At 31.8% G+C, this 72,089-nt stretch overlaps 1 protein-coding gene across 9 annotated transcripts; it reads left to right on the top strand.

The window, feature by feature from the left end:
• The first annotated feature begins 40,859 nt into the window (after nt 1-40,859).
• Nucleotides 40,860-52,985, top strand: LOC129318015 (serine/threonine-protein kinase ATM-like). 9 transcript variants are annotated; one of them, XM_054962509.1, is made up of 5 exons: nt 40,860-41,327; nt 46,780-46,850; nt 50,184-50,247; nt 51,081-52,268; nt 52,464-52,985. In XM_054962509.1, exons 3-5 carry the CDS (start codon nt 50,232-50,234, stop codon nt 52,781-52,783), a joined length of 1,524 nt encoding a protein of 507 aa, XP_054818484.1. In that variant the 5' UTR covers nt 40,860-41,327; nt 46,780-46,850; nt 50,184-50,231; the 3' UTR covers nt 52,784-52,985. The 9 variants fall into 9 exon arrangements, with proteins under 9 accessions (XP_054818484.1, XP_054818476.1, XP_054818479.1 ...); XM_054962501.1 differs by having other exon boundaries at nt 51,081-52,914; XM_054962504.1 differs by having other exon boundaries at nt 46,780-46,874; nt 51,081-52,914.
• Nucleotides 52,986-72,089: the final 19,104 nt, after the last annotated feature.

Raw genomic sequence — 72,089 nt, 5'->3', positions numbered from 1 at the left:
TTACTCCAACATTGTATCTTAAATGTTCAAGAGCACAAATCTCCAACACCATATCCTTATAGGCACTCAAGAGAGAATCTCCAATGCCATACCCCATTGGACACTCAGGAAAATATATGACATATGGTCTTTCACTACCCTTGTAAGTGTGGTGTTAAAGATTTATGCTCTTGAGCATCTATGTGATATAGTGTTGGAGTAACGATGCCTTAATTGTATGCAATAGGGGGAAATTATAGTTTGAAAGTGGGACAGAATACCTTTAACCAAGTGATTCTACCACTGAAGGTGTGCTCAAGTCAATGAGAGTATAATTGGCCAAGTAAAGTCTATGGTTTCAATCAGAGTGATATAAAGGATCCGATGGTAGATGATCATGAAGGTGAAAATAATTTTGTGACAATGGTTTTTATGAAAAGGAAGTATGTTTAAATGGATACACCTATGTATATATAAGCCTTACTCATTTATGGTTATGCACGTTAATTGATGATAGTGAGTTATTTAGTTATTGAGATTATTATCTCACCCCGTGTTTACATTTTTCAAGTCCTGACAATGAGTAAGGCAAAGGAAAAGATTAAGGATCAGCGTAGGGTTGCTACTATCGTGCGACCAAAGAGCTTGTGTCATGAATTTGCTTTATTGTAAACTTAAAAGAATTAAGTTGACATAGGATGCATATGCATGTTTTGATGTGACATGTGATGATTTTGTGAATCTTAGCCAATTTATGTGATAATATGTCTATATAAGGGTGGTGAATATATGGAGAATTTGGCCAAAAATATTGTGAAATGAGAATTTATCAAAAAAGGCCTTATTATATGTAAAAAGGGCAATATATTGGCCAAATGAATATGTACTTAAGATTATGATGATATGATTGTTCAATTAAGTGAAATTAGTCCCTTAGATCTTAGCTCAAGGCCCAAAGTGATCTAATGAGATAACGTGTGAAGTTTGAACACATTGGGTGCTTAAAATTTTATTAAAAGTGGCTTTTTCACCCCAAGTGTCCAAATTAAGATTAGATCATTAGATAGTGTCCAAACTTATCTCATTAGATAGCTTGTCACATAAACTTTGCAGGGGCTTAGAATTACTTCGATCAGACTTTGGATGTGGAAACATCATGTCAGAAGTTAACCACTGTGAAATATCATGACAAGGAAAATTTGTTATGTACGCCACGGCGCATGGCACAAAAACATAACTCGTGACTTTATACCACATGCTGCGACACATGACCCTATTTCTTAACTTATTTGTTTTGCTTTAAGAGGCTAGGATGCAGCCTTTAAGCTTTTATTGTGCAATAAAGTAATATTTTTGAATATTTTCTAAAGGTTTTTGAAAAGTGTTAGGATCCTAAATGTTCCAAAGTATTTATTTTTAATATTTTAAATATTTCAATTCTAATGCTAAGAGAGGTTTATGGTACCTCTAATTATGATTGTGCAAATTAAGTGGTACAGTTTGGTAATATTAGGTGGACATTACGTATATTGTGGTGTGTGACACATTGAGGAAATTCTCATCACACTCGCATACTTCACTACTAAACACAATTCTTCCACTTGATCCTATACATTCAGCATCCCAACATAACAAAAATATTAAATTACCATCTAAAATCCATATTACCCACTTATTTATCCCTAATTAGTAATTAGTTTCAGTATTAGAAATTTTAGATGTTACATAAAGTACATATCACTCCCCCTTACAAGGTAATGTGATAACCCCCTTAAGCTCTTTGAGCTTAAGTTCCTCTATTTAAAGTATGTAAAATGAGGATAAACAAAGTATGTTCAACAATGAACAACTCCTGTTGAAAACTCTCTCTAAGAGTATTATTTACAATTAGTGAAACTTACAAACAATGACTCTTTTTACAAAATGTTAGTGAAATAATAAATATAAATGATTGTATAATGACTCTGCTTTTCATTTGTTCCACTATCTTCATAAAATGTATCTATTTGTAGTTGTTTGCCATTAATGATCTATTAGACACATGTGGTTAGTTGTTAGACTCTTCAGCTTGTTTCCTTCTAAGTTTTCTTTATAAATGAGGCGATAGCACGATGCTTTTTGACAGAGTTTTGCACTTAAGGCAAGTAAGAAAATTAATGGCTCCATGCATTTAATGCTCTAACATAGGGTAGGTAAGATTTATATTAGTAAAGCCAAATGCTACATGGGTATAAAGGATAGATAAGATTTGAAAAGTGTTTATTCCTCTCTGTTGTTATGTTCCAAATGATTCTAGATAAGTAAGAATGTTGACACAACATTTAGAATATGAAAGATTGAGTCAAAACACTTATAACCTCATAAATACTAGGTTTAGATAACATAAACAACTCCTATTAACTCTATTTAAGTTAATAGGTTATGACCCATACCCTTAAAGGTCCAAAAATCATCTTTCTAAGCAAGCCCTAGCTTCAACAACTAGAGAAAATGAAAGAGAAAGAGAGGGAAGGAGATTAGGAATCTTACTTTTGGTGTTTGATGTTTAAAAATACTCCTAAACCTTTAATTTTAAAAGCCCTAGTAGAGCAAATTCTTAACTCTTTGTTTACTATTTATTTCTTTTTCTTTGTCAAATTTTGATGCAATCTTATAACTACAAAATTTTGATTATGCACCGCAACACACGCAATATGTACCTCAGCATGTGGTACAGAGAGCTCCTCTTTGTGATTCTATGACTTGCGCACCGTAACACAAGACACATACGCTGTAGCATTTTCTCTTGTTTTTCTCCCTCCTTGAGGTTTGAGTTCCCTAAATATGCTCCAAACCCTGTCCTGGGCTGAAAGCACAACCCAAAACATTTATTAAGACCCTTTGTTGACACATTACTTAAGTTTACTTAATTAACCTCTATTAAATTAATTGATTAGGGGTTAATTTTTTTAAGATGTTACAGTACCAATATAACTAGAGCTATTTGGAAATAATGTGACTTATATTGAAATAACTCAAAGTTTAGGGAATAAGGGCATTACATCGATATAACTAGGCTTGTACCAGTACAAAGGACCAAAGTAAAACTTAAATGCATAGAAGCTTTAGAAGTGAAATTGATAGGAAATAAAGATTGGATCCTTTTAAAAGACTTCACAAAAGATGCATTGGTTTTAAGGGAGAATCCAAGATAAGTCAAATACTTAACTTGAAAAGAATCTCAAGAGAATTTAACTTAGAAGGATTGAAAGATTCATGGCTATATCTGAATAGTGAAGGCTATATTGGTATAAAGGTAACGAAATCAAAGTTTAATGCAATTTAAGCCAGTAATCCTTAAATGCCATTACTTCCCCTTAATTTTTCCCTATTAAATAAAATCTTCTCTCATTTTGTGATCATCAAAACTAGGGTTCAATAATGTCTTCATTGATGACTGAATGCAAGCAACATGTAGGATCTAGCTAGAAAAAGAATTTTGTAGATGATAATAAATGATAAAAAGGGAAACTCATTTTGAATTGAAAGGATCATGATCTAGTGAAATGATGATTGAAGGCAATCATTAACAAAGAAAGCTTTAGTTGTTGCCTTTTGCTTTGGCCAAATGATGATTTATAAATGATGATGCCTTAGTCAAGTCTGCACTCAATTAAACTACGATTAACTTAATATAGTATTGGTTAACCCTATATTAATCTTTCTAAGGAGCAATTTTGGGGTTATATTAGATTGGTTCTTGGTATTCAATTAATAATGCCAAAAAGATATAGGGTTAATGAGCAAATAAGACCCTGAACTCTTGCTCAAAAATTGCCCTGGACCCTAAACTCTTAAAATATGCAAAATAAACCCTAAACTTTTAAATTCATAGCAAAATAAACCATAATAGTCAACTTTTTTAATGTCGTTACTGCTCATGTGGGTACTGTAACAATCAGGGTTAAATTCATTGGAAAATAAACCCTAAACAGTACCTGTGTGAATAGTAATGGTGTTAAAAAAGTTGATTGTCAAGGTTCATTTGGCTATGAATTTAAAAATTTAGGATTTATTTTGCATATCTTAAGAGTTCAGAGTCCAGGGTGATTTTTGAACAAGAGTTCAGGGTTCTATTTTCTCATTAACCTAAAGATCTAAAACTAATTAAAGCTAGGTTTTTAAACTAAAATACAAATGAGAAAATGCAAGCTATGCAATTAAAACTACCTTAATGGATGCTAATACTTATGTCTAATGCCTAAATGCTATCATACAATGCACAAGTCCTAAATTATGATTGGGGTGTTTAGTTTCAAGAATAAAATGAGGACTAAAGAAATTAATTAAGTAACTAAATGGATTAATAAACAAAAAATTAATAAAAGTTTTATTCAATTGTGGTAAAGGGGACAACTTAGGAATTGACATGGAGTTAATTTTCCTAACCCAATATAATTAATTAAACCAAAAGAAAATTATATGAGAATGAAATTAATAAATTTAGTTACCTAATTAAAGTAAAAAGAGTCCTTAAGCCCAAAGTCTAGTACTTGATATGCTAGAGAACTCATAGTGAACTAAGTGATATAACTATGAATTAGGCTAATTAAATCCATTAAAATCAATTATGATTAATTCAAAAATAATTTTGAAAAATATGTAAATATGTTTAGATTATCTAAGTGAACAAGTAGCAAATTACCAATGCAATGAAACAATTAAGAGGTAAAAAGAATAACCCAAATTTGCAACAAACACTACAATGATAATTAAATTAACAAGGAGAACTCGATCATTAATCTAATTGGCAAAGCAAGGTTATAATTAATAAGATAAATGGATAATCACTCCCTTATACTCTTCAATTATAAATCCTTGGCTCTAGTTTCCTCCATAATACTCATTCTAAGTTGTCTTCCAAGCTAGTTCAAGCTTCCATAAATTTTCTTTTTCCTCCAAGCTTCCTATGAGTCACAGCCATGTAAAAATTCGATGAAAGATTATTGAATGAAAGATGGGAGGAGATAGAATGGTAGGGGAGAGATGAGATGGCACGTGAATGATTTTGGAATGGGAGACTGGAATGGGTGATACGAAGTGTGGTTGCTATGATTTTCAACCAAATAATAGTATGTGATCAGTGGATATAATGGGGGCTAAAGTTGGATGAAGAAGTCGCAACAAAAAGGGGAAAAAGAGGAACATAGGTGTGGCTAGGGTGAGTGAAGAATTAGGAAAATTAATCTCATGATTAGAAGAAAGGGTAGAGAGTTTAAGAAAAATCCTAACCATTAAATTTAAAAAGAACTAGTGAAAATAAGATGAAAAGAAAAGTGGAAAAGTTATTTAATTTTTGTTGGTTGAAAATGCCCTTTGTATCATTGAAAATTTTTAATAATTCCTTCTTTGACTTGTTTCTTCATAGCCCTTAGATGCTCTTTCCATTGTCAAAATTCAAACTCCACTATCAAGTTCCATTAATTTTATCTCCATTGCCTAAAAAAATTAAGTGCACCCATTAGTGCATGTTATGTCCAAGATAAATCTCATGTCTCATGAAATATTTTAAAATTAGTTTTTCTAACAATTACAATTTTTTTCACAAAGTAGTCAAAAACTTAAATAATGTATAATAATTCAAATTAAGCTTAAAAATAAATACTAGATCATCACATTATAGATTGGCAAAATCATACTATGTTAAAAATAGGAAAATAAAAAAAATAAATTAAACCCAAAATCCCTATAATTAATCCAAAAATAAATTATTTTTCAAAATTGGCTAATAATCCAAATAATATCTAATAATTCCAAATTATTCCAAAATCATGATCAAAATTTATGTTAAATGATGTGTTTTGATGATATAAAACCAATAGACATGGGTTTTTTACTTGTGTAAATCAAGTCTTGTAAATGACTAAGTGATAAAACCTCTAAGAGTATGGAGAACAAAAGAAGACTTAGAATTTATAGATTTATTATTTGTTTCTTTTCTTAGATTACATTGTGAAAATTATTGAGTAAAATCACTATTTGAACGGTATGAATGCATCCATTAAATTGTGACTTAAGCTCATATAGTCCTAGACCCTCATTGCTAAACACTTAGAGTATATTTATGCTAAAATGTCTTATCGCTTGTTTTAGGTTAAACACATGTGCGAATCAACCTTCCTTGTATACTATAGGACTTAGTGGATCTAATTTAAGCTTGAGTTAGAATTGAAACTCACTTGAATTAAACTCCATAAGCATTTCCCGACACTGTAGGTCAATCCATGCATATCCTAGACTAGACTCATGCACGTTTGAGTCATCAATGTAAGCAAGTGTCTTGAGCTTGGTTAGATCATGCTTGAATAAGCTATTGCACTTAGACCTGCTTCTATAAACTAATTCTTGTTTGATTTAGTATGTTGTACATGTTTGAATTGGCTAAAATGTTATCCCGAAGTATTTCTTAGAGTAATCTGTGCATGACACCTTAATGATCCATGCTTGAATGGGTTTATACACTTGATTTCTTTCAAACCTGACTTAGAGAGCCTTAAGGCTGAACATGCTATTTTAAACTTGATTCATAAGTAACTCAAGTGTATTTCAACTTTATTGTCCATTAGTTAACATAGTCATCATTTTAATTACTACCCATTTCACTCAAAACCCCCATAATTCATTTTGCTAGTCCACTTTGGTGTCTAGTAGTTCTATTAGCTTTGTTAGAATCCTAAAAGCCTAACCGAACCCAATTTCTATCCACATACTCTTTATATTATGATTTTCAAGCTTAGGGTTTGTCCTAAAACCACAAGCCTAAACATAAAATCCCATTAAAGCCCTAACCAATAGTTTAGAAACTCAAACAACATTCTAATAGTTTGAATAGACTCGTTGGGTTCAACCATAAGCCCCACATAGTCAAAATCAACATCCAAAATCCAAAACCAAAGCAGAAAATGTATATGAAGAGAGGAGAGTAGCTAGGAAGAGGTACCCAAGCAATCTCTATCTTTAAATAACTCTAAATGGCTAGTACACACAAGTCCTAGTAGAACAAAGTGTCTTGCATCCTATTTTAATTTGAATTCAGCCATGTTTTGCAATGGATGGTACAATAGGTCGAATCTCGCTACCATACGATACTAAATACAATTGGCTTGTAAATGATTTCAATGTGTATCTAATTTTCCACGTGTCATCTATATTTTTAAGTTGATTTAATCCCCTAATTAATGCAGAAAAACATCCTAAATGCTCAGCTTTGACCTCAAAGAGTGTTGACTTCAATTGCCCAATTGATGCAAAAGTCACATACCACCTCTGTCACATAAATCATATAATTCAATTAAATAACATGTGACATAATAAAATATAATTAATGTTAAAAATTAAATTTATAATTATAAGGGAGAATTTATTAAAATAACCAAGTTTTAGGCTATATAAAATTATATAAAACTTTTTGTACAAAGGCAAACCAAAAACTAAGTCAAAATAAGATACCTTAAAAAGTGTTAACTTTTTAATGAATTTTAAAATTATAATTTGACCACTCATCTATTGGACATAAAATGCACTTTGTCAATTTTTCTTGTACATTTTCTCAAAATTTTATTTTTTGGATCAAAATACCCTTAGTGCACTAAACCTAGATACTTGGGCAAATTTTCAAATTTAATGTAATGTGTGCACTTTTAAGTGATAAAAAATTAATAAAAGGGTCCTAATTGACAAATAAAAGTGTGTAACAAATGTGTTCTATCAATAACTAAATAGAGAGAATGGAAATGATTTTTGAGGTTATCCCATGTTCTTTAAAGCACAAAGTGGTTTTAGCCACTATGTAACTAGTAGAGGATGTCAAACATTGGTGGAACTTGGTAAGGCCATCAAATGGTAGTCGGTTCAGTTAGGAGCAGTTTAAAGATAAATTTTTTGATTATCACTTTCTGGCAGCTTTTAGAGACGAGAAAGAGGTTGAATTCTATGCCTTTCAATAAGGTGACTTAGACAAAGAGGTATTTATGAAGAATTTTAACTAGCTCTTCATGTTCATGACTTATTTGCATGGCTGAGATGATAGTAAGTGGAAGGCAAAGAAGTTGCTTGAGAAGATGGACTCGGAGTGTAGAAGGCAAATAGCCTTACTAGATGATGCAACCTATGAGAAGATGTGCAATCAGCTCCATATAGTTGTAAGATAGGGTTAGGAGTTTAAACCATAAAAGAAGAAGGATAATTATGGAGGGTTTTATGCTTCTTTGGGTCTATAGGTAGGAGGATTGTCAATAGGAGACCTTCATCTAGGGGTGTTATTGGTCAAAGCAGAAGAATTGATAGGACTAGAAATTTTAGGGCTTCACAGCAACTATGGTAGATAGTCACCTCTTGCATGAGCACTACATGCTCATTGTTATATGTGACTTGTGAGAGGAGCCACATGGGAGAGTGTTAGGTATGCTATGTATGTGGTGATCTAAGTCACTTTACGAGGGATTTCCTGAATAACAGAGGTGGGGTTTCTTGGTAACAAATGACTATACTGGGTTGAGTGCATAAAGTATCTCAAGAGGAGGCCCAGTCAGTGCCAAACTTGATTACAGGTAATATTTCTATTCATAGGCAAGAAATTAAGGTGTTGTTTGATTCAGGTGCTACCTATTCTTTTATATCCCATGAATGTGTTAAAAGTTATCTTTATTATTGTATGAACTTTCTTATATAGTAGTAGTGTCAACCTTAGGTTATTAGATAAGACTAGTAAAGTTTGTGAGAGAGTGGAATAAAATTTTGAAGGCCAGATTTTGGCAATTGATTTGATCTTAATTTCTATGCCAGGATTATGTATAATTATTAGGATGGATTGGTTGATGATCAATATACTACTCTAAATTCTACCTAAAAGATGGTGTTTTTACTAGCTTATGTGACACCCTCAGTGATTTCTTTTGTAGCTTTTATCTAGTCCAGATTCCTTTCAGTGGTACAGGAAAAGAGGTTGATTCTTTAAGGTTGTCAAGCCTATATGGTGTTCTTTGTAGTACAAGGCAACAAGGATAGCAGTGTCAGTGAAATTCGAGTGCTGAGTAAATTCCCAGAGGTTTTCACATATGAGATTTTGGGTTTACCACCAGAATGAGAAGTGGAGTTCTTGATTGATTTAGTGCCAGGTACTAAGTCAATTTTAAAAGCTTTGTATCATATGGCTCCCTTTGAGTCGATAGAACTGAAGAAGCAACTTGAGTAGTTCCTAGATAAGGGATTTATACTCCCTAGTATATCATGTTGGGGTTCGCTTGTCTTGTTTATGAAAAAGAATGATTGCATCCTTTGATTATGCATCGATTATAGATAGCTGAACAAGGTGAATAAGAAGAATAAGTACTACTTTCTAGTATCAATGATTTGCTTGATCAACTAGTAGAGGTTTTTTTGTTCTTTAAGATTGATCTATGATTTGGATATCACTAGTTGAGGACTAATGTAGTGGATGTGCCCAAGATAGTGTTTCATACTTGGTATGGTCATTTTGAGTTCTTAGTAATGCCATTTGTGTTGACAAATGCACCTATAATTTTCATGGATTACATGAACTGCATGTTCTGTTTGTACCTAAATCAGTATGTTGTCATGCTCTTAGATGATATAATAATATATTCTAAGGACGAGAGGAGCATACAAGGCAATTTGAGGATTGTGTTAAGATTTCTAAGAGACAACCACTTGTATGTAAAGCTAAGTGTAAATTTTAATTGCGAGAAGGAAGGCTTCTTAGACATATGGCATCTACTGAGGGTATCTCAGTGCACTCGAATAAGGTAGAGCAGTGTTACAGTAGAAGCGATCAAATTTTGTGATAGAGATACTGATATGTCACATTTATTACATACATTTCCTTGTTATTATTGACTAAAAATCATGTTATATTTGCTTAAATTGCACACTTATTGCATTGATTGTGAAAAATTGCCTAAGTATAGGATTTTGTGCATTAGGGGCATTTTGGTTATAAAATTGAAATTTTGAGAAAATTTTTTAAGATGCATTTTTGGTGCAGAAGAAAAATGGTCTAATTAGATTTCTCAAATTCATTTTAGATTGAGAGTAATTCATTTCACAAGTTGACTATTTTAGAAAGTCAAAGTTTCGGGTTGACTTATTATCTTGCACTTGGGCTAGGTCATTTTTGTGCATGTGTGGACTTACATTTTTAGGGATGAAGGTTGCGCCCCCTTGCTCTCTTATGATGTCATAATTGGTTATTATTATTTAATTTACATTGTGCCACATGTTTGGAAATTAATTTTAATTGAAAATGCAATTATTATCAACTTTGAACTTTAATCTTGTATGTCACATTTATTTACATAGGGTTGTACCCTTAGATTTGGCACATGAGGGCCATTGGATTGTAATACTAGATGATGTTGAACCCTAGTTTTGATAATTACAAAATAAGAGAAGTTTGTGTTTTACAGGTTTAATAATTAAGAAATAATGGCTGGTAAGGGAATTGGTTATCTTTGACTTGAGTTTCTAAATCTCGTGTATTTTTCCCATATTTTTCCTTATTCCCAAATATATGTCTAATTCCTAAATAGCCAAGAAATACGTGAGCTTTTCTTTAATCTATCCATGTTGTGTTTCTCTCTAAAGATCAAGTATTTGACTTGATTTTAATTCCTTAATGTAACATCCTAAAAATTTTAAGACTCAAATTTATTTAAAAAAAATAAATAAAAATAAAATAAAATATCTATAATTAAATTAAAATTTAGAATAATTTAATAGAGGCCCAGAGTTTGAATTTTACTAAGTAAAAGTTTGGTTTTATTTGATTTTTAACTATGGGAAAAATTACCAAAGTTGACCCGGGCTTTTGTGCAATAATAAAAAATATTGGGCCCTTTCTTGTAATTTTCCCCAAACTTTTTGACCAGCAATTTAAAGACCCAAATTGATGCAGAAATGCAGAAATTGAATTGGAAAGGAAAGGAAAGGAAACGTATGAGAGGGAGAGAGGAAGAAGAGAAGAGAAAGGGAGGGAGTTAGGCTTGGATTTAGGAGTCTTTGCGACCGTTGCGAGCTCGGCTACACGATAGGTAAACTCCCTACTTCAATCCTCTTCTCTTTCTCTTGATTTTCTTCAATTTTTGGAAGAGAAAATTTTTGGATTTTGATCCTAAAGGCTTTATTCTTGTAAGCTTTTGTTTCTTTGGATTCTAGGGAGCATGTTTTGAGTTTCTATATAGTGATCTAATGTTTTGAGTGAATAATTGGATGAAAAGAGGTGTTTTGGGCACAAAATAAACCTTGAGAAATTGGGTTTTTGCTCCTCAATGGTTTAAGCCTATTGATTTAGTTATAATTTTGCTATTTGAGCCCAATAAGATTTAAATTAAGGTTTGGTTTTCATTATAAGGGCTAATGGTGAAAGTTGGTGACACTAAGTGAAGGTTTTTAATTGATAAAAAATTATATAAATTGAAAATTAGCCTAGTGATGGCTAATAAATGGTTTTGGTGGTTAAGTGTTATACTTAAAGACCTCTTAAATTTCTTGGAAGGTGTCTCAAGTGGACTTAGAATTAAAAATTCAAATTTGAGAGCCTTTTTCATTTGTCAATAATGGTCCTTATTCTGAAATAGCTTTTTTATTTTGGAATAGCTTATTCTAGAATGGATCTCTTTATTCCCAAGTATCAACTCTCTTGTCTATTCAGAAACATCTTAATTGGGAATAGCTATCCTTATTTTGGAATAGTATTCTATTCTTCTAAGCTTATTCGCATTGCGTCTTTCTGAAGTCTCTTATTCATGAATAGGTTATTTAGGAATAATCTATTCAGGAATAGCCTATTTGGGAATAGCAGTCCTTATTACCAAATAAGGATTTTCAAACCAATGCTTACACAACTCTCTTCCAATATAAAAGTCTCACTTCGAAGTATGTCTAGTCTTCCTTACGTATTTACTTCTACTCTATTTTGAAATATGCATCATTGTTTCAAAATATGCCTAACGTGTATTGCTCTATTTCATGCGAGTAAAATAAGGGTCCTTTGTAATCTCTTCTAAATTCTTTCCTTTTGCATTTTATGTAATTTGTTGGTAATACAATCTTTCAAGATTCATTCTAAGCGTGTTTTGGGGATAATTTGAACTTACTTTGATTATATCAAATAATTCCTTTTTGAAAAATAGCTTCACACTTATTAAAAGAGTCTCACACCTACCTTATCAAAAAATTTAATGAAAAGAGCCATTATCTTTCCTTACTTATTATGAGAAAGAAAGCTATACTGAAAAGCATTGTTACATTGCCTCAATTCAGTGATTGCTCAGATAACTCAGGAAAGAAGACAATGACTTTAACGGCTATATTCATGAATATAACGGATCATTTACAGACTCTAACTATAAATACAAGCATTTATGAAGATGGTGGAGATACGAATAAATACGAACAAACTCAAGCTATTCATATTTATTGTTTACCAACTTTTTGAGTTTATATTTATTATGAGTGAGCTTCATTAATTATATATCAGCTCTAAGTGAGAGTATTTAACAGTAGTTATTTATTCTTGAACATACTCTGTTGGCCTCTATTTTTCTGACTCATAATAGAGAAACTTAAACTCGGGGAGTTTAAGTGGGTTTTATCATTACCTTTGTAAGGGGGAGTGATTTAGACTTTAGTTTGAGTCTAGGATTGTACTATGACTACCAAGAGCCTGAATTAATCTTAGTAAAGATAGTGGAGAAATCTCAAGTAGTACTTGAGGACTGGACATAGGCTCAGGTGGTTGGAGCTGAACCAGGATAAATATTTTTTTCAAGCTTCTCTTCTGTTCTCTTCTCGCTGTTTGGTGATATCCCTTAAAACTCATCATATGAATTTTATTATTATTTGTTAAATTTTTATAAAGCTCAATTCACCCCCTATTGGGTGGACTTTTAGGTGAATCAAGATAAAGAAAACACTTAGGCTTTAGGGTGAAAGTATAAGCCTTGCATGGTCTTGCATACATTATACTACACTCTGATCCTACTCACTTTTTCTCTTAATTTCCCATTGTCTTTAATTTTATTGTTTTCAAATTTTTAAACCACAGTAACTCTTATTTTCTGCCATTACCATAGTGAAAATTAAAAATTACCCTAGCTTATTTTTCACCTAAACTCTAAACACTAGAATTGGGCCTATTAACCCTAAACTTGGATTAGACTACCTTAATTTCATTGATTCATTCATTCCCATTCTAAAATTTTCACGCCACCTTTACCCTTCCAAATTCTCTCCATTATTCTTCATATTCTTCATCTCAATCTCTCTTTCTTTCTTCCATAACTTATTATCTAACCATCAAAACCATAATCTAACTCCACCATCATTCTTCTCTCACCCCACGCCTAAAACCTTATTTTTGAATTCTTGGTTTAGCTTAAAAATCTTCAAGGCATTCATGGAACTCATTTCAACCATGGTGAAGATATGTGTTTAAGTGGATTCCAAGATGAGTAAGGGCTAAATCTACAAAGAATGCTAGGAGGGAAGGATGCTAGAGGAGTCTTGAAGTGTCTCAAGGAAGGCTTATGGTTACGGTAACTTAAGTTGATGTAATCTTATTCTTAAAATTAGCGGCACTGTTATATCTTGTTCTTATTAACCAAAATTGATATTTGACTTGTTAGTTTATTATTTTTTCACTTGATTCCCCTTTATGTATTTCCAATACATTATAATTCATATAAATATATATTTTATGTGTGTTGAATGTGTCTTACAATGGCTACACCTATATATGTTTGGTTGGTGTTTAATAAAATGTCTTGTGTGCAAAATTATGCATTTGGTATGCCTTATGCCAAACCACACTAAGGGCAACTAAGAGGAATTGTCGATCACTTTGCACCTAGCTAAGAAATTAATTAGAGACTTGTATAAAATTATGCAAGAACTTAGTTAATTGAATTGGTTAGGAAGGTCTACTTACATAAAATTGTACAAGAGGTTTAATTCAGTCAAGAGAGTGGAACTTGACCTAAGCCTAATTAAAAAGAATTGACAAGGAATCTAGCATCCCATAACTCCTAGGATTCCACTTTAAAAAGATTTAAATACTCCCATTTCCATTAGTTAATTATGTTTTTAATTAAATATGTCCATTTAATTTAATTAGTTAAAATCACTGAACTCTTAGTTAGTTCAGTTCACTAGTTTAGCCTTAATTAACCTTAGTTAGCCTCTTTAGTAAAGAATGACCTAATATGCCACAAGTACTATATTAGTGTTAACTTAGCTATTTTAAAGTGTAAGCGACCCATCAAGAATGGAGTTTCTTGGGTTTGGCAAGTTATTATTCAAGGTTCATTGAGGGTTTTCCTAAATCACCATTCCTTAGACCTGACTAACTTGGAAGGATCAATCATTTCTTCAGGATGATAAGTGTGAGTCTGCTTTATGAAGCTAAAGGAGATGTTGATCTCAACACTGGTGTTGATTATTCCTAACCCATGGTTGCCTTATGAGATTTATACAGATGTCTTTTTAAAAGGCTTGGGGTGTATTCTGATATAAGAAGATTGACTAATGGTATATGCATCTAGGCAGTTGAGGCCTCATGAGGAGAAGTACCTAACACATAATCTGGAGCTAGATGTAGTGGTGTTTTCTCTTAAGATTTAGCAATATTATCTTTATGGTGTAGAGTTTATGTGCATAATGACTGCAAAAGTTAGAAATATCTTGTAAACCTGAAAGAGCTTAATACATTGTTAAAGGAGGTGGATGGAGTTCTTAAAAGATTATAACTTTGAGTTTAAGTACCATCTTAGCAAAGTTAATGTGGTTGCAGACGATTTGAGTTGAAAATCATTGCATGTAGCTAGTCTGATGAATAAAGAGCACCAGTTGATACTGTCTTCTAGAAGTGCACCTTGAGGCTTCTACTTATTCATTGAGTGCTATTTATTCTATTATGATTTCTAATGAATTCTAGCAAGAAGTAAAGGAAGCCCAACTAAAAGACAAGTTCTGCTAAGTGTTTAAGAAGATATTGAAGAGGGTTGTACCATTCTTTTCTAGTGTAGTAATAATGGATTCATTTTGTATCAAGATAGAATTTTTATGCCTGAGGATGTGGAAATCAACAAAAGAATACTGTAAGAAGCTCATCAAAGCAAGCATGTGATGTATCTCAGAGTTACCAAGATGTAACACAATAGGAAGAATTACTATTAGTGGCAAGGCATGAAGTAGGATGCTACTAAGTTTGTAAGCTAGTGTCTTATATGCCAGAAAGTTAAAATTGAGCACCAAAAATTAGCTGGGATGATTCAACCATTAGAAATTCCTTAATGGAAGTGAGATAGAATATTGATAGATTTTGTGTCTAGATTGTTGAGGACTCAGTCTGGATATGATTCTATGTGGGGTGATTGTAGATCGATTGATGTAGTCAGCACACTTTTTCTTGTGAAAACCATATATGATGTGGAAAAATATGTGGACGTATATTTGAAAGAGATGGTAAGATTACATAGTATGCCTAAGGACATTGCCTCATATTAGCATTCTCAGTTTACTTCAAAATTCTAGGGTGTGCTTAGAGGGCTATAAGTATTGAATTAAAGTTTAGTACTTCTTATCACCCACAGACTGATGGTCAAACTGAGCGTAGGATATAGACTATAGAGGATCTACTTTGAGCGTATGCCATGGAATTGAGAGGCAGTTGGGATTGTCATTTGCCATTGGCTGAGTTTGCCTATAATAATATTTTTCACTTGAGTATTCAAATAGTACTCTATAAGGCATTGTATGGGCAAAAGTGTATATCCCCTTTGTGTTGGGTTGAGTTAGAGTGAGAGAAGTGTGATAGGTCTTAATATTATGGATCAAACTATTAAGAAGATTCAAATGATCAGGCAAAAGCTTCTTGCCACTTGAGCAATCATTAGAGTTTTGCTAATAGGCGGCTTTGACCTTTGGAGTTTATGATCGAGAAACATGTATTCCTTAAAGTTACTTTGTTGACTGGTATTGGTAGGTCTATCCAAGCTAAGACATTATCACCTCATTTTATGGGACCTTACCAGATCTTGAGAAAAGTAGGCCCTATGACGTATTAGATTACTTTGCCTCCATAGTTATCCAATATGATGATGTGTTCCTGTGTCTTAGTTAAAGAAGTATCAGCCAGACTCATCATATGTAATTAAGCCAATGTAAGTAGAACTTTAGGAGAGCCTCATATACAGTATCAAGTCGGATTAAATAGTAAATGTGAAGGATAAGGATTTGTGTAATAAGACCATTTAGCTAGTGGAAGTCATATATAATGGATTGACTCCTAGAGATGCGACGTGAGAGATAAAGGAAAGTATGAGGCAATAATATCCTCATTTATTCTTTTGAGGTGGTTTTTTAATGGTTATGGTTGAATTTTGGGAGCAAAATTTCTTTAAAAGGAGGGAGAAATTGTAACATCCTGAATTTTTAATTCAGGAAAACTAATTTCCAATTAGGGGTAAATTAATAAATTAATTGAGTAATCAGGATTTTGGATAGTGAACTGATATTTTGGCATCTTGGGTTGTTGAATGAATAGGATCGAGAGGAAGAATTATGGTCTAGATTGAAGCATGAGTAGTAGCAAGACTCTTCTTATTGTGCCACATACTATGACATACAATGCACGTGTCACAGTGCATGGCACATAATTTAGATAAATGATATGTGAACCAGCTTTTGATTTTACAAGAAAAAGGGAGAAAAGAAATAAAGGAGAAGGGGAAAAGGGTTTATTCCATTAGGGCAAGCTATAACTGGCATTTAAGGGATATTTCTAACCTATCGCTTATTGGGTAAGTTTCGTACCGCCCTATGCTCCTGTACTACCCTAATTTCTCTTAGTTTGGAGTATAGAGAATTTGGATAAGGGAGTTTTAAGAAGTTATTTTCCAGCTAAATAGTTGTAAAAAGGCTATAGGATGTTAGATTAAGGTTTTGTGATTGGGTTAGGAATTGATAGTTCAGCTTTAGAGCTATATGCTTAATTTGACCTAATTTGAGAGATTACCAAAAAAAAAGATGGAAATGTTTGTATGGTTTGTTAAGGGGTGGGTTGGCCATTTCAATGGCCTAGGAGTATGTAATTAAGGTCAATGGGCTAAAGTGAGCCCTAAAAGTGGTAAGTATGATGGTTGAGAGAGTTTAGTAATGTGACTTAACCAAATTAGAGTTTTGTATTGAGTTTGGAATCTAATTAAGTTATGTAGATTAAATAATTTGAAGTTGCTCCTGGAAATCTACAAGTTTCAAGTGCTTTAGCGCAAATGGTAATCCTTAGTAAAATGGGTGTGAGGTAACTAGGTAAACTTTTTTATCTATTACCTTGTAAAGTTATTCACAAACTAATTGTGAAAATTACTTATATATGTTTATAGTTTTATTTTCATTATGATTTTTAAAATTGATAGAGTGACTTTATTGTATTAATTGAAGCATGTGCTTATGTGCTCTATATTTCATAATTGCTATAAAATGTTTAATAAGAGTGATGCAAGGGATGTATGTGTATCATTGTAATTATATTTACATGAAGAATTGGTACCCTAGTTTGAGGTGGAGGCATAGGGTCCTTTTTTGTGCACATTAGGAAGTCCTAGTCTAGAGTGTTGACTTTGATCTATTAGTAGGACCCAAGAGTGCATGAGCATTCATATGTATTTAGAGGTAGAAGTTCACTTTGTAAAGATATATAGACCTTGGTCTTGGCATGTGTATGATGCCTATTGCCCTTGTGAGTTACCATAGCTGATAGGCATGGTAGAACTACTCCCTACCACCCTATGAGTGGTTGGTAGGGAGAGTATTCGACACCCTGCTGATTGGTCAAAGGAAATCCACAATCTAGATGTGGTAGATGGTGAGCCTGGACTAGTTAGAGAGGTCTAGTGTATAGCCTATGGTTTAGTTAGGAGATTTGGAGATCTAAGAGGTACTAGTATAACATGTTCATGCATTAATATGTGTCTTGCATTGTTGATATTATTATATCGATGCTTGTTTACAAATTTAGTGTATATTCCTACAACTTTTTATACTAATGCTACTCTATTTCTTGTGCATAGATTTACCTATTAATAAGTATTCAAGTTTATTTAATTAATGAGACTTTTGTCTCACCTTGTTACTTTATGTCTATAGGTCTTAAGGGTTTGAATAGGCCAAGAAAAGAAGCATAAGAAGAGTAGCAATATTTTTAGTAGTATGTAATGCTACTCTCAAATTTTAATGAATGCATATTTTTGTCTAATGTTTAAGTTGCCAACTAGGGTGCAATCATGGTCATATATTATTTTAGTGACTTTCTTGTGGTATCTTTTATTGCATCTTTGCCTTTTGTGAAACTATATGTCTATGGGCTAGTAAGGCTTAAATGTTATTACATGCGAGTGTGTAAGTATAACATTTTGTGGAAGTTTGCTTTATGATATACAATGAATTTTGTGTTCCTAATTAATAGTGCCTAAGCCGTAGGTGCCTTTGTAAGGCTAGAGATGATTGTTTCATAGGCAAGATTCGAGAATTATAGATGTTGTGAATTGTTCCAATAGTATGTTAATTGTGCCTTTGTGTTTATGGTTGGAGAATGTGTGTATTTTGTGTAAGTAATCATTCTTGACTAAATGGGGAGGCTTGGCCCAATTTATGTAAGTCAATTATATATGAGTTGAATAAGTGTGGTTACATGTATAATTGATATTTATAGTGTTTATGGCGAACCTCATGAAAGTTCACCTTTGTAAAAAGTGGCGTTGAGTAATTAGGTTGAGCAAGTGATGTTTTATATGTGTTATTATGTGCCAATCAAGTGTTTCTAGTCCTTTTGGACTTGGTCTAAGGCCCGGGGTGGTCTAATGAAACAAGAGATTGAATTTGAATATTTGGGGTGCTTGATTTTAAAAGAAAAGTGCATTTTTGCATCCAAGTGTCCAAATTGAGTTTGAACTATTAGATCGTATCTTAACTTGCTTCATTAGTTTGCTTATTTTTCTAGCTTTTTATGGATACTTAAATCACTTTAATTAGATATTATATGTGAAAATGATGCATGCCAGAAGTATGTGTCAAATAAGCTTCATGACAACAAAATTTGGTATATGTGCTGCAGCAAATGGGTACACATGCCATAGTGTGTCATAGAGTGTGAATTTGTGGCTCTGTACTACATGTCACAGTATATGGCCTTTTTTGGGAAAAATGACTTTTTTACTCCCTTTTTCAAGGCTATAGTGTCTGTGTATTCTTAAATGCTTTCATTAAGCTTGAAACTTATATTTGTGCGCTTTTAACTTAAAGATAAGATCCCTCATTTTCAAAAACAACTTTTAGAATATTGTGATTGTCTTCTTTTGGTGTTAACATGTGTTAGTGAGGCAGATAGTTGAGTCCAATTCTCTCACCTAGCTTGTGTTCACTATGCATTAGGATTTGTATAAGTAAAATCTGTGGTTAATTCAATGGACTTTACGCATGTAATCTCTATTTCATTATTTAATGATAAATGAAACCTTAAGTGCATAGCATGGCAACCAAACACAACATTGAAACACCAAATAAAGTAGGGTTTTTCCCCTCCAAATGGTTATAAATGAAACAACGTACCTTCTAGACCATTTCTAAATAACAACTACTATGATAAAAAAAAAAATCTAAGATTGATAAAATTATTTATTATGGTAGAAAAGAATTAGATTTGCTAAAAATAAATATATATATATATATATATTTTTCCAAAATAAGTATTCACTATCATGGCAGAAAAAAAAGTCTATAATGATAATTAAGAATCAATTTGAAACTTGGAATAAAAGCATATTCACAAATCAAGGATATCCCCAAATTAAACTCAACTGCATGCATTGTCTTGAGGCCTCAAGCCAATCTACCTGTACTCCAACCATAATAACATAAGCATATATAACAATCACCTAAACAATAATTTATAACATGAAATGTAAAGGAAGTCCTATACTGGCTATGGTACATAGTAATTAAAATTAAACAGAATTGACTCAAGGCTTGCAACAATGTCAAGTCTCCGCTTGCTTCCCCTTCACACCGCTCAAGCATTAGCTTGTAATTTATTTAACCACAATAATGAGACCATAGTGTCTTAGTAACCCTAAAGATTTAGTAGACATGCAAGAATAGTAATAGGGCAATTAAGTAGGGTTCATATTTAAAGTAAAACAAACTGATAATTAAAAACATACATACACACACAACCTAAATTGTAACAACAGCTACTCACACATTTTCATTTATAACTTCAAGTAATGGCTGATTTAGGACCTGGAACAATGGTAGCAAAATTATTTTTGTGTGAAGCACAAATAATATATACTTTATCGATAGCAAAATTTAATTTGCTAGTGTATTGAACCATAAAAACTAGGTTTCGTCACACATGCAAGAGTATAGATTCAAACTCTAACTATTTATTTAAATAATGATGAAATCCCTAACACATATAACAACTTGATTCACTAATAATATTAAATAATAAATTGGACATATAAATATCAAAATTATTTTAAAATATATAAATGTTTTTAGTAAAAAATCTAGAAAAAAGAAATAAATGAAATAAATGATTCGACTAAAAATATAAGAATTAAATAGTTTTAAATAAAATTAAGTTTTCATAAAAATAATCATTTATAATACTTAAATTATTATAAAATCTCAATTCTTTTAATACTTAAATTATTATAAAATCTCAATTCTTTCTCACTACCCACTATTTTAAATTTTGCATGATCTTACTATCAGCTTCACTTATTTCAATATTTTAAATTTAAAATTCTAGATCCAATTATACTTCGTCTTCCCTTTGACAAATTTTGCACCCTGACTCCTCAACTAGATCTAGATGATTATCATTTCTCTCTCCTTCTTTCTTCCTCTTCCCTTGTTCCTCTCTCAATCAATGGGTTCAAAAAAGCATATCAGTAGGGGGCAAATTAAAACTCAATTCATATTTATACAAGGTATCAAAAAATTGAGAAGGGGCAACTACCTACCTTTAAGTATGTGTGGGTTCGCCATTGACTATGAGTAATCAAACATACATGCATACATACACCAAAATTTGAATGAACATATTTCCCATAATGTCACATTTTTTTTCATCAAATAGCATATAAACCAAACACCTCCCTTATTTTTTCTTATTATTCTCATTGAATTCATGGGCCATCAAATAGTAACAAGATCTATCCATGCAACTAGACCTCACCAAGCTCACCAATGAGGAGATGTAAGCCAATAAAAGGTTTTGAGCCCAACACTAGTACATGGCTTCCCTTTATTTACAATTCCACAACGATGTGCCATTATTCTAAGTTTTAGGTTTTTGAGCACACGCATAACAGAATAAAATTAAAAACTTTTCCCAAACCCCAAAAGGATTCATAAACTTTGCTTAAATCAAATTAGAGAGAGAGAATTTGCCAATTTGATCAAGATATCCAATCTTCCAATCTCCATTTAGTAGCTTAGATCGCAAGTGTTGTTGCTTGAATGAATACCCTTTATAGATATCCACACAAATAGGACCATAAACATGACCAATGTATTAGTACCTTATCTCAAACTACAGTTAGTCCATGATATCCAAAAGGCCAAACATACTTTCTATTGGAAAGGGAGGTGCAATAGAAGATTAAAATTTTAAAGTCCCTATTCTGATATGGACCAAACGAACTCATTTAAGTCAAGGTGGATAGAAGAGTTACCTTTTAATTCTTTAAAATTGGCGCACGTCTGAATCTCAGGAGCTGACAACGTAGATCTGCTCCCTCTACCAGTATCCACATAAATAGCTCTCTAACTCGAACAGCGTGCTAGCGCTCTTAGCGTCCGTTCTTCTTTGAATGTTAATTTTTCTTTCTATAAAGTGTTTTGTGGCTCTCGGAGTGTTTTTGCCGTCAGAACTTTTCTAACTCTCTCTCTACCTTTATAAGGACTTCCCTATCTATATATAGTATATAGATAAGGGTTTTTTTTTCTTCCAGTTAAAAGCTCAAAAAAATTTAATTAAATTTATCTCATAAATTTAATTCATAATATCATATCTAATTCAAATTTATCTTATAAATTTAAATTATAAAAATGACATGATATTCTCTCTTATCATGTTAGTTATTAAATTTAATTTATCATATAAAATTAAATTTAAAACTAACGTAAGATAAGATAAGATAAAATAATATAATATAATATAATATATATCACATATACATATTATATTATATATATATGAATATATATATATACACATATATATATATATTTCAAATATATATATATATATATATATTATATTATCTATATTTAATTTTATATATCACATACATATATCATATATATATATATATATCTGATATATATACACACACACAGATATGGATATATATATATTTTGAATATATATATAATCATATTTTAAATTTTATATTTCATATAAATATATATATATATATATATAAATATTTATTAAATAAATATTCAAATATATATATATATATATAATTCATTCACCCTATATTATATTCATTGAATTTACACATATTCCAAATTCAACAAACTTGGACATTATAGCTCGAGTTGAGCTGTTCTTGTATGTGACCCTATAGACCCATATGAAATTGGTAGTGGGCTAATTACACTATTAACCTACAAGTTACAAGTGGCCTTTAGCAAGACATTGCAACTACCCAATTCACATAGGGATCGATGATCCAATATAACCTATATGCAACCATATCACATTCCTTTTGTCACGTGATATTTCGATTAAGTATGAGACATGGAATTGTTATTCTCCTTTACCTAACCATTACTTTCTTGATCTCTGAGTAGACTAACAGTAGCGATGGAAAAACCCTTTTCATTATAGTATGGCCATACATTTTCTCTATCTTACTCATCGAGGGCCCCAGTAATATCTCTCACTTAATATTAGGGACAAATTCCATCTTGACAACTCATATTCTTCTGCATGAATATCACTAAACTCAATCATAGCCTTTATGATCACCCGGTCAAAGGTAATTTTTGACTAGGTCAAAGTTCAGTAGTCATCATGTAGGAATCCATGATGATCTCAGGTCAACGGGCTTAGTGATATAGTTACATATGAGATAAGCTTATGACTTGTACCATATAGCTTTCTCATAGCGGGTCAATCCAGCACCTTACACTCTTTCAAGTGTCTATGACTTTAATTTGTATCTCTATAATTAATCAAAGTCATATCAATCTTGTTTCATCTATGATCCTTCAAAGATAACAGACTAGGGACATTTAGGACAATCACTATAGTTTGTCCAAGGATACAGTTATCATATTGAACATGCAATTGTTATGATAATAAAAGAGAAATTCATTAAATAACAATGTGCATAGTACAATGATTGGCCTTAAGGCACAATTTCCAACACTTTCGTTGTGTGACTTAAGTGAAAAATGCCCTCGGCTTTTCTCTCTATGTAGAAGGTTTTTCAAGGTTTTCATTATCTTAACTATATAAATATGGGTTCTTAAGTCTCATTGAAAAGCCCTAATTTAACTTAAGTTACATATTTAAATTAAATAATATTTTATATGCAAATTTAAATATATAAAATTCATCATCTACCACCTACAAAGGGATATGATGATAATCCTCTTATAAGATATCTATTGAAAAATTATGTATATCATACATACATTAGTTTTCATCCACGAATATTTTTAATAGGATTTTATCATTTTATTTAAGATATTAATTTTGAAATATGATATTTTTGAAATCTTGTAAAGATATCATATTTCAAAATAAATATTTTAAAGATTTTAATGCCTAAATTGAACATAATATTATTTTTCTCAATAATAGTATAATATTTTTTCACTATAAATAATATTATATTATTGTAATCCAAATCAGAAGATCTTTAATATTTGTTCTATTTCAAAAAATATAAAACTTTCTAAGTTGAACGAGGACATGTTATATCCATTAAATCTAAACACTTTTTAGATTCATTAAATCTAGATATTTTAGTTTGTGTTGGCTCATTCTTATGTGCGACCTTATAATGTTGGCAATAGACCTAAAATACTCTTTTAGACCACAAGTCATAAGTGGTTTCTAACAAAATATTATGACTATCCAAATTATATGAAGATTAGTGATTCGATGTAATCTATCTTACAATTCTATCAAGTCTCGTCACATGAAGTCTAGATCAAGCATGAGACATGGAGATGTCACTTTCGTATTATTTAACTTACTTTTTTTATCTTCAAGTAAACTAGCAAGACAAATAAAATTTTTATTTCATTTAACCAAAACCATCTATTTCTTATTCTTACTCATCAAGGGATCCAGAGATATCTCTCTCATAATGAGAGGGGAAAATCTCATCTTGACCACTCATTTTCCTTTACATGGATTCCACTAAAAGTGACTTTTGATCATGTCAAAATGTAATGTTCTTCATATAGAAATCTATGATAATCTCAGGTTTAAGGGCTCAATGACATAACTATAATGAAATTCACTTATGACCTAGCCTATGTAGCTATCTCATGATGGGTCGAATGTAACCTCCTCCTCTAGCCACTCAATACAAGAAAAGATTAACAATCACCACACCAAGCACACCAATCTGAAATCATATATATATATATATATATATAGTTTTAAAAAAACTTAGGTCTAAAACTTGTTTGCAAAACCATTGAAATCACAACATTGAGTATTACACAGCGAAAGTAAATAGTTGCATTATCATTCATTACATGCCTTAAAAATCATAAAATCATGTTAGAAAATGGGCTATGTACCACAGCGTGCAGTACATGCACCATGACATGTGGCACAGAGCCACACACCCAAACTCTTTATATCATGTACTACAGCGTGAGATGCCATACATCGTGGCGTGCTAGTCCAAAATTTTTACTGTCATTTTCACAACAAAATGTCAAACTTTCGACGTGCACCATTTTCACATACAACGTCCGATTAGAGTGATTCAAGCGCTCACACGAAGCTTATATCATGAGCTAGCTAATAAGATAGGTTTGGACACGATCTAATGGTTCAATTGAAATTTAGACACCTAATTGCAAGAAGTTAGTTTTTTAAAAAAATTTGCACACCCAAGCACTCAAATCGATCCTTTTCTCTCGTTAGACTACATAAGACGTTGAATCAAGTCCAAAAGGACCTAATACACCTAATTAACAATAGTATATCACAAATGTACATGTATATTGAAATTTGACCTCTCAATGGCCAATTTTCACATTTCATAAACTTTCACAATCTTCCATCACTTGGCATAACTTTGCCTTTTCTCAACACATTCACATCCATAGCATATTTAATACTTAATCTTAATCCCAAATTACTCATTTCATCATAATTTCATATATGAGCTTAAGATTCATCATTTTCACTACACTTTCCATACAAACTCATATAAAACTTAGCCCATGATTCTTTTCACCAAATATATATATACAATTTCGTTAGGATTTCATAAAATTACTACTCAAAGCATACATGCAACCCTATGAAAACTTATATACATATATTTACACAAGTTCTTAGTTCATTACACAATCTCAAAGACTTTCACATAGCTTTAGTAACTCTAAACTAATCCAGACTCTTTTTCTTGCCCTAATCACTACTCTATATTGTAAAAATATAATCACGAGGGTGAGATACAAATTTTAGTAACAGAATAACTTGCTCCTATTGACTACTACATGCGACTATATGAAAGTATAACATAATACATAGTCAAAACATAACATATATCATGCTTTTTACTTTAAATCACATCCACATATATCATTTCGCCCTATTCAATACTTTTCTCCTCTTTTTCACATATGTAGCATATAGCAACATATAGCATCACATAGCATGATCACTACTGACCGAACCTCCAAATCACCCTGACACGAAACTATAGGCTCGCCTTAAACTAATGTACACACTTATTGGCCCTGATCTCTCATCTTTAGTACTAGAATCACCTGGTCAAAGGTGTTCTGTCTCACTTTCGGACTATGGTTTTCCCTAATGCATACAATAGGGTGTTGTTAACTCTAACACCGTATCACACAAACATTAAGGAGTCCCATATCTCCAATACTGCACCTAAAAAGGCACTAAGGAGGTATAATTCTCCAACACCACACCTTGTCGGGTGCTAAGAAGAATATGCCATATGGTCTTATCACTGCCTCTCCACTCGGGTGAACTCCTACCTCTATGATCATGCTTTCTGAACCATTTAAAGGTTCCTCATTCACACATATATCCTCATTACATAGCATATATTTAAGCATGAAAACACATGTTCTTACTCATTTCTTTATTCAAAAACTATTTTCATGCATCATTCATATAATGCTATAAAATATGCTTAGTTCAAAACACTTTCATGTACTACGTAGCATACACACACATAGTTATAACAAATAGTTAAATGAAGAAAGTTATTCAGTTACCTCAACCCTTCTATCACTAGAAAAGTTACCCATGGATTTCAACCACTACTATCACTTATCACAAGCTTTCTTTCTCAATTCACCTACTCAATATGCCAATCTGAATACATTTGGCACGATTTAGTCATTTAGTCTAATTTGACTAAAAATGTATATTTACTACTCATAGCTAGATTTAGCCGTATGTTCTTTTTCATTTATCCATTCTAGGTCTATTAGTACTCAATTACTACTTCACATCACCTCAATCAGTCTCATTTTACTTAAACACAATTTCTACCCTAAAATCTCTCTAATTTAGGGCCAAATTGAGCCTACAAGTTCAAATTTTTATCGTTCAGCTTTAAATCAGTCATAAAGCTCTAATTTAACTCTCGAGAACCTTTTTATTACTATTGAGCAAGAATCAAACCCCTAAAACTTTAACAATTCAATTTCTCTATAACTCATATTCAAAAAAATTTGGGTATAATGGAAGGTAAGGGTTATACGTAGCTTACCCGTTAAGTAACTAATTAGAAGCACCTTCTAATGACTTGAAATGGTTTGCCTTAGCTAACCTGCCCTTCTTCTCTTCTCCTTTGATGTGTTTTCAAGTTTTTCCTTATAAAAATCACCCAAAATTTGCGACTTAAGGGGCCATTTCTTGGTCTATGAGCCGTAGCACATGCAGCACAAGCCGCGGCGTGTGGCACAGTGAGAATAGTTCTCACAACACACATTTACTTTGACCCAAAGTAAATCCTTCCACTCATATCTATTCATTTAACATCCCAAGGACATAAATCATCAATTAATCATTCAAATTTGTAACCCTACACTAAGTACAACTTCACCCTCGATTAATAGTTAGTCACAGGATTAAGAAATTCAGGATATTACATCAAACAGCACCTTGCTATGTAATAATAATAGTTGACCAAGGACATTTAGAATAATTCTTTAATTATTCACGATCCTTATTATAAAGAAAACATGCAAAATAATATAATTAAATATTTAATAAAATTCCTTTTATTAAATTAAATCAAACATAATGTCTCTATCTAATTGATTAGCCTAAGGCACAATCTCTAACAGTAAGGGCTAACCCTAATCCTAGCCGACCAAAGGAAGGAGAAATATTAAGGGACTTAAGAATTATAAGCCATCCACTGGGCGCCTAATGGTGATAGACCCCATGGTAAAGATGTCAACTCATCAACAATTCCTTCCTACCATTATCCTCCAACAATTCCCTAATATTATCAATAACAACAATAGTATCAAATATAATAAATTCTCAACAATTGGTATATCATTGAGTTCACATGTCATAATTCATCTATGTATACATACACACAATGGCACAGATAACAACTAGCCATCCAGTTATCAATCAATGAAACTCTTAATCTAGATCATATATAAATTTGACACACATATATCTCACAACTGTACGTATCATCATTATATATATTTTCTTCACGCCAAGCTCAATTAACAAGTATAAACATTGCAATCATTATCCTACTACTCTAAATTTTCTCACAAAACATAATATTTACAATAAAGATAAATATGTAACATTAATATTTATTTAGAAATAACTTTAAAGCAAACCCAAGAATGTGAGGTAAGATAATTGTGAATATCTCACATTAGGTCAAACATTAAGAATTACATGTACGAGCTCCTCAAATGAAGGGCCAAAATTACTAGAATAATATGCAAAATCATATAAATTTCTCAAAAATACCAAATAGATTCCAAAGTCCTTCTATCAATTTTAAACTATGGTTTTGCTCATAATTCACTAATTTTAACCTTAAAAATATCTATTTTGGTTTTTCCTAATCCATCGCCTCTAATTTCCTAAAAATGTCAAAAATTCATTCTGTCATACCAACATCATTCAATCCAATTTCTCATTACTAGTCAGTTCAAATAAACCTTTATCAACTAAAATCATCCTCCATATCATCTATCATAAGTAATTAGAACCTCAAGCTTATACTAATCCATCCTAAATCCTCAAATCAATAAGGTAAATTTATTAAACACATTAGGAACCTCCAAATAGCTTGTTCATAATAATTAAACCAAGATTAATTAGTAGAAACTTTAGGAGAAATGAAACCCTAATCTCTGCTACAACTATTAACTTCAAATCAATGAAAACATTGGAAAGGAAAGTATATTAAAGTTTAGAATCACTTACTAGAGGATTAGGAAGCTTAAAATCATGCTCCAACACCCCAAAATGGTGAATCCCTACTCCCTCTATCTGTACTCATCACTCCCTTTGTCTCTCTCTCTATTTTTCCCTTTTTGTCATCAGGAGAGCTATTTATAAACCACATCAGCGACTACGGCCATGATTGGTTAAGCTAGTTATAATCTTGTTCGCTTATAAGTAAATGTTGAAGGGCGATTCTTCTATTTTTCTATCAATCACTAGTATATGTCCATTCCTGTTAGCTCAATCATGACCCGACATGACTATAGACTCTAGTCCTTCCTCTTTGTCTTTGTCCATAAGTGGTCATGAACCTTCACAATTAGATCTACAGGTGGACTATACTAGAACTTGGAATCCTTTAAAAATAACCTAGTTCATGCCCTCCCATCGATCTAACTCTATAATTATTCTCAATATGAATTCCAAATAAAATTCTAACAAAAATTAGGATGTTATAATAAAACTTGCAAATAAAATCATCTCCAAATATAGATATCAGCATATACGTCCACTGCATTTGAGAGATCTAAACCTCTTTGTTAGTAAAATTTCCTTCATGGCCTTATAAATAAGAAAATGGAGAAAGATGACTTACATAGTAGGGTTGAAAATGATCATTTTGATGGAAATGACCTTCTTTAGATAACTACAATCATTGTCATAAAGGTTGAAGTTAGTGCTAGGATAAACCTTATCTACTTTCACCAAGATTTTAGCCTTTGTTGATATTAGTTGAAGGGAGTTCAAAAACTCACTTAATCTAGGCCATTATAAGGAATAAACGCAAAATACTCCTCTTAAGCAGAGAAATGGAGAGTTAGAGTGAATAAAGATTGAAAGAAAGAGAAACCAATATGGGAAAATTTGAGAGAACATAGTGCTATCTATTGCCACACCTGAACATTATATTCCATTCATGTATTTTGCCAAGACTCATTGAGTACACAAACCAAATGCAATAAATTGAAATGATAATATTACCTTACTAAATGTGCATGTCATAAATACATCTCATCTTTCATAAACCAATGTCTTGTTATCTCCTACTACATTTAAGAGGCCTTACCTACATTAATATCTCTAATCATGAGTGATATACATGTATGTCGCATAGGTAAGTCCTTATATGGAAACCAAAAAAGTCATATGCAGAAACTATATCAAAATAATCAAAGAACAAAGACATCAAGCAAAAGTACCATTAATGAGCCTCTAAAATGTACCAAGAGTTTTTGAAAGAGAAAGAAGACAAGCAATGATGAAGGAGAGATAGAATCATTATCATTCTCACTATAATAAGTGGAATGTATTCTTTCATTTGCTTGTCCTCTCATTGAACCTTGAATGTTAAATGCAAGCAGCCTAAAAATTTTTAACTAGTTTACCGAAGCTAGATAAGGAGCCATTACTATTAAAAAGCCACATTTACCTAAATCACTTTATAAGGAGCATTTTTGTGAGAGGAGCTATGTTTAACTCAATGACTTATTGGAACTTTTTTCTAATATATATTGATGGCAAAAAAAAAAATGAAACGCTTTCCCTTTGTGTGCGTGGTTTACATGGTATTTAAGGTAACATGGAGATTATGAAGTGCATCCACTAAGTAGAGTTTAAAATATAGAAATTACAATAACGTGGAATAAGGAGAAATTATCTCACAGTGCCTATTGTAACACTCTAAATTTCTAAACCAATTTTTCACAAAATAATAATTCTTTAACTCAAACCAAAGTTACTAGATACTTACCATGATAAAAAAAGATCTATTATGGTAATAAAAGATAAACTCATATTTCTAAAACACTACTATGGTAATAAAAGAGTCAAAATGGTAGAAAAGAGTTAACTTAATTAATTAGAAATCCTACCATAGTAGAAAAAGGGCTACCATTATAATTAAAAACTAAATTACTTTTCACAAATCTTATCATGATATAAAGCACTATTAATATAAAGTATTTTCTTAAAAGACTACCATGGTAGAAAAGGATATACCATAATAGAAAAGAGTTCAAAATAACAAATAGCTCTACCATGGTAAATACAAAATACACGTATTAAAGTGTATTAAATAGGATCTCATTTTAAACAAATGTGAAATATGCTATTAAATGATGGAAAAGGTAGTTTAAGACGAAGCATAGATCTTAAGGAGGCAGAAATCCCAAAAAATGTCTAAATGCCAATTTTCATCTTAATGGATCCATGCTTCGTCTTAATGACTAGCGGATAATGATTAGAGGCCTAATTCCCTGTGATGGTACCGATATAGATCTGCATGCATCCAACATAACTCTAGTCTGTAGCAACTAATAGATCCACAATACCTAACACAAATATGCAGCATACTTATTTCTAACATTTAAGAGTAGATCGACATCATCCTTGCTTTAGTATTTTTCTTCCATTTTTCATATATCTTTTTTTGTAATTTCTTTTATAATATTAGTTACATTTTGCTCATATTCAAAACACAGATTCCTTCTTTCTCACCTACAAAGAGAAAAATAATGTCTTCTTCTTCTTCTAAGTACTTGTATCTAGAGAAATTGTGACAAAAGGTCTTAAGACTCACTATTTGATTGAGAAGTCACTTTGAATTAATTACTTGTACATGCCTACAAGTAAAAAAAAAAGAGCATAAATAGTTATGTTATAATATCTAGGCTCGCAAGTTTTTTTAAAAAATGTGCATTAAAATTACTTATTTTCATTTAACAAATAATTAATAATCAGTTGCTTTAGCCGCTTGTATAAGCAACAACTATCAATTTTTTGGCCTTAAATATAACACATGCTGGATATGTTGATACTTAGGGTGTTTTAAATTTTTTCAAAAGTTTTCCTAAGAACCAGAAAACAACTCAAGTTGATAAAATAGTGAAGTTCAAGCGAGGATGCAGGGTTGGTTCATGCATGTGAATGGAGTGTTATATGTTAAGACCTATTCTATAAGCTTATTTAGGCATGGGAGGTAACTGGTTCAAGCATTAATGGGTAGGTAGACATGAAACTCTTAGGACAAAGCCTGATTCAAGTGAATTTTCAAGTGTGAATAAGAAAAGGAGCACTTTGAGTTTTTTCAAAATAAACTAATTCACGCTCAGATGGATCTTTGTTCAAGCATGAATGAGAAGATATAGACTTGTGTGACATATAGGGAACCACATTCACATGAATGACATTTCATAGAAAGCTCAAGTAAGTTCATTGTCTCATTCATGTGTGAATCATACTGATTCAAGCATGAATTGTCAAACAGAACCCAGGAGCTATTTTGGGCCCATTCTTGGGTGGATGAACATTGGTTTAGGTGTTATCGAGTGCATAAAGTCAATATATCATTTCAACTAGATTAATTCAAGCATGAATGAAACTTTTGGTTTGGCTTTTGAGTCCCCCTTATTTGAACTCACAATTTTGTAGCAATGAGTGTTGTTCATTGACCGGCTAGTTGCAAGGCTTCAAGGCAAGTGTGAATGGAATTTATTCATTCATAAATGACATGTAAGCTTATGAAATGACTTTGAAATGATTTTCTATGTTAAGTTCAAGACTCTAATGCAATTTCTTTTCTCAAAAAAACCATTTTTCATGCAAATGCAAGCTCTCAAAAAATGTTATTACATAAGGTTCTAAAAGAATGAAAATTAATATAACCTATATAACTAGATCTTCTCTTGAATATTCTTTTTATGAAGGTTTTATCTATGACATTGCACTTAATCTACAAAAAAAAAACTTCTATGGAGTTTTGTTATCATCAAAACATAATGAATCTACCAACACATTTTTTCCTCAAAAAATATAACACATTTTTTGATGCATTTAATTATAATTTTCAATTCTACACAGTTTCAAGGGGCAATAAAAGATCATTGTTAAGGTAAGAAACAAAGTTTAAACATTAAATGATTAATACAAGGGCATTTCTTTTTGGTAATAATAACATTGATATTTCTAAAAAAAAATTCATAGGAGAATGACATAAAAATAGCTCTCAAGTAGGTAAATGACATAAACGTATAACACAAAATATAATATTATTTTAAAGTCCCAAGGGAATTCTCTAGCATAAATTATTTTAGCAAAATTACATTTCTAACCCTCTGAATAAAAAAGAAAGAAAGAACTACTTTCCTTAACCTGGGCATCACCAAAAGATGGGTTATAATCAAATGTGGCGCCATAGCTATTGCACCCATTATCACAAGGACTTGACTATCTAGTCTAGCCATTAATAATTTCAAGCAATCTTTGGTTCTAAAACTTAATTCAGGTCCTAATTATGCAAAGCTCATAAAGCTAGGCACATGATTTTAGGGAAAAACTAAGACTTCCTTCTTAAATTATCATAATTCTAGAATTTGTTCAAGGATTTAATGAGGTTGTTGATCAACAAAAACACAATGAGATAAGTGATCTTAAGGTGGTGTAGAAAGCTTACTCCTTCTGAAAGCTTAAAGGACTCATCGTTAACATGATCTATAGTGCTAATGATCATCGCGATAGCTAGTGATATTTTTGGCGCATAAAGCTTGAAGATGCTCTTCGTGTAATAGAAATTGAACTCAACTTCATTTCAATTGGGCTACCTTTGGACTCTTCATTTCACAAGAAAAGAAAAGTTTGAACAATTTTGATGTTAAGGTCATCACTTATGCATTGTTGTACAATGCTCTAGCTTGGGATACCATGGCTTTCTCTATGCTCATCTTCACCAACTACAAAACTACTCTTTCTAGTGATGAATCTCAAAATGATTTCTACAGAGCTTCTAGGTTCCAAAAGTTCAAAGTTAACTTCTTTAAATACTTCAATCAAAGTATTTTAGTGCATTTCTTGGAGTTGAGGAGATTATACTGGAAATAATTTGGTAGAGATTTCCTTGTTGAATGGAAATATAAGTCCAAAACCCATTCCTTAAAGTAGACATTTGGGGTTGAAGTTATCAATGAAAGCTACTGCTATCGACCCAAAGATTAGGGGTATATTTGGAATTCAATTGGGTGTAATTAATTATGAAAAAAATTAATTAATATGATTGGTTTTGAATATAATTAATTATGTTATGTGGTATATAATTTATTTATAAAATTAATTAATAAGATTGATTTTAATCAAAATTGAAAATTACATAAAACTATAGTTTTGTAAAAATATATTTGAACACCCATTTTACATATTAAAATCAATTATGAATCCACAATCATGTTTTTGAAAAAAATATTCAAACACTCATTACACATGCCAAAACTAATTATGAATCTAAAATCATTGAATATCCAAACACCCCCATGCATGTCAAAATCAATTATGAACCCAAAACTACAGTTATCTCATAAACTACTATTACTTACTTTTCAATTATACTTTTTTTTAAAAATTTGTCCAAAAAATATTATAAAATATTTAAAAAATTATGTTTTTAGATTCATAATTGATTTTGGCATTTATAGAGGTGTTTGAATATTTTTAAGAAAATCATAATTTTAGATTCATAATTGATTTTGGCATTTACAATAGGTGTTTGGATAGTTTTAGAAAAATTTGATTTTGAATTCATAATTGATTTTCACATGCAATAGAAATGTTTAGATATATTTTTATAAAATTATGATTTTGGCCTCTAGAATTGATTGTGGATGAAATCCAAACAGGTGCTAGAGCACAAAATCCACAATTTGGATGTTTCTTTTTCTTTTTATGCAGAGGGTTGGAAAAGTAATTTTGTTGAAATAATTTGTTGGATACATTATGTTTTAATGACAACAAAACTTGAGAGAAGGTTATTATTTTTGTAGATCATTAAATCAAATCATAACTAAACCTTTAAGGAGAAAATATCCAAGAAAATGCCTTATTACATAGGATTATTCTTTTTATTTTCTCTTAGAAACAATGTTAAACATCAATTTTGAGAGCTTGCAATTGCATGAATCATGTAAAAACCAACTTAGAGACAAGTTATTGGCTTTAGAATCTTGGATTATTTTTATCGTCAAGCATTACTGCAAGCATACAGGTCATCACAAGTAGAGAGTTTTCGAATGGTATTGTTCCTATGAGGATTTAAGCAAAGGAGAGCTAAAAAAATCACTATTTAGCTTTGAGTTAGGTTGAGAAAAATATATTAAACCATATGTTTTGATGATAACAAAATCAAGATAAATTTGTTTGTCACTTATGTAGATTATACGTACAGTGACTAAGTGCCAAAACCTCCAAGAACATGAAAATTAAGAGAAGATTTAGTATTATAGGTTTATTTGTTTTATTCATCTCTTAGATTCAATTGTAAAAACTAATAAAAGTTATCACATGTTTGAAAATAGTAAGAATACATCATATTAGAGCCTACTTTAGGCTCACAAGTTTATTGAACTTAAGTGTCAAATCTTTAGAATGTACCTTTGTTGAATTGTCTAATTCACATGTGTTCTAGGATGAACTCATCAGTGTTTTTGGCTACTGTACAACAACATAAGTGATCATTAAATGTTTCCTACATACTTTCTTTCATAATTTTTGTTAAGCTCTCATTATTTGATTTACAAGCTTTCATTGTATCCATCTACTATTTTTAGAGTTTGTAATATTTCTTTCACTTAAATTTTATAAGGTAAATCTTAAGGAAATCCTTTCCATAAGTGGGTATTCATTTCTTAAGAGTTTGTAAGGGAATTAAGAGTGTTCAAGATAGTTTTTGTCTTGTCATTGTGCTAAGGTTGCAAGCATCCTTGAAGCTTGTGTTTTATAGTAAAAACTCTCAAGTATGCTATTGAAGATTAGACATAGGTTAAGTGACTAGGCTGAATTAGTATAAATCACTTGTGTGCTTCTTCTTACTCAAACTCTAAGTTCTTCACTCTCTCTATTTAAACTTTATTATTTTATCAGTTTGCTCTATTTTCACACTTTTAGGAAAATGTTTTGAAAATTTTAGAACACCAATTTATCTATTTTTGAGTGCTAGCCTATCCAGCATATTTTATACTAGAGAAGTCCAGACTTTAGAATAGGTATAATATTTTGTGGTTTTTTTTTGTCATTTACTATTTGGGAGGCATTTTTGTGTCATTCTCCCAAAACTCATTCTCACACATAATTAAAAAAGTAAGACAGAATTTTTTTTGAGTTATAAAAAATGAAAATGACATTAAAGTCTCACAAGAAAGAATTAGTGACAATTAAGTCTCAATAAAATTATTTTAAAAAAATAAGTTATAAATTTTGATTCACATAGTTATAAACATGAAACTCCGCCTATGTTTATAGCCGATCTCAAGCCCGGGCAAAGGAGGAGGGTTGTGTTAGGCCATCAATAGCCAACATAAAACTTTGTTGAAATTATCATAAACATGGGCAATAGACGTTATAATGTTAATACTAGATTGTTACTTGTAAGTAACGCGCTGCATGGCTCGATGGCAGTGATAAGTGAGTTAGAGCCACTGTATCGGCGCCTGAATGTAGTGTTAAATGAGCAAAGACTACCATATCATTTGAGATGTGCGTGGCTAAAGAAGTTAGTCCATGAAAGCAAAATTAGATTTGGTACTTGGAATGTTGGGACATTGAATTGTAAATCTGTAGAGGTTGTATGGGTTATGATTCAAAAGAAACTCAATATCATATACCTGCAAGAAACAAAATGGTGTAGAGAAGAAGCTAAGGATATTCGAGATTTCAAACTTTGGTATACAAGAAAAGTAAACATACATAATGGAGTAGGCATCATTATTGATAAGGAGTGGAAGAAGAATGTTGTAAAAGTTAGCAGAATTGGAGACAGAATTATTTCCTTAAAAATGACAGTTGGATGTGAGAACGTTAATATTGTTAGCGCTTATGCGCCTCAAGTTGGGACAGAAGCCAGTCTTAAGGAATTATTTTAGGAGGACTTGGAGGAGTTAGTTTAACACATACCACAAAGTGAAAAGATTTTTATTGAAGGAGACTTTAATAGGCATATCGAGAGGGAAGTTGGTCAGTATGTGAGGGTGCATGGTAGTTTTGGGTTTGAAGAGCTAAACAATGAAGGATAAACTTTTCTTGATTTCTCATTGGCGTATGATTTTAAAATTCCTAATACTTATTTCAAGAAGAGAGATGAGCATCTCATCACTTACACAAGTGGAGCTTTAAGGTCACAAATTGATTTTCTTTTGGTTAGGAACATGGATAGAAGACTCTGTAAAAATTGCAAGGTGATTCCCGGAGATGCTGTACTAACACAATATAGGGTCTTTGTCTTTGATGTGTGTATTATGAGTAAAACTCAAAAACATCAACAAGTAGTAGTACCAAGGATTAGGTGGCGGCAATTAAAAGGTGAGAAGTAGGATATTTTCAAGCGGAATCTTTTGGACAAAGGAATTTGAGAATCTCAAGAAAGTGCTAACATCTTGTGAGAGGATATGGCTAAAAAGATAAGGGAGGTTGAAAAAGTAGTTTTGGGAGAATCAAAAGATTTTGGTTCGAGGGATAAGAAGTCTTGGTGGTGGAAGAATAGTGTATAGGACAAAATCAAATATAAGAAAAACTATTTTAAAGCCATACATTTGTGTAACAATGAGAAAAATTGAGAAAGGTACTGTATGGCTAAGAAGTAAACTAAGAGAGCTGTAAGTGAAGCTCATTCTAAAGTTTTTGACGAATTTTATAAGAGCTTTAAGACAAAGGAAGCAGAATAAAAAATTTATAAGATTGCTAAGAGTATGGAAAGAAAATCAAGAGATCTAGAATAGGTAAGATGTATAAAGGATGAAGAGGGAAGAATTTTAGTTATAGATGATGAAATTAAAAATAAATGGGAGACTTACTTTTCCAAACTTTTCAATGATGGAGAGGGCTCGTCTAGTAACTTGAAGGATTTAATAACTCGTGAAGAAGAACAAAATTTGTCATTCTATTGAATAATACGTGATAAGGAGGTAAAGGAAGCTTTTAAGAAAATGGCAAATGGTAGAGCCAATAGACCTGATTGTATACCTATTAAAGTGTGGAAATGTTTAGGTGAAGAAGGGGTGAGATATTTAACTAAGTTATTTAATGTGATTTTATGGTCTAAGAAAATGCTTGACGATTGGAGGAGGAGTACATTAATTCCTATTTATAAAAATATAGAGGATATTCAGAATTGTACTAACTATAAAGGGATTAAACTTATGAGCTATATAATGAAATTGTAAAAGAGAATAATTGAACATAGGTTGAGATTGGAGATAAGTATTTTTAAGAATCATTTTGGTTTTATGCTAGGTAAATCAATTATAGAGACGACTTATCTACCAAGGGGATTAATTGAAAAGTATCGCTGCAAAGATAAAGATTTACACATGATTTTTATTAATTTGAAAAAAGTTTATGACTGTATATCAAGAGAAGTGCTTTAGAAACTCTTGGAAAAGAAGGGAGTATAGATTGCTTATATTAAAGTTATACAAGATATATAGGAGGGGGTAAAAACTAGTATAAGAATGTCTAATGGTCAAATAAAGGACTTTTCTATAAAGATTGAACTACATTAGAGATCATCTTTGAGTTCTTATCTTTTTAACTTGGTCCTAAATGTTTTGATGGAACATATTTAAGAGAAAATTGTAACAGTCACATCCCCCCGAGCCCACTGCTGCGAGTAGTGGACTGGGCCATAACCACCTCACGGCAACCCAGCCGACTTTACCCATGGTAGTTCATGGGTTATTCCCCGTACCCACTGCGCTAAGGGAGCCTTCCCAGGTTCGATCCTCCAACCTCTCCTACATAGCGAAGTTGACTTGACTCAATGGTACCAGGTTCAGCCTCAACTTCGCTATGTAGGAGAGGTTGGAGGATCGAACCTGAGAAGGCTCCCTTAGCGCAGTGGGTGCGGGGAATAACCCATGAACTACCATGGGGAAAGCCGGCTGGGTTGCCGTGAGGTGGTTACGGCCCAGTCCACCACTCACAGCAGTGGGCTCGGGGGGGTGTGACTGTTACAAAAATTCTCAAATATATGCTTTTTGCGGATGATATAGTTCTTATAGCAGAGACAAGAGAAGATATTAATTGTAAACTTGAGTTATGGAGGAGGACATTAGAATCGAAAGGTTTCTGTCTGAGTAGGAGCAAGATAGAATATTTATATTATAAATTTGGTAAGAGACTAGTTAATAGTAATTTGAAAGTGAAATTAGGAGATCAAATTATATCTCAAGTGAAAAAGTTTAAATATTTGGGAGCCATTATTCAAAATGATGGCAAAACCAATGGGGATGTTTCACATAGGATTCAAGTTGGGTGGTTTAATTAGAGAAAAACTAAATGAGTTATTTGCAACCGGAAGGTGCCTAGTAAACTTAAAAAAAATTTTATCATGCTGCTATCAGACTAGTTATGTTATATGGTAGTGAATCCTGGACTCTAATGAAACAATAAGAGCATAAAGTTAGAGTAGCATAGATGATAATGTTACAATGGATGTACGAACATACACATAAAAATAAAATTCAAAATGAGCACGCACACAAAAAAGTGAGGGTAGCACCTATTGAGGAAGAAATGGTAAAAAATCATTTAAGATGGTTTAGACATGTATAAAGAAGACTGTGGGAGGCACTAATAAGAAAAGTAAAACATATAACTTAAATAATTAAGAGGGATAAAGGAAGGCCAAAGAGAACACTCTTGGAAGTTGTTGAACGTGATTCTTTAATTAATAATATTTTTAAAAGTTTAATAAATGATAGAGCACAATGAAGTTTTGCAATCCATTTAGCCAACCCACTTAGCGGGATAAATGCTTATTGTTGTTGTTGTATAGTTATAAACATGAGAGTTATATTAAAAATTTAAATTTGTATTTATAATTGAAACTATTGAATTAAATTGATATTTGCAATTTCATTTAAGAAAATATTATCAAGCACATAAATGTGAATTTTCTCTTTTAAAATTGACTGTTATTCTCTTAAAAAAAAAGAAACTTTTAAAATTTTAAAAGAAGTGTGTTATTAAATTAGAGTAAAGGAAGAACAAATTTACCAAGTCGCACGATAGAATGATAGCAGTTCATGCCGTCAAATATCAATTTAGCCTTATAGTATTTGATTTTTAAGTGTGCATTTGATTTTTAAATTGTCAAAAGTTCATTTGATAAAAGTTCATTTGGTAAAAGTCAGTTTAGTGAAAATTAATTGTTATAACAAAATTTATATTTGGATATATTTTTTCAAAAGTCAATTTGATACACTGAAAGTTATTTGGTTTGTGATAGTAAAATGTATTTTTGAATGTACAATTATAAAAAAGGACATTGATTTATGATGATTTATAATTTTTATTATACACATGTAACATATTTGAAATATTTAAAAAATGTGATAAAGATTTTAAATAACATAAATTTTAATCTATGATGCTAAAAATTTAATCTCTAGTTATTTATATTTTTTAATTTATAATTTTATAAAATGTGATAAAGATTTATAATTTTTATTATACATTAATGCTAAAAATTAATATTATTAATTATTTAATTTATATTGCTAAAAAAATTGATACTTAATTATTATTATTATTAAAATAAGAATTATATTTTTAATAAATTAACTAGTTTTTAAATAAAAGAATAAGAGAATAAACTTAGAGTAGTATGATCAAATAATATCTTAATTTTTAAATTTATTTTTTAAAAATTTTAAATAGTTACATTTTAAAAATTCAGTTTTAGTTATTATTTATGTACTTTTAAGATGCACTTTTTTATAAAATATTTTATCTAAATAATTTTTAATTTTTTAAAAATAAAATTTTATTTTTTGAATGTGAAATGAAAAAAAATCAAATAGATTTTAAATATATATATATATATATATATATGAAAAGTAACGCTAAAGTTTGATTAATTGGAAGAATGAGAAAAAATATTTTTAATAATTTTTATTTTTTTTATTTGGACGAGAAAATAGTGGGAAAGGCCCACCTCCTTTTATTTGGTAATTCAAAAGTGGGATGTGACCGGACACTTAGGAAAACAAAATAAAAACTAGAAACAATTTGAATCTTTACCTATTAAGTTGCGTGGTAGGGATGAAACATCCTCTCTCGGTTAAATCCCTTCTTTCCAAAGCGAAGAACTTCTCGTAGCCCTATTCTTTTGAGACTCAAGCCATAACCCTGCTAAAGCCTGTTTATTCTGTTTGCTTTCGGAGAGAATCCGATGAGCGAGAGATGGCGAGAGTGAGGAAGATTAGGCAGAAGAGATGTATTAGAGAGCGCGAGAACGTAGAAAGAGCAACAGATTAGAAGCAGACCAGGGAAGTGTCAGATGCTGCCAACCCCTTGCGGTGTTATCCTCTTCGAATGCTGTCGCTATAGAACTTCCAGCCCAGTTCGTCGATTCTGGTGAAGAGATGATACAGTGAACCAACGGCGAGAAGTTAGAAGAAAAAGGGGGTCGGTGGTGTCTTGTACGATCAGGAATTTGATGCTGCACCATTCCCGAGCTTTCAGTTTTTCACTGTGTTTCCGGAGTATCACAAATTGCTCCTTATCCGTGAAGGTGAGTGCACGGATATCGGTCTTTGAACTTTGTAATTGGACATTTGTGATTTAAATTTGACTCTAGTGTGTGGCTGCAAGCTGATAGTCCCATATTACTATGTGAAAAAATTTTGAAATTTGAGTCTTTCTCTTTCTTCGCTTGGTAAGGTTAAATAGAAATTGATTCTTTTGTAGCATTGTTGTAGTTGGTTCCTTTTAAAATAGTCAAGAAGGGAGTTTTCTTGTTACTTTTGTGCTGCAAATATTCTTGAATAAGAGAGCTTGGGGTTGTATATGATCTGCTGTGGTTGCCAGAAGACTAGGCTCAAGTTAGTTTGGTTTCATTGATTAAATGAATGGGCTAGAGTTGTATGCTAATCTCATTTGCTTATATATTCAGAGTTTTAGGATTCAATGCTTTGCCTACTGTATAGGTCATGATAGAAAGCATGCAGGAGGTGAGCAGAAGTTGATAATTTTTTGTGCAAAAAATTTGACAGCTAGATGCTAGTAGTAATAATAATGGCATGCAAAAGGGAAGAACTGATATATTAAACAGTTATCTTCAAATGGCATTTTTATCACAGAACTATGTCATTTAAGTTTTTAATTCAAGTCTAAGTCTCTGGTCCAACCAAAAAAAAAAGAAAAAAGAAAAAAAAGTCAAGTCTAAGTTCTCAGCCATTAGCTGATTTCAGCACATGAGACGGACCTTTTTTGTTTTTTTCCCAAAAGAGATGGACTAAGTTGAGTCAAGAACTCCAGAATAAAAGGGATTGACCTCATTTCATGCACTAGTCACCCTTGATGTCAACTTGTAAACTCATTATTTTAAACACTTGGATCTGGACATGTGTAATTTATTGAGTAAGCAATTCTGATTCCATGGGAAAAGGGAAGTTGTTTTATGAGGTTTATTTATTTCAAATCATGGCATTATTAAAAATGAAAGGGTTCAGCATTTTGAGAAAGTTGATGCTTGTTTTATTTCATTCCATGCTTAAAAGGGGCAAAAGTTCAATTACTAAACTAAAGAAACTAATTAGCGAGACTTTTAACCTGGACAAAGTAGTTCACATGTAAAGTCAAATTATCTTTTATTCAGGTTATGCTTTCAGGCACCAGCTTCCTTCCTTAAATTACAATTCAAAATTAATGGGTTCTTCTATTCTTTTTAAGTAAACAATATTGTTAGATATATGGGCTAAATCTTGTAAGTTAAATGATCTGTTGTTCTTGTGTTTTAGGAATTATTTCTCTTCGTTAATGGAAGTGAGGGTGGCCCCATATGTGGAGGAGTCAATAACTATTTGGCAATCATAGTGAGTGGACTATAAAGCAAGATACTGTTATGCAATAAATAGGAGATAATGAGTTGGTTAGGTGGCTATGTGGTTAGTTAGTAGCATGAGGCAGTTAGTGAACGTTAATCAGCCAAAAATTACATGAGTATATGTGAGGCATGAAAGGATTGCATTTGGCCTAATGCAATAGTAATACTCAGTTTTACGTGTCTCTCAATTCTCTCTTCTTACTGTCTTCTCTGCTTCTCTTCTATCTTTCTTTTCCTTTTCTTTCCCTTCATCTCTCTCTTTCTTTTCTCTATCCTGCAACAGAAACACTTTTTTCTGTTTTTATCTATTCTATTTTTGCTTATTAATTGTGTGTCTGTTGGGATGGGTGTTTTGAGTAAACCCCCTCATGTGTATGTTTTTAAAGATATATGATACAAATTATGCTATTGCCATATGTTTATGTTATCATGTAGAAATGAGACTGGATGATAATGTTATATGATAACTTCAAACGTATGAGATAGAATGACTGTTTTGTTTGTTTCATTTTATTTATGGATTTGTCCACATGATATGACAATGAACTATCAGATGGCTTATTTCGTGATTTCACAAGTTGAATAACTTGTTTTGGAAGGTTCTGAGTTCTATTATGTATTGAGGTTTAATATATAAGTTGGGTTGTGTAGAGCGCTCGTTGCTAATAGTATGCCTGTTGGAATTTCATGGGTTTTGAAATGAAATTCACAAGGGTATTATTAAGTAGAAGTTGATGATTTTGTCGCCACAAAGAGAGAGAGAGAGAGAGATCATGATAGAATCCAACATTAATAGGGAGAAAGAAGAAAGGAAAGTCTTTATTAAAATATGTAATCAGAATCTTACTTTACAAATTAATAAAGATGAAGGAAGATCTTTACTATTACTTGAATTTGAGCAAGAGTCTTAAACTCGAAACTAATATAGTCCAAGATTAATCTCCCAACTAGCCACTGCCTGATCTATAATATAAACATAGACATTAAATAAATAAGACAGCAACCTAGATCCTAACCAACATTGACTCAACTATGAGAAAATGCTACTTGAGATGTTTATAGATGATATCTTATTTGCATGCAACTGGAAATAAGTTAACAACTCCTATAAGTTTGCTAACAAACTGATCTCCTAAGACTTTACCCACTATCCCACGATGCATTGTGAATTTGGTACTCTGTTATATGTCCTTCAAGTCTTTAACTCTAATGATTTGGTCTCAGCTGTTAACTGACTTTAGCATTTGAGATGGACAAAATTGAGTCAATTCCTCTAGAGTAAAAGGAATTGACCTCATTTGATGCACTAGTCACCCTTTATGTAAACCTGAATACTCTTTGTTTCAAGACATAGGTTTGGAAAACTGTGATTTTCATGAAAACAAGGGTATGTAAAATGGGAAAAACTGATATATCAGAACAGTTACATTTAGATGGCATTTTCATGTCTGAAATACGTCCTTTAAGTTTTTAACTTTAAGTTCTCAGCCATTAACTGATTTCAGCAAATGAGTTTTTTTTTTTTTTTTAACCAAAAGAGATGGACAAATCTGAGTAAAGACCTCCAGAATAAAAGGGATTGATCTCATTTCATGCACTAGTCACCCTTGATGTCAACTTGTATGCTCATTATTTTAACACTTGGATCTGGACTTGTGTAATTTATTGGGTGAGCAGTTCTGATTCCATGGGAAAACGGGAAGTGGTTTTATGAGGTTTATTTATTTCAAGTCATGGCATTATTAAAGATGAAAGGGTTCAGCTTTTTGAGAAAGTTGGTGCTCGTTTTATTTCAATTATGCATGAAAGTGGCAAAAGTTCAATTATTAAACTAATGAAATTAAGTGGCAAGACTTTTATCTGGACAAATTAATTCGCATGTAGCACGATACTCTGTGATGTAATCAATAGGGGATAATAAGTTAGGAGGCTATCTAATTAGTTAGCAACTTGATGCAATTAGTGAACGTTAGTAAGCCAGTGGCTATATAGGTGTATGTAAGGCATGGAATGATTTCATTTTGACTAATGCAATAGCAGTACCTGGTTCTCATATTATCTATATTTTATTCTATTCAATAGATTGTTAGATACGGATTTAGTTAGTGCCCCATTAGATTTGACTTATTTTATGTGGACACCTTGAGGCAACAAAGAGCATTGGCATCCTATATGGTATCAGAGCATCAGTTAATCCTTTGATTTAGTTCGGCTTGTACAAAACCCTGAATATTGTGATGTTATTACCCTCTAGTAATCCTTAATACCTTAGGTAGGAGTCAAAGTTCTAGTAGCATTGTTTCTTAGACATAAGGATTGAGCAATTTGTCTAGTTACATAGTTGGAAGCAAACATGGTGGAGATAATTGTCTCCAATGGTCACAATAGTTTCTCATGTTCATTAGAGGCAAAGATGTGGAATATCTTCTTCTTCCTTTTTTTTTAATTATTTTGATTGTATAGCTTTCACTAGCATTTATTAGCCTTTATGTATATATTTGGATGTAACTCACTATTTTGATAAATGAGAAATACACTCTTTCTCCCAAAATTTTACATGGCATTAGAGTTGGTAATTCGAGCTAAGCCAAAAAATAAATAAATAATAAATGAGGGCCAAGCTTAGCAAATACTATTTAGTGTTTAGACCTATTTGGGTAGGCCCACATGGGTCGAAAAATTTGGGTAGAGCCTAATCGGGTTCAGGTTTGGCTGGAATACCTGAACAAAAAGTTGTTTTTTTAAAATATATAAAATATATGAAATATTAATTAATTCTCTATGTTTTAGTTCATTTTATATTAAAAAACCATATATTTGAGTGCATTGTTGCAGAGATTTTCTTAAAAAATTTAAAAATGTTCATATTATTATATTTTAAATAAATAAAAATATCTCAAAATAACATTTAAGATGTATTTTAATTTTGATTTTTCATCATTAAAACCCAAAAATTTTTTTTTTTTAAATTGAGTCTTCTACATCTTTTAAGTATTCGAAAAAGTATATTTTTATATTTTTTTATAAAATAAATTAATTAATGCTAAAGTAAAAAAATTAAATTTGTTTAAAAATGAAAGTTTTTTGATAATTCAGGTATTCAAGCCGACCTAAATAAACTTGAAGCCTGAAGAGGTTAGGTCTGAGTTTGACTATTTGAGCTTTCCTATAAGTTTAGGTTGGCTTGAATAAGCTCGTCTTGATTTAGCTCAATCCACTCGAATTGCTGACTCTATATGGTATTGGAGCTTGGTAGGCTCTATTATGGATTCAAAACTTGGGGTTTCTAGTGCATAACTTGGCGTTAGTCAACTCGCTATTGAACACAACATGGGGAAGAGAGATGTTGCTAGCTCTCACTCTCTGTCAAGGAAGGATTAGAGACCTCTGATTTGGCATTACCTGGAAGCAGCATGGCCATTGTCAGCATGTGTCCTCTACAAGCACTACTCTACTTTTCTTCAACAAAAATTGCATGTAAGAGTGTTTCAACATTTTTTTCGGCAATGACTTCCTTCTTCGCTAGTGAAGGATCATTTCTAGCCTATTCCCATTGTTTCATAGACATAAAGTTGAATCTGTTTTTTGTCGTCAAAATAGATGGGAACTGAAGAACTTTAATGGTAAAAAATCCAAGAATAAGGCATCAGGTCCTAAAAGTGATGTGTCTTGGCCTAGTAGAATTGATTTGTAGTAGGATTTTTATACTATTTTGATGATTGGTGATGAAGCGTACTAAACTCACCTGAAGTTTTTGAGTTTGACTTTACAATTGTAAGTTAGGCTTTGGATTTAGTATCTTACTTTCTAGCACAAAGAAGTAATTTCCTTTATGCCCTAAAAACCTCAAAAAACAAAACACTGTGGATTTTTGATTCTGAATCATCAAGTCATATGATTGATTACCAAATATTATCTTCAACCAATGTTCCATGTGTTGGGAACTTGAAAGTTCAAATTACAGATGGGTCTCTTGCTCCTATTGCTAGGAAAGGAAGCATTCATATTTCAAAGTCTATAACTTTGGAATATGTCTGTCACCTACCAAAAATTAGGATGTAACCTGTTATCTATTAGCCACTTAACAAAGCAATGTAAATGTTGTGCTAATTTTCTCCCAACCCATTGTTTTTTTCAGGATCTATCATTGGGGATGGCAGCTGGCCGTACTAAAGAGTATGAGGGGTCTACTTCCTTGAAGAAATTGGAGTGAGACACTAACATGCAACAAGTGTAATTGATGATATTATGTTGCAGCATAAGAGAATGGGCCATCTCAATTTTAATTGCCTATCTCGTTTGTTCCCATTCCTTTGTTCAAACATTAACCATGATGTGAGATGTGAAGTGTGTGAACTAGCCAAATGCATCAGAACATCATTACTTAGAGCAAAATATGCATTGACCAAGCCTTTCCTATCCATAGTGACATGTCCAAACCGTACCAAAACAAAATGGTTCATTACCTTAATAAATGACTACACTCACTTTGTACCGAAACAAAATGGTTCATTACCTTGATAGATGACCACACTCACTTTGTGACAAGGCTGAGGCTTCCTTTATGTCTTGGATTGGAAACCCAGATTAGATATTCAAATTGGTCCGGTTTTCACTTATCGCCATTAATTACTCATTCTATAGGTTCGAATTGTTTGAAGGATCATACTATTTTGAACCGTCATGAGCTGTCATTTGAGTTGGAACCTAGAGCGAGTTGAAGAGAACTTCCACTTGCCACTCATATTCCACACTCATAGGCTTTATCTTTCTCTTTGTCTGCCATGGTAGAAAGAACAACAATGAGAGGGAAAAAAAGAGAGGAAGATAATAATGAAGATGAAGAAGGAAAATAAATAACAATAACAAGTAGACCCTACTAACTGCTTTTTATTTCCCTTATTTTCTTCACAATTACAAGTTGCAACTTTCATCCATGGTGTTTTGGAGGTTGCAAAGGATGTGGGTTAGAGAAAAAAGTTGCATCACTCTGCTTTAACAAGACAGAAAGGAAAAGTCATGAAGGCAGAGAGATGATGGGCTCACATTGGGAAGGAGGAAGCAACTTTTTAAATTCATCTGACTCATGTAGGTTGACATGATTTTAACCTTTCACTTTGATTTTTATTTTTTTTATTAATATAAAACATCTCAAATCTTTCATGCGGTTGTGCAACTAATTTCAATGTGATTATAAATATTTGTGCTATCATTTCTTTAAAATTAGTTTTAAATTATAAAATATTTTTTAAATTATCAACTTTTTTCACTTGTAAAATTACATCATCTCCTTGTTTTATATGATATATCATTATCTCATCTTCACTATTTAATATGTATATGATATTTAATGAGGAGGAAGAAGATAAGAAAGGGTTCGTTTAGGCCATTTATATGTTTGTGTATTATATTTGTTGATATTCTATTTTTATTATTTTTGTGTTTGAGTATTTTTTTAATTTTTTAATATTTTGTTTTTCATATGTATTATTTGTACATGATATTATTTTTATCTAATGTATGACATTATTTTTATCTAATTATTAAAGTACTAGTTCGATTGACGGTTTGACTAGTGGAATCATGAAAACCTTGACCAACTAGCCTTTTCGGTTTAATGTTTAGTATGGCTTTTAAAACATTTCTCTTTGTTCATGAATTTCTTTACCATGGGGAAAAACTAATTGAATATGAGAATCTAAGTCTTGTACACCTATACAATGGTGCTAAAAACTTTAACTAAACTTTAAGTGCTTTCCTTAAAATGCATGATATTTTCCGTAAAAGTACTTGTGCCAATAGATGGCAACACAATGAGGTCATATAAAGGAAAAATAGACATATTCTTGTAGTTAATGGAGCACTGATGTTCACTCGCAATGTGCCAAAGTTCTATTGGTGAGATGTTATTTTGACCACAACCTACCTTATCAATCAAATGCCAAGTAAAGTCTTGTCTTGATACTCCTCTCAAAAGATTATAATGTGTCTTTCCCACATTACATCTTGAATCCGATCTTCCTCTTTTTATGTTTGGGTGCACGATCTTTTTTCACATCCACTAAAGCCAGAAACATGAACCTTGTGCTATGAAGTGTATATTTCTTGGGTATTCTCCTATTGAAAAGGGATTCAAATGTTTTGACCTTGTTTTAGAGCTCACTTTTGTAAGCCTTGATGTCACTTTTTATGAGATACTCCTTTCTATCACAATTCTTCGATTCAAGGGGGAGCATGTGTAAATCTCAGACTTGAAAACATGAACCTACAAGAACGGGTACCTCTTGAGCATTGGATTGTACCAATAGAACCATTACCCCCGCCATCACCATTACCTAAATCCTCATCTTCCTTGACCTCATCATCTCTTGTGCCAATCATAGAAGAAAACTCTAGAGGGGGGGGAGATGTAGAAAAGCAACAAAATGAAGATTTGTTGGTTTCTCACTAAAGCATAAATCTAATGAAAGAGAGCACCTTTTACATGAAGTACCTTGCAAAGCTTAGCACAGAGTCCTATTATCGTTAGTTACAAATCTTGGTCATTTCATCAATTGGACGTCAAGAATGCTTTTGTCAACGGTGAATTAGAAAAAGAAGTTTATATGATCCTTCCTCTTGGGTTTGAAAACTGGGGCAAAAGCAACCAGGTTTGCAAGTTGAAAACAATCCTTTTATGGGTTGAGACAATCTCTCAAAGCATGGTTTGATAGATTCTTTAAGGTGCTGAAAAAAGGAGCACTATTAGCCGGGTCAATCTGATCATACGCTTTGTTAGACACAAGTAAGGAAAAAGAGCAATTTTAATTGTCTATGTGAATGCCATTGAGGAAATAGAGTGACTGAAAAAAGTCTTAGCCTTTAAATTTGAAGTTAAAAAGATGTAGACCAAATATGCTATTTTTTGGTTATGGAAGTAGCTAGATTAAGGAGAGGAACATGCATCTGACAAAGAAATATGTCCTTGATCTCAACAGAAATTGGAATGCTTGGTTGTAAGCCAATTGATACTTCTGTCGCAGTCAAAAAGAAGAAAAAGAAAGGAGAAGACAAAGATGAGAAAGAAGAAGAATGCCAACTGGTTGACAAGTTTTTTTTTTTTTGGTTTTGGGGGGGGTGTGCGGCTTAATCACTGTGCTTCAGTCTTTCTGTTTTGCTGGCTATTTCTTCTGTTTCATTAATTATCCATTTATCTGTTCATATTTTATTTTATTCAATAATTATTAGATAAGGATTTTTAGTTAGTATCTGATTGGATTGGACTTAGATTATGGGGACACCTTGAGGCAGCAAAGAGCCTCGGTGTTCTATATGTATTGTTCAGTCACGAAGTAAAACTTCTGAAGCTTAGTTTCAATTGCTGAGGTGATTTTATTTATTTACACTAAGTCATGCCATTATCAAAGATGAAGCGTTTCAATGAGAAAATTCTGTTTTCATTTAAAAAAAATAATAATTATGTCCCAGCCCATCTCTTTAGTTGTGCTCTATTTTCTACTCATCGATTTCGTACCTTATTCTATAGTTTATTATTTTTTGCAGATGGTAAACTGTGTCTAAGCATCATTCAGCCTAGATCAGGAGGTAGCTATGTACGAACAAGATGGTGAGTTTGATAGATATTACTCACTTCATTCATTGTGTTCGTGTTAAACTTTATAGTGGCTCTGTAGAACTGCCAATAGGATCCCTACTTTATTATGATTCTTTGTTGATTGACATTCAGAGTGGAACTTCTTTGGTTGATTGGGACGGGTGATTTGTTTAGGAAAATTTTTGGATGTCCTATTTTAAGGTGACAGTCAAAATATGCATACAGGTTTGAAATGACATATTATTTGAAATGAAAATGATAATATTAATTGATTTTCAAGTAAGAAAGAGACGGTGCAAGAGATGGTATGTTGTGGATCAGGGATCATCTCATGTTTTGTGCTGATCATGTCTCAGATTTTTGGGTAAAACAATACTTGAAAATTGTCAAACATGCTTATATGCTTTTCTTTCTTATGTATAGACAACTAATTTTTTTTTTTTTAATAAACAGGATCCAAACATGTCCTATATTGCTGAAACTTCTTCCCAGTTTTTTTTTTTTTTTTCTTTTTGGCTTTTTTCCCTCTTTTGGCATATACCTGTGCAAAGGACTTTCATAGGTAAATCCATGTTGAAAATTTTTCCATTCTAACTCATTCATGTGAAGAATTGTAAGGAAACTTTGCATGATAAGCTATGTTGATAGACTATTATTGTAGTTTTGCATCAGCCAGTTTAGTTCATTATGATGTTGTCCATAGTGGCTTCCTCTTCTTTACATTTCTGCAGTGAATATTTCTGAATTAATTTGCTTTTTCTTTTTCCATTATGCACAATACATAAAAGCGAATGTGTATTTATTTGTTTTCTGCTTGATGCTTATTGGGAGATCTTTTTCTTCAGAAACCTTTGATTCTAGAGAACGGAAGAAGAGTAGGTATTTGTCCTATCCCTACACAAACATGGGACCAGGACATAAAGGTTTGCCTGTTAAAACAGAAGACTCTGAAACTCCAAGCCACTCTCATCAAATAGAAGGTTCAAGTGTAGCTAATAATCGTTCTAAGAGATCCTGCACGACTGCTAAATCCAGTACGAAGAAATTACGAAGTAAATGGTGCAGAAAACACATCCGGTGGAGTGCTATGTCCAGCGGTCGAGAATTCGGAAAGGCATCTTCATCAGAATTGCTTTCTGGCCTTTACTCTAAAGCTCTTGATTGTAATTTTCCGTGCAAGAATAGAAAATCTGATTTGGTTGAGTGGTTCTTTAGTGCATTTAGATTATCAACATTCCGTGATGAGGCTGAACTTGCTGCTATCCTGGAAAACCGGAAGAGTGGAAATTCAGGGACGCCGGTCAGAAATGATTCATTAAGTGTCAATGGTGAGCAGAAGAAAACGAAAATGGGACAAACACGGAAGCGCAAGAATCAATCCCTTCCTAGCCAATCAGATATGAATAAAGACATTGCTGCAAGTGAATTTCTCTCAAGATGTTCTGCAAAAACAAACAATGAAGGGCTAGGGGAGAGCATGGAAGATGTAAAACCGGCAGTCCAGCTGCAAAATGTTAGGTCAACAACTGGTGTAGGGAGCAGCAGAGGCAAACGTAGTTTAACATCTAAAGCTTCCAGACCTAAAAAGACAAAGAAGTTAGAAGTTTGTCTGGATGATCCAAGAAGTAGATTCTGTTCAAACTCATTTGATGGGGGTGAAAAAAGCAATAAAAGCAGTTCATTTGTAATAGATCTGCAGATGGTGCCCCTACCTAGAAATGGTAGTCCTGAAAAAAGTAATGGTAAGAATAAGGTTGAAGTAGATTTGACAGGTTCAAATCCAGAGTTATATGCCTCCCACATAGATGTTGGAAATCTTGATAATGGATTTTCTCCCAAGAATGCACCAGCAGAGCATCTCAAGACTAACCGTGCGACTGTCATCCCCGATTTAAATGATATTGGCTTTGAGGATATTTCAACCCAGAAGAAACTTGAGGGTGACAATGGCTTTTCTCCTGAGCTGAAAGCTAAACACAAGCAGAGGAAAGACTCAAAACCTAAATCAGAGCTGTCAAGAAGCATTTTTTCTGGTATGGAATTCTTTCAAACAATTAATTACAACAGAATTGAGGTCAATGGATCTTGTCTTCTCCTACAATTTGACCCTGGAGTTTCTTTGCCTTCAAAAGATGATCTATTAGCTACATTTTGTCAATTTGGTCCCTTGAATGTACCAGAAACACAGGTGTCAAAAGATGTTTGTGCTCAAATTTGTTTCTTAAAAGGTGCAGATGCAGAAAAAGCATTTCGTAATCTCAAGCAGAACAGACCATTTGGGGCAACACTTGTTGATCACAATGATTCCTCTGAAACTATTGCACCATTAAAACAATGCGAGCCGATCGCAGGACATTCCGGGTCCAAGCCACCGCATTGTGAAAGACCTTCACTTGAGTTCATTAGGCAGAGTTTGGAGATGATGGCTTCAACCCTTGAGAAGAAAGGGCATACTATTTCTCAGCAAATGAGAGACAAATTAGAGGGAGAGATAAAAAACCTCATGGAAAAGGTGAACTCTATTGGTTCTCCCTCTATGAAAGACTAAACATTAGGATCTGGACCCCAAGTTTAAATTGTTTCCTATTGTTGCATTGACACGTACTTTTCTTGGGCCGCAGCCATTGAATTTATAACCTTCAATTATTTTATAACCAATCATGTTGATTTTGATTGTTAGGACACTGGTTATTAAAAGGTATAAAAAAAAAAAAAGAGATGCAGATGCTAGGATGTCATTTTTTTTTAAATATTATGATCTATAAGCACAATCTTTTGGTTGTGGAAGTGCCATTTTCAAGCTTTACTTTTTATCAATGGAAATTGGATTGAGTAGTAAGAAATTTGATACTTCTTAAATGAGTTATGATGGTTCAAACTTCAAACATTGTAGGTAGAGGAAGCAATGAATATTGAATAATTGTGTCAAAATTGAGAATGGGAAGTAATTTAGAAATGAAGATTTTGACTTGTTTGCTTACATTGTGAAAGATTGTGAAAGATTGTAGTTTTTTGGTGATGCTTCACACTTTAAACAATCATTTCCTTTGCTTCTACTGTAGCTGGTACTGGCAATTAAACTTGCAACCTCAAGGTGAATACTTTTTGCAGCTTGTATATTAAAAAAATAAAAAGGGTTTTTGCAGCTTAACATGAAATCCCAAATATGCTAGTATAGAGGTAAGAGTATCCATGTAAAATTTTGGTAGCCAAGCTTTGGGTTCAGACTTTCCTTGGCCCCCCCGATTTAATTGGTTGTTGGCGTTGAAGTTCTGGTGAGAATTCGACATGGGCCGCTAACAAAAGTGGGACTCTGGTGAAGATGGGAAGGATGGAATTTTTTTTTTTTTAAAAAAGGTATTGCAGTCATTTCCGACCTTAAATTATTTCTGAATTAATTTTCTGGTCAGTGAAATATCAAAATGAAAAAATAATAATTAACGACCTCATAAGATCATTAATTACAATTAAGGATATTGAATTATTAAAACCAATAATGAGCCATAATCCTTACTTGAAATTAAAAATATGAGTTTAAAATTAAGAAAAGAAATTACTGAAATTATTAGTATGAGTTAGGATTATTGTTAATTTTAGTTAAGAAAATTAGGAACCACAATTAAGAATGAGTTATTTTTTAATATGAAATTAAAATTCACTTATCAAATTTTCGAAAAGTACTTGTGAGTATTAATTGAAAAGTTACCAAGGTCACTTTTTGAATATAAAATTAATCACTTGTAAATTTTTTTGCGTATCCAATATATAGGTAAACCACTAGAAAAATCAATAAGAAATGCTATCGGCATCAATATCATAGGTTGTGACTATTGTTGATTTTAACGGGAAAAATCAAAATCCCAAGTATTATGGGTTGGGACTATTGAAATTATTATTATGGTTGGAATGATTGTTAATGCTATTCTCAAGTGTGATTTTGGCTTTCCCAACTATAATCAATGATAGTTCTAATTCATAATAGTATTTTTAATAGTATATTTTATTGATTAAAAACTCATGTTTTTAGTTTCAAGTGAAGACCATAGTTTATTATTGAGATATAAATAATTCAGGATTTTTAATTGTAATTAAATATATTATGGGATCCTGGATTGTCATTTTTCCTATCAAATTTTTTTGGTCCTTTGAGGCTCTTAAGTCTTCCGGCTCTCATTGCCTGTGAATTTTTCTAGAATTTTCTCAACCTAATCTACTAAGAGTTTGTTTGGGTTAAAACAACTGTGTTTTGCAACTTGTAAAGTGAAACAAACTAAACAATCTCTCTCTGTCTCTCTCTCTCTCTCTCTCTCTCTCACACACACACACACACACACACCGCTCGATTTGTAAAATACACAATACTTTTTAAAATATTTGGTTTCAAATAATCATATATAAGATATCAAAGAATTGGAAGCCTTCTCTCATCCATATGCCAACAAATTGAGATTAAATAATTAGATTCTATGAAATTACTAGATCTTTTTTACCCCACTAGTAAACGAATTTGAAAGGGACCAAACCATCCGATGCTTGGACTAGGCACATTACAGAGCAATACTAGCCACATCTTATTTTGTTTATATTATTAGAAAGAACAAGAAACGACCCAACACAACATAAAGCAACATCAAGAAAAATGAGAGAAAACAGAGTCCATAACTTTTCTTTATGAAATCTCTTTTACGAATATCAAGATCTCAATTCCTAGAATTGCATTTTTGTCGCTTACTTATGGACTGTGACCTCACATTCATTCATTTTAGCTTTCCTCATGTCTTGACTAATGATGGTACATAGGACTTTAAATGAAAGGATGGTTGCCTAATCGTCATTCCCCACCCCGCCTCTCTTTCTTCAATAATATTATTGCTATAATAATAAGATGATCATGATGATTGCATAATGGAAAATCAATGTGAACATTATATTTTATCTAGGTATTCTAAAATAATAAAAGAAAACAAAAATTTGTGCCTCATGTTTTTTTTTTGGTTCATTTAATTTGAGTAAATCTTATGAGTGGAAGTTCAAAAATAAAAAGAGGGGAAAAACAATAAATATCAAAGAATTTTGAATTGTAAAAGGTTGAAAATTCGGATAGTATTAAGAGGGAATTCTTTTACATTAGATTTGTATACTCCTTCTAGTCCAAAATATAAACATTTTTTCTCAACTAATCTTGATTCAAAATATAAACAACTTAGTATATATAATTTTTTTTCATTTTACCCCTTATATTTATTAATTTAGATATTTGTGTAAATGCATATCTCATTCATTATAAAGTACGTTAGTAATTAGAACTAGGAGTTAAAAAAAACACAAATATATAATTTTATGAGAATGATGACTTTATTGGTATGCAGATTTTTTTTAAAAAAATACCTATATTTTGAATCATAAGAAGTATTTGTTAAGGAAGTTCATGACTTTATGTAACCCGGCTACTTAGGATGTTGGCTCGACCTAGTAAAATTTCACCTAACTTAATTAAAAAAAAAGTAACCTAAAAAGATTTGGTCATGTTCAGGCCACACAGCAAGGTATGCTTCCCTGCCTATTTGGCCTTACCCCAACAATATATATATTTATATAATATCTTTATTTTTTATATATAAAATATTAATGTTAAATTGCGCATGCATTTAGCCAATGATGAGATAAAGGAGAACTCCTAGAACATTAAAATAATCCTTGACTCCTTTCATTAAAAATTACATATATAAACCCTAAACTAAAACTCACGTTGATACTTTTGTTATGTTTAAGCTGTCATCATTACCACCACCACCACTACCATTACCTCCTCTCTCTCCCCTCCTCTGCAGACACTTTGTGGCATATTAATTAACTTATATTTGTTTTTTGTATTTTTTTATGCTCCTCTTTTTATATTAATAAATTTATAATTGATTCTACTATTAGATTTTTTTCTTTCTTTCTTTCTTTTACCATCACTTGGATAGGATAGTTTGATGTTTCTTAGCTCATTTTTCCCAGCTGAAAATTCTTGAGCATCTTAAGGGAAAGGCTGGACAGCAAGCTACAGAATACAGCCTGTTCATACTTCAAGCTAGGACCTAGCTTAGCCCTGCTCATGTCTAGTTGTAATATTTGTAGATCAAATCTCAGGTGGGACCAATAAAGGCATTTATCAATAAAATATCTTAAAATACCATCAATTATTTAAGCCTTATTTATTAATGACTACCCAACGATCAAGATTGAAATTTTGGTGCACAATTGGCAAAAGTTAGTTTATTAAAAATTCACTTGATAAAATTTAATTTAGTAAAAGTTAGTTATCATATCAAAATTCATGTTTGGATATTTTTTTTATAATCAATTTAATAAATTGAAAGTTGTTTATATTTCATATAATTGAAATTTTTTTAATGTATTATTTTTTTAATAATGTAATGATTGCCTGACTTTACCAAAACTGTAACCCCACATCACACATAACAGTAATTAGGAATCCCTAACTCCTAAATTACTAAATTCATAAATATTAAAAATATATGAATTAATTCTTTTAAAATGGTTGGGATCTTAAAAATTTTTGAAAAACAAGTTAAAATGCCAAAACATATGTATTTATGCACAACAAAAATGTTTAAGAATACCAAATGGTAGAAAATAAGGGTAGAATAGTTATTTTCACCCAAAATGGTTCATATATTGCGACATGTGGTATAGATAACAAAATCACGTCTCTATGTCATACGTTGCAGTGCACATGACAAATTTTGCTATCACGACAGTTTGACTAATATAAACTTTCAGTGTGTACCATTTCCACATATCATATCAATTGAAGTGAGTCAAGTGCTCACATATAGCTTATTTCATAATCTAACTAAACATAAGTTTCACCTCAATCTGATGTTTCTTTTAAATATTGAACTCTTGGATGCAAAATAATCATTCTATGTCATTTTCTCACACCTAAGTGTTCTAAATCAAATCCTTGTGTCATTAGCCACTACTAGATCCTTGACCACATCCAATGGCACATTTTCCACCTAATTGAACGTTTATATCAACAAAAACACAATTACATTCAAATTTGGCCACTCAAATGTCCTTTTACACTTCACAATAGGGCCTACTTCACATACTTGGCCAAATTTCATACATTCATCAACTTAAAACACATAATTTTGTACTTGTATTAGTATCTCATCCTGTATTGTCACATTTCACACAAATTCACATTTTCGGGTTAAGATACTCACACACAATCTTAATGGGTAATGCAATAGATCCACTACTCCTAAGCCCTTTCTCTCCCTTTGCTATTATCCATATTTGAACTTGTGAAATAGTAACCACAAGGTAAGATAGAGTCTCAGTAACCAAAATAATTGAAATCGATCTATTAATAAGTAAAACTATAAACAAGTAAACAAAACGTAATTATTCCCAATTATACTAATATATACATGTCCATATTCATAAATGATCATATTCTCATGCATGATCATCCTATCCAACCGAACCTCCACATCTACCCCGACCAAATTCATAGGCTTCGCTTGACCAATTTTATATAAACTGATTCAAGTTTACCTTTCATGGTTGAACAACCTAGCCAAATACGTTCTATTCGATATCCAGATTATAGGTTCCCCTTATCACACGTGCAGTTGAGGTATCGTTATTCCAACACCACATTACAAAGATGCTAAGGAGACTAATCTTTAACACCACACCTATTCGAGCACTAAGGAGAGAAATTCTCTAACACCGCACTCGTTCAAGCACTAAGGAGAGTATGGACTTTCATACTACTTCACCTAAGGTAAGTTCTCGCCCTCTATCATGATCATGTCTTTACACATAGATTCATATGTTCCATAGAATTATTATACTAATTTTAATTATATTTCCTACTAAATTTAATCTTTAAAACCACTAAAATAATAAACACATTTTGTGTTCCAAATCAATTTCCACTTATCAATTCAAAATTATATAATTTCTAAATCACACATGTAATATTATATTTATTCCTGAGAAATAACTTGTAAATAGTTAAACAGGCTAATAAAATAGAATGAACTATCTAGTTACTTCAACCTTTCTATTTTTAAAAAGGTTACCTGTGATACTTTCACTTTCTTTTCTAACATTTACTCAAGTTAAATATGTGAGCCACTTCAATCTACATAATTAAGCACCATGGGTCAATTACAAATTGACCATAAGTACTTATTAACACAGTTAAATTAAATTAAGTTTACTTGAACAACTATTCACTTCCATCTAGCAACCTTAATCCTAACCATCTTTCATAAACCATCCACAACTTCTATTAACTTCTATATAACCCATGGAATATTTTCCACACTTCTAAACTTCTCAATTTGTGTTAAGTTGAGCCTACAACCTCAAAGTTCAACCCTTAACCACTACATAAGTCACAAATCCTTAGTTTAACTTTCAAGAATCTTTTCACAGTTAAAGGTAAGAAACAATCTATCAAGATTTCCCAATTTAATATCTCTATATTCCAAACTAAGAGAAATTAAGGTAGAATAGGAGAGCAGAAAGCTACGAAGCTTACCTAGCAAGTGACATGTTGGAACTATCCACCAGGTGTCCATGATTGCTTGCCCTAGCAGAGAAATGCTTCATCTCCTCCTTCTTGTGTGTTTTAGCCTTTTTCCTCTCTAATTTTCATGAGCTTTCATGTACTTAAAATTTAAATTTGTGACCAATGTGTCACGGCGCATAACACACATGCCACAGCACGTGGCATAGTGAGGAAATTCTTACTACAGCACACATGCTTTGCTCCAAACCACAACACTTCCACTCAATCTTGATCATCCAATTGGTAATCAACTCAGAATGTCAATTTACCATCTAAATCTCTATTAACTTAATTAGTATACTAGTTTACTAATAATTAGCAATTAGTTTCTAGATTAAAAATTCAAGATGTTACAGATAATGTTGGAAAGGATCTTTTAAATGTATTATTATAAAGGGTTAAAGTGCACTTTTTGTCCTGTACTTTCATTCAAAAAGTGTTAGATACCCTATACTAATAAGTAGAGTATTTTGTCTCTAAACAATTTTCTAGAGGAGCAAAAATCCCCCTCTTTTAATGAACCATTAACAGAGGGAGATTTTTGTTCTTTTGAAAAAATGGTTTAAAGGAAAAATGTTTCACTTAATAATATAGGGTGCCCCAATGCTCCTCAAAGGAATGTACAAGAGCAAACATGCACTTTAACCTAAAAGTAAATATTAGTAACTACTTTAGTTTAAGCAGTGACTGTTTTCTTTTGGAAATGACCAAAATAGAACAAGCAATTACAACTTCCTCTCTACAAATTTGCCCCTATTATAAAAAGGACAATAATTTTATGATTTGAAATTTTCATTATAAAAATGCAATATATTAGCAATAATTACAATATAGGGTTAAGGTATAAATTTATCCTTAAAGTTTCCATCCAAGTACACATCATATCTTAAAGTATTATTTGGCACAATTTCACCCTAACATTTTTTATTTTGGTATAATATTGCCCCCATTAATGTTGAGTATTCGTTTGATTGTAAAGAGTTGAAGTGACATGCCACATGTCAAATGAAACCACACAATAATGATCATTTATTTATAGCGGAATGATATACAAAGTCAACAGATCTTAATGAATAAAAAATAGGATTTATGGCTACACAAACTTTTGAGGGTAGTTCTAGATCTGGTCCAAGATGAACTATTGTAGGGAATTTATTGAAACCTTTGAATTCAGAATATGGTAAAGTAGTTCAAAATCTCACTTATCAGATTCCATTGTGGAAGACACAATTTTTTCTAAAGAATTTTTCATGATATATCTTATCCATGCATAATTGCAGTCATGATAAAATCTTGGTTTAATTAATCATCAGGGACTCCTAAGCACACGAATTCTCTATAACTAGAGAATTGAAGGCTTGTTATTCAATAGTATAATAGGACTTATATATCAACGTCAACTAATACCAATAGCCATACGATACTCTTACTCATTTAGAAACTTATTAGTATTTAAGTAGACGAGATTTTACGAGAAAAGTTCTTTAGATTCATAAGAGAAAACAACTATTTCATTTTTCAATGTGAATTTGACACAAGAGGGGGAAAAAATACTCAAAAAATTCAATAAATTATTTATTTGTATTTGATTTTTACTAAATTTCAAATTTTTAATAAGAATTAATCAAAATTTATATAATTTTTTGAAGATTTTTCAATTCTGTTTCAATTTTATCAACCTTTAGGACTAATTCATTGAATTGCTTCTAAATCTAAAAAAAAAAAATGATATTTGTCCCTACTGCTGCCCGTATCTAAAAAATCTTGTTTTTTTGAACATAGAGAAATATAGAAGCCATTGCAATTGTCGAAAATACTAGGCTTGACCTTCTCTTGAATTCTCAAAACTTTTGTCACTCTATCCCCGCAGGGGCAAAGAACCCATCGCTGTCTCGACTGTACTACTGGAGGCTTTAGGGAAGTTGGAATAGGAGAGAACTCATCTTGAGGTTGGCTTACTATTTAGATGCTTTCAGCAGTTATTCACTCCATACTTGGCTACCTAGTGTTTACTGTAGGCACAATAACTAGCACACTAGAGGTGCATCCTTCTCGATCCTCTCGTACTAGGGAAAGGTCCTCTTAATGCTTTAACGCCCACACTGGATATGGACTAAACTATCTCACAACATTCTAAACCTAGCTCACGTACCATAATCTCTTATCTCCCCTCCCACTTTCACATCACGTCCAAACCCTTAGTCACCTTCTGACCTTCTCCAACTCTCTTCCTCTCTTTCTTCCCTTTCCCTTACTGCCATCACCGTCGTTGTTACTACATCCTCCTCGCCTCATCAAAATTGATATTTAGAAAATTGATATACTTAGACCTTAAAACGTAGCCAAGCATTACAGATCTCGTTGTGGCTTTGTTGTCCCCTTTGCATAATCTCCAAGGCAAGGGATTTTTGTCTCAGAGGTGGTCAAGCTAAGGTGGGTTCAATCAATGATAGGTGAACAACAATGGGTTCTAGGTGAGTAGCGATAGGACAGAAAGAGAGGGATTCTATCTTTGAGGTAGTTTGATTAACAATGAGTGAGTAGCGATGGGAGGGGAAAGAGATGGATTTCATCCAAGAGGATTTCATCTAGGCATTTAAAGCTTCAATCATTTTGATTTATGGGTTTGATCTTTTTGATTTTCTATTTTAGTTTAATCTTATAATGATGTTTTAGGTTCGATCTTTCTAGTTTTTACTTTGATATATTTCTAGATTGTTCATTGTAGTGTGGATTTAGGTTCATCTTCTCTAATTGTTTTATTATTATTTTTACTTTGATTTGTTTATTTCTGTGAAGTGTGGATATGAAATTTCTTCTATAGTGAAATCCCTCTCGGTAACTTGGTTCAATTTTTGATTGTTGTGATTCCATTTATCTACTATGAATTTTTTACTTGAATTCCATTGATCAACAATTTTTTACTTTCACTAAGAATTTTTCACTTAAATGAAACTTAGTGTTCGTTAAATTGTTGAAGTTGCTTTTATGATTTTTTAAATTTATTTTATTTTTGATTTGTTCATTTTTGTGAAGTATGGATCTTAATTTTCTTTTGTTGGAATTTTTTTTATATGCATTTGAAAAATTTTCAATGAGGAAATAGTGATGAAGAGGATGAGGGATGAGTGATAAGTGATGAAGAGGAGGGAAAGACAGTCAACATGTGGACTTTGAGTTAGAGGAAAAAATGTAAGGTGAATGCCACGTGGACATGCCAACTAAGCAAAGTGGGTCAACTAACAGTCAACATTTGCTTTCTATTAATTTGGGTGACATTATACTAGAATAAAAAAAATGTTAGGGCAAAATTGCACTAAAAAATACTTTAAGATATGGGGTGCTCCTAGCTAGAAACTTTAAGAGTAGATTTGTACCTTAACCCTAATATGTGTGTGAGAGAGAGAGAGAGAGAGAGAGAGATAAAATTTGAAATTTGATATGTTAGATAATAAAAATATAACATAAAAATTTTGATATAGTTCCCTATTAAAACATATAAGACATTTTTTTTGAGGTTAGATATTAAAAAATATAAGAATTTTTTAGTTCTTCAATGTGTAATTAATGAGTCTTTTTCAAAAATAACCTTCATAAATAAAACACCCAAGCATTAAACTTTAACTGAGACACACTATTAAATAAGAGCTAACATGCAAATATAGTATCAATTTAAAGACAATTAACTAACTTATTGAGAGATGAAATTTAGTTAAAACTACCTAATATTTTTTAACGGAGGGAGTATTGGACAAAAAATAAAATAAATAGTTCAATATAGATTAATACTAAAAAGGTAGGTACTACTAAGGGGTAGCATGGTTCAATAAAAAGTTAGATACACATTTAACTCTATCTTTAAATGTACAATACCCAAATTTCAGTCTCAAAAGTTTTATGCTCTTAGGTTCAACAAATTCACTTTCACTAACTTGTTTAACGTCCGTGGGTTTGATATAAATTAGATACTCAAACAATTTTTGACTTAAAAACTTTCGAAAGAACTTTCAAAAGACCAAATATTAATTCCTACATGAGCCCTAGTATCAAAAGAATGATCTAATTTACTGCAACAGGAAAAAATGAGATAGTGAATAGTAAGGTGATTCATCTTGTTAGCTCCTCTTATATCTTTAAGAAATAAAGATTAGTTCATTGATTAAATGGAAGATAATGAGGAGAGTTTATCCTAATGCTTATTAATCAATTGTGATATTTCCAATTTCTTTTAAAGAGTTCTATGAGATGCACAAACCACTATATGTTATGTCTCCAATTAGAGTGGGAGAATGTCTTCTAAAGAATGATAGATTAGGCACTAAAAGATTGAATTTATAACTGTTAGAATTTATGGATTCACCCTTGATGGAAATCGGATCATTATATCAAGCAATCAATGGATTTGACATTATTATAAAAATCATGAGGTTTGACCAGAATCAGGAATTAATGTGAAATTAATTTTTGATTGAATTCCAAAATAAAAAATTCTTGTGCAATTATATTTATTATTCCAATTTTTTATTCCCTCTATTATAAGGCAGTTTAATGTCAATTGAGTTTTCTTTTTTTATAGTAGCCTCCCTTCATTATAAATAGAGGAGGGTGGTTGAAGGAAAAACTCACACTACAATGAATAGTTTTCTCTCAGTGTTCATTCTTCCACTTCCTCTCCTTTCTCTATTTAGTGCATTTTCTATGCATCTTAGTTTAGATTATAGTGTTTAAACTTGTATGGGAAGTTGGCTTTTTTTTTTCTATGCCCAAATCTGGTGAGATTCTAACCTGACTCCATTATTCGGTATATTATTTATGTATCATATTCCTTTAATGGCATTAGAGCCACGTCATTTCTACAACTGTGGTTATGAGCATACTAATAAAACTTGTTCTATTTTATCTTTAATCTATTTTTATATTTTATGTGTGCATCATGCATATTCTCTCCTTCCCTAGACATTTGTTAATCAAGGGGCTTCCTTACCTTGATTTAGAGCTTGGTTGGCTTCCTAGCATGCTTTATTTTTCCGCTTTACTTATTATGAATGTGTTCATATTATTGTTACATGTTATTTGCATTTTTAGCCTTTGTTATTTTTTTTAGATTTACATTTTTCTGCATTTTTTGGATCTCTATATATGTTGAGTTTCATTGCTTATGAACTTTCTCTTCTTCCTCCCCATATTCTTGTGAATCTAAAAAACCTTTTAGATGCATCTAAAACTTTTGATGAAGTTGTTATTGAGAACATGCAAATGAGAGATTTTTTTTTCAAAACATGGATCTTTTAAATATTGGTTTTTAGCTTGCAAAATTCATATGGTTATGTAGAGGGTAAAGAGAGTGTTCTAGTAAGACTAGAATTGTGTCAGTTAGAGATCTAACAAAAGAGCTATGGAAAAAAATGATGCTAGGTTTTTTGAGTCCATCGCCAAGTTTGAAATCGAGTCAAATGACTTGGCACATGGTCAAGGATGACCTTAATGACATGTTATTTTTAGGGCTACAGGAGGCATTGCATTTCGTAACTAAAATGCAGCACATTAGGGTAAGTGCCATTCGATCAAACCAAGTTCACTTGGTCAATCGATTAACTCAAGTCGGGTTAACCAACCTAACGCAGCCCACTTTACCTAGACCAGACTATTGACTAGTCAACAATCAACCTTTCTTTTTTAAAAAAAATTCTCTCACTCACTTGGGTGGTGTATGTGGGACTCGTGATGGCGAGAGGAATCTAACGATTAGGCATGTGTAGCAAAATTTAGTCTCCATAGTGGTGTGTATGTGTCATGCGTAAGTACTGAGAGTAGTCTTTGTCCTAGTTTTGCACTTTTCATGAATTTTTTTATTCTAAAACCTTCTAGAGGAATGTGCAGCTCCTTTTGGAGCATGATTTGCACCTAAAATTCCCTAAATTTGTAATCTATGTAACAATATGCCATTTACATGTTTTTGGTGCAAGTTTTAGGTGTTTTATATGTGTTTTTGACCATTTTTTACTATTTATCTTTGCAAAAATAATATAAAAGGGTTTCTTATTTTATCTTTGATATTAATTGAACATGTTAGATAATTTTGATTCTCCATTGTATTCTCCTTTGATTTATTACTCTCTTGGGAGTGAGGAAGACTCATCGGAGCACTTACTATTCAATTTAACTTCAAAAGAGAAGGTATAAGAAGCAGAGGCTTCAAACAAAGTTGAGGGTACAAAGAAAGTAGAGGCTTCAATATAGCCATGTTCTAAGAGCAAGATTAATAAAAACAGGCCTATCTCTAGCCAAGGATCTTGTGAGATCCAGAAGATGTCAAATGATTATAAGGTTGATCAACTGCTAACTAATTCTTTGGCTACATATCTTGTAGAGAAAAATACAGATAAGACAAGACATGGTGATGATTTGGAGGCTATGCAAAGAACCTATTGAATTTTCTTGGAAGTAGATTCATGACACAAGTTTCTATCAATAGCCTTTAGACAGCTATAGCATGAACTGGACAGGAGAAGCTAGAGATATGCTATTCATATATGGAGAAGCACCCTTACGAAAGCTTCGGAAGGGGTTGAAAAGAACAAGAGAAATCTCTTAATCATTACTAGTTTTCCTCATTGAGTTTTATTTTATTTTGGAATCAATTTTCTTAGAAAATTTTTGGTTTTTCTAAGACAATTAATTATTAAATTTTGAGTTTTTACTTTAATTAATTTTTGGAACCTTTTATGGATATTTTTTTCTCTAATTTCTTTATGGATATTAGAGATCCATTTATTTATTTAAGTTTATAGATAATTGTTATCTAGTTGCTTTATTTTATAGACATTATTTATCTACAATTATTTAAAGAGTTTTATTTGAATGTGAGTTCTTCTAGAAGGTGCTATCTAGAAAGGACACAAGAAGAAATAAATTCAACAAAGATCCTAAGCAAGAGGGACATAGTCTAGTTTGAAAGACTATGATGGGAGTTAATTTAGTTGTCTCCTAAATATGAAGCTAGCAAAACCTACAATCCAATTGGTTAAGAATCTAACTTGAATAAGTTACACACACACAGACACACACAGACACACACAGACACACACACATAGAGAGACACACATGCATATATTGTATACCATGCTAAGAATGTATAATCATCTATGTCATAATAATGGCAACCAATTCCATTATCACTGAGCTTAATAAAGGAGATAAGCTTTATAATATTGCCTATTTTACTCCAATTATTTAACCAGTGAACCACACATTACTATGGTAATTAGGAATTAATCATCCTACTAACCTTACCATGGTAAATAGTTCTCAACTGAGATAAAATAATCATAGTAAAAAAGACAAGATACGGTTTGAAGGTCTAGTATAGTTATTTGGACTAAACCCTTTAATAAAACATTACAAATTCACAATTTATTGGGATCCAAAGTTGACAACTCAAGCCAATGCATAATAAAGACTATACAATCATAAATCAAAGTTGAAAGCATTTTATAGCATGGGATACTGATAATTTTTAAAAAGGATAAAAAATGACATTTGATAATCATAGGAGTGTCTATTATGGCTTACACATAACTTTTCATGCCATGACCTCCCTTATGTAGTATGCTACCATGCAAGCATCTTAAGTAGTAATACACTGCACAGGCACCAGGATAGCATGGTACTGTCACATAAACAACTCTCGAGAGTGAACATCTGTGACACCCTATTCCAACATCCAATGTCTAAATGAGAAAGTCTAGGTAGTCTTAAAGAACTCAAATAGCAAACTAATTATTGGCACTAGCTCCACTTTTATAATATAATAAATCACAGTATTGGACACTTAATCACACAATGATACCATTTTTACATTTAAACCACTAAGTTGTTGACATAAATAAAGTGCCAATAACACAAACCATAACTTAGACCAAGACCTTAAAGGACTTAAGACAACCAACAACAATGCATCACAAGTATATACATATATATCCAGCATAGATTTCATTTCCAAATCTCAACTCATTAATCATAAAAATCAAAAAGGATGATATCCAATATACTAAATTCCATCACAGACAATTGTAGTCAACAAAATAATCATTAGCATAATTGCATAAGGATTTAGCCCTTAACAAACAATCACAGCTTATAAAATAAAGCCTAAGGCACTAAATACAACTAGTCAAATAACAACAATGTGCAGTGGTGCAATTAATCATAAATAAACATCCTCATTTGGCAATGTAATCATCATATCATTATATTACACATAAAGAAACAAGCCAAGAAGTAGGTAGTGCGATAGGAATCTTGAATTCCTATGCCTCAAATGTTTTCCCCATTTCTTGCCAAAGCAGTGCTTATAAAATGTTAAATAAAGGAGAGTACTACTACTCAATAATCAAAAAAAGCTCTAAATCAAATACATGCAAGTTAAATCAATAAAGGCGTGCAAAGTAGGAATTTATAAAATTCCCATCAAGCATGTTATCATAATATACCAATATCACATCTCATGATGCAAATAAATGCGTGATCTCTTATTCTTTATCACCTGCTTTTACTGCTGATTGAATCTGTGGGTTGACAATTCAATAAGACTAAGTTTATATGACTAGATTAGTCCAAGCTCTCCAATCATGAGGAGACACCTAGCAAAAGATGCCTCACTCAATCTCAAACTATAAATTCTCCTAATTCTCTAATCTATTAGGGTATCATAATTAACCAACACCACACCCAATCTAGGGTGATATAAAAGGGAAAAGGGTCTAGGTACCTACTCTTACACCCAGTCAAGGATGAGTTTTAAGAAGACTTGACTATGATCACTACACCTAGTCGAGGGTGAGTTTTATGGTTCTTTAAGGAAAGAAATCAATACTCTACCTAGGGCATCCTCCCGCCTAAATCATAATCATGCCAACATGCATAGTTTATCATCATGCAAGTATTGCAGAATAATAAACTCAAGCATGCGTAAAGTAATATAATCAACAGTTGTAATCATGCATTATCAGTTTACCATTTCATCATCACAAGATATAGACATGTTCATCATAAAGCCAATCAATAGTATAACATTTTTGGTATAATATACTTTAATTGGAAAGAAAAAAAAACCCATTTGCATTTATTTTCTAAAACCATAATCAAGTTTATAATTATTTAGATTCATATTAATTAACTCATAAATAATACAACCTCAATTAATCTAACAATCAATAGCATAAGCCAGAGATTCTCCCAATTACCTCGAACCTTTTAAGAAAACAAAGGTTACCCCAATATAGCTTACTTCCCTAGCTCAAATCAAACTCAACAATCTACATAACTAAGTAAATCTACAAACAACAATAACCAATATCACCAATAACTTAACATAATGCCAATTTCTGTTTTCTAAACTCATACTTAGACCACCAAAAATTCCAAGTACATAACTTCAATTCTATTGAGTTTATTAGTTTCTATTAGCTTCATTTTATCTTTCAATAGCTTTAAAAACAATAATTATAACAACTTATAGCAAACAAATCATTCCCAAAGAGCCTAAGATTTGCCTAAGATGGAGAAATTCAAACCTTAAGCTCAACCCATTCAAATCAAAGTTCTAGGAGTAGAAACTAACTTCTAATAACCTCATTTAACTCCAATAATTCATCCAACAATAATCTAAAGTCTAAAAATCATCATAGGGTTCATATTTGAGGAAGAACATCAAAACCCTAATTTAAAAATTTACTTAAAGGGAAGAGGAATGGTGTAGAAACTTACCTTAAGTGATTACTAAGCCAAAAATGCCCCAAAACCACTAAAAATTATTGCCTTAGAAGAGCCTCCAATGTTCTCTTCAAGTCTCCCTCTCTTCGTCTATGATTTTTGCAACTTTTGGCCACTTAAAAATGCAATTCTAAGGCTTCATCCTCATACAGTCGTGAGCTTTTCAATTTTGTCCATGCCCAAATGAAGCTAAAAATAAAACTCTACACAGATGAACAATGAAGAATTTCATCCACTGGTAGATGAAACCTAGAATCTTACAACTCCTTTATTTTGGGCTCAGGCAACCCATTAATCTTTCGAACTCGATCCTAAGGCTATAATCAATAATAATTAGGTCTGATAGTCCATTCTAACCATCCCTAAATAGTAAGATCTTATTTTATTCCTAATCTCCTATAATTAATATCTTAAGTATGGGAATTAAAATTCAAGATATTACAAGATTAATGGGGACAACTATGACATATGGAATCATAAGATTTCATATGTCTTAGAAGAGCAAGATGCTATGGACATCCTAAAAGTTGTGATTACCAAATCAAAATCTAAAAATTGAAAGGAGCAGGAGGATTACATATCCTAGAAAAGAAAAATTGGCATTGCTCCTATCACCATGCTCAATGCCATTACTAATGACATCATGTGTGAGTTCAAACACCACCCTACTACTCAAGGCATATTGATAGCCTTAAAAGATAAATTTGGTAAGACTTATGCCACTAGTTGAGGAAGCTCACTATCAAATTTAATACATATAAGTTGAAACCTAATATCTCTATTAGGCAACATCTAAGAGAAATGTCAAAGATGATTAGAGAGTTGAAGAAAGTGGGGCATGTTCTTTCTGATGAACAGTAAGTGCAAGCTATGATAAGGTCACTCCCAGTAAGATGGAAACACATGAAGATAAACCTGACACACAGTGAGCATATTATGACCTTTGATGATGTGTTGAGGCATATTGAGCTTAAGGAAGAAAGGTTGGAAGTTGTGAAATCTAGCCAAGCATACTTAGCTAAAGGAATGAAGGGTTTGTCCTCTAAACCCAAGTCTAAGAAAGTCAAGGGTCTACAAAAGAAGAAAAGCAAACCACAATCCTAAAAAGACAAGCAGGCCTTCAAGAAAAGGAAGAAGCCCATGAAGAAACTTAACCTAAAGAAGGTTAAGTGCTTCAATTACCAAAATAATGGTCAATTTGATAAGAACTTTCCTAAGTAGCAAAAGGTACCAAAACTTAACTCTTTGTACTATGCTTATGTTTCTAGCACTGCTTTTATTGTTAAAGCTAATCCTATGTGGATTATAAACTTTAAGGTAATAAACTACGTAAGCTGAGATTGCAGGAACTTCTACAAATTTTGACAATTATTGGTAGGATGCAGATGGCTTATATTGGGAACAATGTTATAGTCAAGGTTAAAGGGGTTACTACCTACAAGCTAGTATTGCAAGGCAGTTAAATCCTATCACTACAAGATGTACTCTATACACTAGAGATTCAGAGAAATCTAGTGTATGTTATTTCTTTAGCTAAATGCCAAATAAATAATTTTTCTATGACTTTATCGTGGAAATTTTGGATGGGACAAATTGTATTAGTTCTAGATATTTTTCAAAGGATTTCTTTGTTTTGGAGAGTTATTATGAAGGTTCATGCTTTACTATTTCAAACACTTTAAATTATAATATTTAACACACTAGACTAGGACATATTAGTTAAGAGGGAATGATTAAACTAGCAAAAGGAGATTTGCTATAGACTGTTTTAAAGTAGGAAATGTATTTATGTGAGGACTGTCTAACTGGCAAACCAACAAGAAAACCTTTTGGGAAAGGAATTAGAGCTGAATTTTCTTTACAATTGGTACATTCTGACATTTGTGGACCCATAAATGTGAGAGCTAGACAAGGATCTTGGTATTTTATTATCTTTTCTAATGATTTCTTAATAAAATGGCCATATTTACCTAATTTCTCAAAAATATGAAGCATTAGAATGGTTTAGAGAATACCTTAACATTGTAGAGAATCAGCTAAGTTGTAAGGTCAAGACTTTATTAACTAATAGATGTTAAGAGTATCTTTTAGAACAATTCAAGGCCCTATGTGAAGAGAAGGAAATAGTAAGACAGCTTAACATCACTAGCACTTTTGCACATAACAAAGTTGCTGAATGGAGAAGCCAAACTCTCCTTGACATGGATAGGTCCATGATAGCACAAGCAAACCTATCAATTTCATATTAGGGGGACACACTAATGACAGATGCTTTCATACTTAAATGCGTACCCTCCAAATCAATCATAAGCACACCTTATGAGTTGTGGACAGGTTGGACACCAAACTTAACTATCCTAAGACAATGAGAGTTAGTAGCATATGCCCACGATTCTTCCCACAAACACAAGAAGTTAAGCCGTAGAGTGTAACATCCTAAAATTTAACCCAAGATTAATTAAGCTAATTAAGGATAAATGAGTAATCTTGAAGGAATATTTAGAGATAAATAATTTTAGTTAGAAAATTATTATTAGATCTAATTTAGATTAAAATCTTAAGTTATATTTTTTTAGACAATAAAAATAAAAATAATAATAATAATAATATTATTATTAATAAAAGAAAAAGGGGGTGGGGGATGGGTAAACATCCGTTAGTGTGTGTGAGGGGTGCAAATATTAAAAAAAAAAAAAGAAGGAAGAGGATTTATGGGGCCAAAATCAATTAAAAACACTACACACCTCTTTCCCTTTTCACTTCCCTGCTTCTTTTTTTTTTTTTTCATTTCCTCTTCCTCAGGTGTGCACAAAGAAGAACTAAAATGCAGCTCTTGCGCAAGACGGTGAGAAGGAGTTGATTCAAGGCTCCTAATAGGTTTTGGATGAGATCTCAAGTACTCTAAGACTATATAAATATCTTAAATATCCTAAATATTTTTCTTAGTCATATTTTCTCTTTAGTTTCTAATTTTGAGATTATAAAAAATCTAGGGTTTGAAAGAGGGATAAATTTTTTATGAATAAATATGGTTAGGAGGTTTTTGTAGTATAGTAAATATTTTAGAGTATTATTTTATTGATAGAATTTGAATTTGAGACTTTTGAATTAAACTCTAGACCTCTATAGATAGATTTATGGTTAAATCTAAAAATATAAATTGATTTGTTGATATTTAGATGAATATATGGGATGAGAAATAGATTATTATGTTTATAGAATGATGATTCTAAGCTTGAAACTAAGTTTGTAATTTTTGAGTATTTTTAGGTATAAATTTATAAAATAAAAGGAGAAATTTTGATATTAAAAAAATGTTTGAAGGATGATTTTAGCCAAAACTTTAATGAAACTATTATGAAGGGAGCTATTGGATTAAGTGCATAAGTTTAAATATATGAAATTTGGATTTTAGAATTCAAAAGGCTAAAAAACTAAGGTCTTGAAAAAAAAAAATACTTAAGTGTTGGAATATGAG

This window comes from Prosopis cineraria, unplaced genomic scaffold, assembly GCF_029017545.1.
Source record: "Prosopis cineraria cultivar Desert tree isolate PC_DT_omini unplaced genomic scaffold, ASM2901754v1 PC8, whole genome shotgun sequence".
NCBI lineage: Eukaryota > Viridiplantae > Streptophyta > Magnoliopsida > Fabales > Fabaceae > Prosopis > Prosopis cineraria.
The sequence above is the reverse complement of the archived record's forward strand: the minus strand, read 5'-3'. Positions and strand labels throughout refer to the sequence as shown.